The sequence below is a fragment of the Homarus americanus genome, unplaced genomic scaffold (assembly GCF_018991925.1).
Source record: "Homarus americanus isolate GMGI-L3 unplaced genomic scaffold, GMGI_Hamer_2.0 scaffold18703, whole genome shotgun sequence".
Lineage (NCBI taxonomy): Eukaryota > Metazoa > Arthropoda > Malacostraca > Decapoda > Nephropidae > Homarus > Homarus americanus.
The window spans coordinates 5,518,278-5,571,202 of record NW_024749779.1 but is presented as its reverse complement, the minus strand read 5'-3'; the positions used below and the strand labels follow the sequence as shown (position 1 = coordinate 5,571,202).

The following is a 52,925-nucleotide window of genomic DNA, read 5'->3' as shown; positions in this document are numbered from 1 at the left end:
CCCCTATGTGTTATACTGCATCATGTTGCTTCATACTACCTTTCTCATGCGTCATAGTACATCTAGCTTGTACGTGGGTCACATCCCTGCAGTGTGTCACTCACACTTCATATTACATTACAGGTTAACACTGAGGCAGTGTGTGATAATAGGACAAATTCGCTTTACGATAGTCTTGCGTCACTGAATCATCCGTGTGTTTAGTACATCAACAGTGCGTAACTGCGTCATCCATATTATCTGTACGTTATTGTGTTCCTTTCGTCTCGTTGCGTTATGCTGCGTCACAACTACGTCAATCTGTGGCACTGATGCGACACTTTCAACACTGTAAGTATGCGTTAAAGTAAATCACTCACACACGAGATTTCATTCACCATGCATCATGTCATATCGTATATGCGTTTGTGCGTCAGACTATATTGCCCATGAACCATGTTACGTCACTCAAGTCACACTTAATTCTGAGATTCGTTCGTTACACTTCACTATTCATTCGTCACTCTGCGTCTCAATCACGCCTCACTCTAACGTAACTTGACTTCACTCCAAAACTCAATTTAGTTCATGTTTAAGTAATACTCATCGCAGCATCCATCAAGCATTACTGCATCATCCACACGTCACACTGCTATTGTGTATGTCATGCATAATACATTAACACTGCGTCACCTACTTCACGTATATACCATACTTAACTGTTACCCTACGTCACACAACAACAATATCATATTGCGTCACGCATACGTCATACTCATTATCCTGTGTTAATAAAGCATTTCAGTTGATTCCTTGTTAACCTGCATCACTCATACACCAAACTGCGACTTACAGACGTAACAAGCGTCACTAGTAGTGCATTGGTAAGGTAGATATCAGTATTCCAGTAATAACAGATGACAGTCCTCCTCCCTGATGATCTGCCAAGGAAAAGTTTGTGTTGTTTTTAAGACATATGTTTAATTGTTGTTAATTGTTTTAGAAACCACTGTGTCATGAGCTGCAAACTCATATGTTTATTCCTTGTTAATTTCATTGGGGAAATACTTCGTTTGTATTTCATAACAGTTTGTGTTTGTTTCTTAGTTTATTAAGTACATTGGTGTTTCTGGGTGTGTGGGTAAATTTTTATTCTGTTTAACTATTAAATGGTAAAGACTTAATTATATGATGCATCTTCGTCTGAGATATTGTAATTTGCGCTTTATATCCTAGTATATTAACACATTTTGTTTTCTTTCGTCATCTTTTTCTTTTTAGCTTTCTGAATTAAGGCTGTAAGTTTGTTAACAATGTATGTTTTAAAGGTGAGGCGAGGGACAAGTGAGGAGGAGTTACTGTTGGCGTTGCTTGGCCGGTAAGTGTGCACAGGTGATGTCTCGTCATGAGCACATATGTACACAAGTGGTGGTTTCATCCATGTGAAGTTATAATTATCTTTACTTTGAGTGTGATGAAATATGATCATATACACAATATTTATTGTGTATTAAAAACTAATATGTTGTGTGTTCATATGCTGAGGGTAGAGTAAGAGTGTTGAGAGCAATAGGTTTTACTAGTAGATGTTGTATCCAGAGGTGGCTGTAAGCAGCAGCAATAGTATTGCGGCCACCAGACCCCAGCTGACAGTCACAAGTGCTGCTACAGCTGCTGCACCCTCCCTCTTGCTTTCCTCAGGTGTGTGATGGTTCACCACCACCAATGACGCCACACTCCGTATTCCGTATTTCGCATCTCATTAATTCGCTAATGATTGGCCAGATTGCTGCTTGGGCGGTCCGTTATGTCTGTTACGCAGTGTTGCCAAATACTGGGCATGTACGGGCTCTAATATGTACCAGAACTTGCGCCAGTGTTGGTCGAGTGTGTCCTTAAATGAGGTCACACTTGGTGCAATCACAACATTCTCTAAACGCTTATTCCAAGAGTTTGTAACTCTTACTCCAAAGAAGTTCGCTCTGACAATTTTCTGTGCTCGTGGCTTCTTTAACTTGAGGCTGTGACCTCTAAAGGAGGGGGAAGGGTATCCGCTAGCTACAGATATGAACACTGCTTATAAATTTCAATTAAGTTACCTGCTGCCCGTCTATAATATAAACTAGATACTACGGCGTGCAAGCACCAACCTGGTGGACCCCCTTTGGACGATCTGAATCAACTGGGGGTCTAATATATCTCGGGTACCCAACAGTACTCCAAGTGGGGAAGCTGAGCACTATATCATTAAAGAGCTTTATCATGGACTGCCCGTCTGATGTGTATGATCTTCGTTTATTTGCCTGATTCACCTTTGTCTTACAATGATTCGAGAACTTCAGCATAAATACCCACAGTCCGCGTAGCTTCCATCTTTAAGCCTGAAATCTCGTACGCCCACATGTGTCATTAATTAATATTTGGCGAAATTATTTAAATATTTGATTACGATCCGCCTCTGAAACTCCTTTTCCGCCCTTCTGCATTCTGACTTGGCTTGACACCTGAACCTACCATACATCATTCTGTCCTGCTTGTCATTTGTAGCGATCCATCTCTTAGAAATGAAATTTCTTCTTCCGTTTATTTTTTATTGTCGCATGGTTCATAATTATCATTATAACGGTTTTACAGTTGTCCTGGAGCAGTGGGCTTGGTCTTGGGTATATATATATATATATATATATATATATATATATATATATATATATATATATATATATATATATATATATATATATATATATATATATATATATATATATATATCAGATAATTTACACTCTGACTTTCAGGGCAGTGTCCGCATTCTTTTTTCTCAAAAGGTCAGGCCAGTGCTCGCTCCTGGTTTCCTCCCTCTTTCTGTTGTAACCACCTTGTTCTGCTTTCGTCATGTACTAACAATGTCACGTGATGGTTAGAACTAACGGCGGCTAAATATTCCAATTTGACCACCTTAATAGTGAGTCAGGTGTTTAAATTCTTGTTAAAAATAGCTTGTAATAGATCGGGCCAAGTAGAGGGACAAACTGAGGTAGTGTGTTCCTGGACTTGCCACCAAAGAAATTTTGTGGATATAGCCTTGAACAATAGGATCATCTCCTAAGTGTCCTTCACTAAGGTCAACTAATTGTTTAACCATCGTGTGTACAAGACGTCTTCAAGTTAGTGATGTTTGTGTAATCCTCAACAAGGTTTCATGTATGTTTTTATAATGTATTATTATTAAGCAAGTGTCCATATTGACACAGTTGTAATCTTTTATAGGTCAAGTTCAATAAGTACTGTCTGGCTGAAGCATGATTCCGGCACTCCATTAATGTACCAGTCAGGTTGTTATTGTTGTTGTAACCGCTGTTTCACGTGGATGTGAAGCTGATGGACCTCACGTGTGCGGAAAATATTACTGGTCGCTCCCAGAGATCCTCGTGGAAGTTAGGCTGAAGTATTGTGTGTGTTGGGCGAATGTTAGAGTGTTGTAGTGTGCGGATCAACATTGCAATGTGGACCTAGTGGATCTTGGATGAATCAAATATTGAACTGAGACGTGCTCTCATTTCTCTTGGGAGGACGGTGTCTGAGATGTGAATGTATCTGACAGTGTTCATGTTTTGACAGTTTGTACTGTAGGAGTTATGAAATATCCTAAAATTAGCACTTGGTGTCCTTCAACGCTCGTAAACAAAAGAACATCAGCGTCTGAAATAAATATATTTAGCAAGTTCTTGCACGGACACCTGAGCCATAAAGTGAGCGGGTGAGTGAGTACAGCACAGAGGCGTCGCACTACCACACTAGTGATCGTGGCCATGACTCTACATTCTCACTACACGCTCAGATAACTTACCCACTCTCGGCCAACATATCATCTGATGCTTGAATGTTGGTGATATTCTGTACGTACTTTCTAAGGTTCATTATCGTGCACAGTTATGTTGTTCGGGAAAGTGTGGGAGCATTTTAAAGAATAAGTTCAGTCATCTTACACAGTGAAAAGTTACTATAGTACTCTTAAAACAATCCTCTCCCGAATGTGGTTTTGAGTGTATAATTATTCTATTGCTTTCCTCTTCTGACTAACTTACTCACAAATACATTGCCGAGGGATAAATATCCTCCATTTTCTCTTCCAGCCCTGGATCGTGCGTCACTGTCAGGCGTATATTTTTCCTGGATCGCCGTGTAAAACTGGGCACTCACTCGTGTATCACTGCCGACCTCTCACACACACACACATCTAATGATAATTTTGAAGGTAAGGTTTGCTTTTACCTAAGAACATCATGAAAGTTACATCTTTGTTTATATACTGTACCTGCATTGTCTATGACTCTATGTACTACATGCTGAACCAGTGTGAAGTTGTGTGACGATTTTTCTGAATACTGTATCTATCTATCTATTTATCTACCTATCTATCCACAGCAACTTACCAATTTTAACAGCTATAGGCTATCTACAGTAGGTATTGGTGCTACACAACCTGACTGTCTTCACCTTCTGGTCCCTCAAGTATTTAAAAGTTGTTCAAGGAATGCTATCTTAACTTAATCAGTTTCATCACTTGAGAATAACTACTCTTATTAGAATTTACGATGGCGGCTGACAGGAAGATCACGTGAGAAACAGCAATCATCCCCCGGGGTCTCAGCGGGAAATCTGGCAGCGGGGTTGGTCTTGCTCCACTAACGCACTAGTCAAGTATGTTTCATGTGTAATGTAATAGTGATGTTACCACACACTACACGCTGTCTGCTCTCCTTGACACCTGCCTCTTATATCTGGATCGATGCTTTATTTATTTATCTATTTTCTTCAGTAGAAAATCGTCTTAAGCTTCTGGAAATTCCATTGTCAAAGAACACCAACAGTCGAAAATTCGTTAGACGAGGCATAAAATCAACCATTGTGGCGTTTATGTAGACATCTGGATACGTAGAGGGTATCTGTAACTTTGCTTGAATATCAAGTTGACCAAATAGTTTGCTGTCTTGATAACTTTGCAGTATATCTCTTGCCGCTGGAAAATATCATAAATATAATTATGTCCTGGGGAATAACTGTGTACATTTCCCTATCAGAAAATTTCTTAAGGGTTTGCGTCATGGTGCTTCATCACATCCTTGGCGATTGTAAAATGTCGTAAGAGAAGTATATTTTGGTGTACAGTACCATATTGTACGTGATGCTGCTTGTCTTAAGTTTATCCTTGTGGTATATGATTAGTTCTACAGCTGTAACTTCACTGTGTCGAGAACATTTATTTTGTTAATCATTTTACGGCTATAACGTTGTAAGGTATTGACTTGTATGGCTCACTTGTCTTCCCTCCTTCCCTCTTATCCACCTCCCCTTCACTCCTACCTTCCCTCCCTCATATCTTCCTTCCTTCCCTCACACTTGCCTTCCCTCCATCAAACCTATCTTCCCTTCCTCATACCTACCTTCCCTCCTACACACCTACAATCCTTCCTTCACACCTGGCTTCCTTCCCTCACACCTACAATCCCTCCCTCACACCTGGCTTCCTTCCCTCACACCTACAATCCCTCCCTCACACCTGGCTTCCTTCCCTCACACCTGGCTTCCTTCCCTCACACCTACCTCCCTTCTCTTATAAGTTCCTTCCCTCACAACACAGGCTCCGGTAGCAGGACGGCTCCAGTCTAAAACGGCCCAAACCAGAACGGCCCCACTCAGACTGTCAACATGGCTGCTATCATGCTCAGTTTTGGTTAGGTTAGGTTAGGTTAGGTTAGGTTAGGTTAGAGTTAGGCCGTTTGGGTCACACGGTGGGGCCGTTTTGGTCACAGGGTGGGGCCGTTTTGGTTAGAGTGGGGCCGTTCTGGTTTGGGCCGTTTTCGAATGGGGCCGTTTTGTCTCGAAACCGGTTGAGACTATGATTGTGTCCTTGGAACCTGTGTAAATGTTGTGAAAAGAAAACGTTTTGGGGCGTCTATATGATCAGTGCCCTTCAAATTAAAAAAAAAAACCTTGAACTTAAATCTAACCTAACCTAATCTAATCACTTACAAAATTTCAGGTATGTTGTACACAGAGATATTTCAGATAGGCTGAGGCTAATCGTACGAACAAATCTTGTTTCGTGATGGCAGATAACTGAATAGATCTCGAGAAACCTAACTTAACCAAACCTAACCTTGAACGTGAGACAATGTGACGAGATTTGTCCGTACGATTATATACAGTAGAGCCACAGTGCTTTAAATATCCTCTTTATACACTTGGCTTACTCACACGTGTACCAAATAAAGTACATTTTGGTTTATAAGAAAAATGATGTAATGGACTGAAAAAAAAGGAGGGAGAGAGAAAACCACTTAAGGAAGTTCAGTACCCAGACCCAGAGAAAGCTGGCAGGAGAAAAATTTAGGCTGGGGGTTGACCAGTGTTCATAAGATTCTGATTAACTGTATCAAATAGGTAAAGCCGTCGTGATAATGTGAGTTATTTTAACTTGATGTTTGCACATCTTTACTGCATTATGATGAATCATAATGAATGGGATAAATTTTAGCATGACGTATTACGTTATGGATTACGGCAATATATGTACAATATATATAATTTGAACAAAAAGAATAAGTAGCTGGAAAAGACAGAGTGGAGAACTGGGGTTAAAGGACTAGTAGAGAAGGAGAAATGAATAAGGAGCATCAGGGGGAAGGTCAGAGAGAGGAATGAGGAAGAAGAATGAAAGTCAGGCGGTCAGATTCTCTCCCGAAAAATGTGTGTCGCGCCCGACTAGGGTTTGAACGAAGTGCTGAGACGAGAGGCTACCTACCACTGCACAGTTAAAACTCTACTTCATTCAAAACTCCGCCACGTATCAATATATACATATTCTTACTACAGACGATAGACACCACAGTATTTATTAAGAGGTGAAATTTTATAGTTGTTCATGGAGTGTGCGAGAGTGGGAGATAGCAGGCGATATATTAAGAAAAGCCTGGCGGCTGTGTTTGTACTGCCTTACCTCTCCTGCTCGTGCTAAAATGATGACTCTCAGGAACGCGAAATATGTCATGTTAGCGCTAATATTCACATCGTTAAATTATTCATTACCTATTAACAGGACCCATCGAATAATGCCATCCTTAAATAGTTCTCAAAGAAATATCGTTTAAATGTGTGAATCACTCGCCTGATATATTTGGAAAAGAAAAAGCATATGATCATACAGGCATTTTCAAGTAAGGTGTACACGAGTGGGTCTGTTGAGTCGTGAGTAGGTTCTACCGAGGATGAGACCTTGGGCTCAACAGGGCATTTGAAAGGATCGCGTTGCCACTTACCATTCGTCTTTTTTTTTCATTTGCAGTTTTGGCTTCGAGTTAATGAAAAATACAACGCCAGACGATTATATTCAGCTGAGAGAAACCCCTGCCTTCTAAAGGGTTAACTTAACAACTTTTTTCAGTGACAGACCTTATGACCATTTTCTGTAAACGTTGCTTGAACTACCTGTGTTCAAATAAATACACATAAATGCTACCAACGATTTACAGTATACGAATATATCGCTGACGTTTATTTTTATTTTTTTTATTTTTTTGCAGGACAGATATCGTGCTGATAAATTTAAAGTTTCTTGTGTGAGCCTTACTTGTGATCAGGTGGTGATGGCGGTTGTAGGTTATGACTTAACGTGATTATGACGGAAGTGAGTATAAAGGCTCCACCTCCTGATGGCTCACATGCCACACCTCACTAACACTTCCTCCCTTCGCACATAACGGCGGCGACCCTGTAGCGACTTCCTGTTCATGTTATACTTGCTTGCTCTCACCAACAAAGTAGGCCCAGCGTATAGGATCAGGACCTCTCTCTAACGTCACCCACAAAGATGGTAAGGACCGTTGACTGGTGGATCTACGCAACAAGGTCAGGGCCAGTGAACCCGGCAGTACCTCACCTCCACCAACAATAAAGATATGGGTAGGTCATCACGCCGCCTCAAACGCTGGTCTTGGGGAAGCTGTCTGTCTACCACACAAATTTGGAATACCAGAAAGGATGTTTTTAGATGGTGACACAGAGAACTGGTCTCGACACTCTGAGCTTAAATCGACTTTTTATCACTGAAAATCTCTATAACATTTTATCAAGAGTTGTTGGCAAGTGTGTGAGTGGGCGAGTGGTGTGCTTATGCACTAAACCCCAATGAATAACAAGAGGGTCCGGACGAAAGCCCCCTGGACACAATCCCCTCAGTTAACGTGCAAAATAGATTAGGTTAGGTTAATTTAAGTTAGGCTAGGTTAGGTAATGCAGTCTTGTGATATAATACATTTAATATTTTAATTGATTTAAGGCTTATTATTATTATTTGCCCTGGAAGGGGGGGGGGGGCTTTTGTCCTACACTCGAGTAACAACACATGAGAAATCGTTATTGTGATCCATTGAAATTTTGTTTCTATCTCTAAGCTATTAACTCATAAAATATTTTAGGAATTGTCATTACTGATAGTTCTTTTGGTGTTTTGCAGGATAATGTCTTGACTGAGACCTCCAATCGAAATAGAATTACTGTATCTATGTTTCTCCTAAACATGTCTGCGACTCTCTTAATATAAGTGGCATCAGCGAAGATGCGGGTCGCCTGATCTACTGTTTTACTTTGCTCAAACGTCCAGATGTAAAATTGTGTAACAATCTTATGTATTCAGTGATCTTTAATACATAGAATCAGATTAGCAAGTAAGAAAACAAGAGCAGAAATACAGAGTTAGATTATTGAGCCACAAACTAACTCTGGACCCGCGAAGAGGAGGTTAAGATCTGAATACACAGGCTTCACGTCTCGTCCAATATACTTAGTAAAAAAGATAGCAGTACAAGAGCATATCTTGGATTACAGATCACTGACTTCGTAAATGGTGACGATATCAATGCTGGTGCCTAAATATATACATAAATGAATGACATTCAAGAACTATTTAACCTTGTTACTGACGGTAAATGTGGTAACTTAGTATATATGTAAATACACACAAAACGAAAACTATGGCAAATATAGAAATCTAATCAACTCGCATAAAGAACTTTCCCAGCACGATACACCCCACCTCCCCCCCCAACCACCAGAGATTGTGGGAGCTGCTTCTTGACTCCCGCGGTGTTGCCCTAACAAGATGGCAGAACGCTTCAAGTTACAACATGAGGCAACTCCATCCCCACCCAACTAAATGGAGAGAAAGCAAACTATGTATACCTAGATATACCTGACATTTACCGAACCTAATGTGGTCATCATTGCGTCAGATTTAAGATTACTTTTTGAGATTAAGTCAGTGAGGATTGTGATCCGCTCGAGGGGTTCCCATTCATGCAGCCAGTGAAACTAACAAAACAATTCACCCCCTCCCCCCGGCTGTTCCCTGACGGTTCGCCCTAAAAGTAAATGTTCTGTACGTCACCCAGTGCATCCAATTTCTTACTCGGAGTGACGAGTACTTGTTCACGATCCACAAACATATAAACAAACGAGGTAAATGGTCAGAGACAAACTCATCAGACGGTGTCGATGAAGGTGTCAGGATGTGGCCCTCATCATTGTGGGTTTATTATTAATACTTAGTAAATACTGAAGCATAGGGTAAAAGTGCACCTTGGCTGTGAGTGAGGAGCATGTTCATTGAATGTAAGAACTTATTTATATGAAGTTGGACTGTATGATATTCGCTGTGTGAGTGTGTATGTGTGATTTTGTGTGTGTGTGGGGGTGAGAGACGCAGGTGGTGTCATCGTGACGTGTTGCACAAGCTGGCGTGTTATTTTTTCCCTCTCCTCACAATAATAAACTGGTTCTTCTTCCGTGACCCAACGTGACCTGTTTTCTAAGTGACCTAAAATGACGTGTTTCTTTGAGTGACCCCATGTGACCCGTTTTCCGTGACCCAACATGACACGCACAAACACATAACCTGCAATTCTGAATGACCCACGTGACCTGTTTCTCTGAGTGACCCCACATGACCTGTTTCTGAATGACCCCACATGACCTGCTTCTCTGAGTAACCCCAGATGGCCTGTTTCTGAGTGACCCCACGTGACCTGATTTTCTGAGTGACCCCACATGACCTGTTTCTGAGTGACCCCACGTGACCTGCTTTTCTGAGTGACCCCACATGGCCTGTTTCTGAGTGACCCTACATGACCTGTTTCTGAGTGACCCCACATGACCTACTTCTCTGAGTAACCCCACATGGCCTGTTTCTGAGTGACCCTACATGACCACAAAAAAAAAATTAAATCGTGGGCCAAATTGTTTTGACTGCGTTTAACCATTAGGTGTGACTTAGAGCTTTAGGTCTGCCTTCCGCTTTTTTTTTCAGATTGTTTTTCTTAACCGACGAATAACTTACATAAAAAGTTTCGTGGAAATCATTTTTCGTCTCTTCAACGTTAATTATTTATTTCCCGTTAATCTTTGACCTTGAGAGTTGACCCATTATTCAAAACAATAAAAATAGTTTGTTCTCGCTTGGCACTCAACTCACTTGCCAAATTTTATAAGGATTGGTTCACGTACACACTCACACACACATACATTAAAACCAATAACATCGTACAGGTGAGGGCTTAAAGAGAGGGAGAAAAGAAAAAGACAATTGTTACAAGAAGAGATCATAAAGAATTTAATTCACTGTCAGACGTACCAGAACAAAATAAAACAGCTACCACTGAAAACTTGACGAAATGTTAAGTTCTGAAAATAAAATGAATATAACCAGTTAATCAAGACGTTACACTTGTATAAACGAATAAAATTGCTATCTTTAGCGTCTTGCAACTACGAATGTGTGTCGGTTTTAATTCAGAAACATTATTTGCGCCCTGCTTCCCGTAAAATAGAATCAATATTGTTGTTCGTAGTATAAACTTGCTCTAAGACAAAAATTTAATTGTTTGTCCTATGAATGTTTCGTTGGGATTTATCTATTTTTATATCTCATACTGAACTATAGGCATATACAATATATATACTATACACATGCAATTATATAAAAATATATTGAGTGAGAGCTTCCGCCTTGGACGTGCTCAACACAGGCAGCCAAGTACAGGAAGTAAACAAACTCATTGTACAAGGCTGAGAGGAGACAGTCACACCCTAGCTACTGCCTACCCGCTGTGCACACACACACTCCACTTTGTTCTCTAAATTCACTGAAAGTCCTTCTTACACTTGACATTAAAATTTAATTAGATGAAGATAAAAATAATAACAACAGTAACTATGGTATAACATAAAAATAAAAATAAATATATTTTTGTAAAAATTCATGGATTAAAACTTTATCAAATCTAGAGAGATTGGATAAGATATTGCGTGATTTAGACTTATCAGATAATATACATGTGTTCGCAGGTGAGAAAGCCCGAAAGGTTTTACCATGATTGTGTAATGTTGTTTGTCTTGCATATTACATTTTACATTATATTCTGGCCATGTATGTAGATTCAGTATTCCGATGAATAAACAGTGATTCATGGCTTCTGTAATTTTTTAATAAAACGTTAATTATTAGACACACACACACACACACACACACACACACACACACACACACACACACACACACACAAGCTTACGGGTGGAAAAATGAAGACTATAATGTACATATTTCTACCCTGAAAATGTATGAATAAAAATCACTCCAGACAAAACATCTGTCCAGAGTAATTTAGAGGAAATTAAAGACAGAGACAGATAGATGAGAAAGAGGGAGAAAGACAGAAATCAGAGAGAGCGAGAGTAAAGAGAAACGATAATTATAGTATGACCTACTACTCCCTACGACACCGTCTCCTAAGATTAATGATACTTGATCACTTCACTGTCTTCGTTATATTAAAGATGTTGAGTCACTAACACCACGCACAGCAACTTTATTCTATAGTCACATGAATTAAAAAAAAAAAATTATTAACATCGAGGTAGAGGGTGACGTCACCAGTAGCTGCCATCTACCACTCTCATCTGGGCCGATCCCCCCTCCTCCTCTCACCTTCCACCCCCACCCCCACAGACGCACACTCCCCCTCCTCCCCTTCCCCTTCCCCACCCACACCCACACACCCACTAACTCTCCGCCCCCCACCCACCCCACGCGGCAAGAGGGTACACATTTACCTTGAATATCAATGTGTGTTGCTAACTTGCTGCTTTCACTCCTCCACAGTACTCCAGCCCTGGTACACCTATCATGCTTAAACCACGGTACCACGGTACAGCAGCAATGGTACTCTAGCTATGGTACCTGCTATGGTATACCGGCATGTATTACCACGGCACAGCTACAAAAGTGCAGTAGCCTTGTGGTACACCTGTTATGGTACAACTATCGTGAATAAGCCAAGGTACAGTTATGTTGCACCTCTCATGATACACACGTAATATTACTCACGTCATGCACCATCTATGGTACATACGTCATACACCATCCACAGTGGGTACATCATGCACTATGCGCGATACATACGTCATGCATCACCTACGGTACATACGTCATGCATCACCTACGGTACATACGTCATGCATCACCTACGGTACATACGTCATGCATCACCTACGGTACATACGTCATGCATCACCTACGGTACATACGTACATACGTCATGCATCACCTACGGTACATACGTCATGCATCACCTACGGTACATACGTCATGCATCACCTACGGTACATACGTCATGCATCACCTACGGTACATACGTCATGCATCACCTACGATACATACGTCATGCATCACCTACGGTACATACGTCATGCATCACCTACGGTACATACGTCATGCATCACCTACGGTACATACGTCATGCATCACCTACGGTACATACGTCATTCATCACCTACGGTACATACGTCATTCACCATCTATGGTCCATAAGTCATTCACCATCGACGGTACATACGTCATGCACCATCCACGGTACTTACGGCATGCACCATCTACGGTACATACGTTATTCACCATCTATGGTCCATAAGTCATTCACCATCTACGGTACATACGTCATTCACCATCTATGGTCCATAAGTCATTCACCATCTACGGTACATACGTCATTCACCATCTATGGTCCATAAGTCATTCACCATCTCACGGTATGCACCATTACACATGCACCATCTACGGTACATACGTTATTCACCATCTATGGTCCATAAGTCATTCACCATCTACGGTACATACGTCATTCACCATCTATGGTCCATAAGTCATTCACCATCTACGGTACATCCGTCATTCACCATCTATGGTCCATAAGTCATTCACCATCGACGGTACATACGTCATGCACCATCCACGGTACTTACGGCATGCACCATCTACGGTACATACGTTATTCACCATCTATGGTCCATAAGTCATTCACCATCGACGGTACATACGTCATGCACCATCTATGGTCCATACGGCATGCACCATCTATGGTCCATACGTTATGCACCATCCACGGGACTTACGGCATGCACCATCTACGGTACATACGTTATTCACCATCTATGGTCCATAAGTCATTCACCATCGACGGTACATACGTCATGCACCATCTATGGTCCATACGGCATGCACCATCTATGGTCCATACGTTATGCACCATCCACGGTACTTACGGCATGCACCATCTATGGTCCATACGTTATGCACCATCCACGGGACTTACGGCACGCACTATCCATGGCAAATCATAATGGTATACCAGCCATGCACCGTCTAAGGTACATGTGTTGTGTGGTGAGTGTAGGGTGACTACACTTGAGCACCCAGGTGTGTGGGAGCCAGACAGCCTCCGTTACCTGGTCACGCCCTTACCTGCCTATCTGGAATGTGCTCTCTCTCTCTCTCTCTCTCTCTATTTTATTTTATGTGAACACCAACCACACCCCTCTGCCCCCACACACCCATTCACATACTCCACCCACACACACACCCGTCGTCACACTCCACCCACACACCCGTCGTCACACTCCACCCACACACACCCGTCGTCACACCCCACCCACATACACCCATCTACACACTTCACCCACACATATATCCATCCACACACCCCACCCACATACACCCATCCACACACCCCCACCCTCTCATTCACCCATCCTATACACTCCACCCACACATACATCCATACCTCCACCCACACATTCACCAGTCTACATACCCCGCCCACACTAATCCACTTATCTAAATACCCCCCATCCCCCCACACACACAACCGTCTGTCCGACTAGGTGTGTACATTGTGATCATGGCCTTGGTTCATTATTTTGATAACGTTTTACTTTATACTCTACCGTCAAACACAAATAACGACGCAGGAAATAAATTATAAATATATATAAGAATAAACTTGTAATTGAATAAGATATGAATAAAAATATATTCTTGATAATTAAGATAAAATGTTTTAATCGCGGAGTTCTTATGTAATATTATGATTCAAAGTTTGTGTACGTGTCTGTGAGCCTCTGCTGTTGCTTTGAGTGGGGAACTATGCATGCATATAAGCTGAAGGTAAGAGCAAGACTTGACCAAACAGTCATCTCAAGACTTCATTACAGAAGATTCTGTATTTTTTTAATTTTCTTTTTCCATTATGTTTCCCTCATGACACCTGATCGAAGATTTATTGAAATTCGGCAGTTGCCATCAAGCAGGAATGTTGGTTCGTTACTCTTGCCAACAACTCTTTTTGCGTGTGTGTGTTGTTTCTGAATACTGTATGTATGTTACTGTGTGTGTTTTTTGCATGCTACCTGCGCTTCCGTGCTTCCAATTATGTATATTACATATTTGTTACATGTGCTTGACGTAGGAGACTCCGCTCTTCACTTAGAGTTGCATACTTGCATGTTCAGATAACTTTCATTGTTTTGTTTACATTTGTATAACTTACATGTACAGTATGTATTGTACCCGGCATTCGTATCTAAATTTCCACTTGAATTAATGTTCCTAATTGTTTTTCCTCTAAATTTAAAATTTGAATTTGTATTTATGAGATACATGAGAAAAACCTCCATAGCAAACAAGGCACTGACAATACCCAAAATCTTGGAGGCCTTATAATAATTGGCTACGAATGCGGTGTAATTGAAATTGCAATCAAAATAATTTATATCTGTGTTCGTAATCTAATCTTAAGCCAACATTTTCAAAAACCTGTAATCATAATCTAGCCTTTGCAGTTTGTAATCGTAATTGTAATCGTAATCCACCCCCAAAATTTTCATATTCTCTGATTACAATATGATTACAAATTAATTCCCAATAATATTCGATTTACTTACAGGATTACAGACACGTCAATGGACATATCAAAATTGTTTCCACCACTTCAAATAGTCCATCAAGTCAACTTGGCGCTAGGTCACTGTAATACTGTATATAGTGTATAATCTTTAACCATATAATGTGGCAACACTGACCATTTGACCGATAGGTTACTACGCAGATGCGTTACTACGAGGCCTCAGACCTCACTTGCTTCTCGACCACCATCGGTCCTTCTTTTTTTTACTTATATCCTCTTCACCACTGATCGGCTCGTTTGCCGCTTAGGCGATCGGTCACATCTCTGTTACTTTTCTTTTTCTTTTATCCTCTTCGCCAAATGATCGGCTCGTTAGCCGCTTGGGCAATCGGTCACGCCTCTGTTACGCACTGTTGGCAAATACTAGGCATGCACCGGCTCCTGAATGTACCTGAACCTGCTCCAGTGTTGGTCAAGTCTGGACTTGAAAGAGCTCACACTCGATGCTATCACAACACTCTCTGGTAGATTGTTCCAAGAGTTCACAACTCTCACTCCGAAAGAGTTTGCCCTCACAGTTTTCTGGACTTGGGGCTTCTTCAATCTTGAGCTGTAACCCCTTGTGGGGCGAGCGTCCGCCAGCTGCGAGTAAGGACACTCGACTGAGTAGTGCCCCTTGAGATGCTTATACACCTCAATTAGGTCACCCTTTGCCCATCTGTAGTATAAGCTAGGCAAGTTCAGGCGCTCCAATCTCTCAGGGTAGCTGAGGTGCCGAAGTGCAGGCACCAGTCTGGTGGCCCTCTTTTGAACATTTTCAACCAACTGACAGTCCCTAGCATACCTCGGAGACCAGACGGGGTGACAGTACTCCAGATGGGGAAGCACTTCACTCTTGAAGATCGTTACGAGGGACAGACCGTCTAGATATCTGAACAACCTTCTTATAAGACCCAATAGTTCATTTGCCTGGTTTACCTTCTTGCAATGGCCCGAGAACTTCAGCTCATTGTCAACATACACACCTAGGTCCTTCTCACATTCAGTCTCAAATAGTGCAGTTTCTTCATACGGTTGGGACCTATGATACGCCTACTTACCGTTGGTACGCCCCAGGTGCATCCTTTTACACTTCGTGACATTGAATCTCAGCAGCCATTTCTTCGACCATTCTTGGAGCCCACAGAGGTCCTTCTGCATCTCTTCACAGTCCGCTTGGTTCTTGATTTTCCGAAATAACTTGGCGTCATCGGTAAACATTTGTATGGAGGAATGTACAACGTCATGCATGTCATTTATTAAACAAACAAACAACAGCGGCCCCAATACACTGACCTGTGGTACCCCGCTTGTGAAAGGTATGGATGATGATTTCGTGCCATTAATCACCACACTGCTTTGGCGTCATGTAGAGTCTTCTACACACGCTAGGACATTTCGGTGACTCTCCAGTTTGATTTTCAGCCTTTCATGGGGTACACTGTCGAAAGCCTTGGCAAAATCTAGGTATATTGTCGATATTACCACCCCGTTTCAGAATATGGGTCCAAATATCCAATACCTTGAGCAATTGTGTTAAGCAGGAGAGCCCCGGCATAAAACCGTAGTAGATGTTCCATTGCGGCATCTGTGATAATACTCTCAAGTACTTTGCATATTATGCTGGTCAGGCTCACCGGTCTATAGTTGTTCGTGGGAGGACGATCGCCCTTCTTGAAGATAGGACTAGCATAAGCCACTTTCCATTCACTGGGGACCTTTTGTTCATCCAGGCATTTATAAAACAGGATCTTCAGGAGCTCGACAAGCTCGTTGCAAAACCTCAGCACTCTAGGATGCACCATGTCAGGGCCGGGACTCTTATGAACCTTTAGCCTGGACAGTTTATTTCTAATATCCTTCTGAACACAATGTGGGTCAATGTTGTGACGAACCGTCTGTCCTCAAACGCAGGAAGGTTAATTGCATCCTCTCTTTGGAACACCGAGAAAAAGAAGCTGTTCAATGCTTGATAAACCCACTTCAAATGGCAGTGTTCAAGTCAAAGTTTAATTCTTTAGTTGGTTCATATTATATAGATTCGCGTTTTGATTTCTTCCGTACATCTACCATCACAGTTAATGTTACTTCCTAAATACACGAAGTTTCTACTCGTTTAGTTCCCTTGTAGTGGACGTCTCCCCTACAACTGGTTACAACTGCGTAGCCACAGCCACCACCTGTTACCGCATTCCGACGTGCCGTCGCCTAGCAACCAAGCCAGAGCTGTCCCCAGATGGTAAGGTTGCTTAGCAACGAAACTACTCACCGGCAACTTTCTGGGTTTTCCCAACATGATTCATAGAGGACTGGCTGCTGCTGCTGGGTATATAAGCTCTGTCTCTCCATTGAGATTCATTCTGCCCATCTTCCTGAACAAGCAACACCTCCTCCAGCAAGCTCCACGCTGTTAACATTTATTTCAACCAGGAGGCCAGCAACAGGCAACATCTTCTAACGAAGCTCCTGCACATCTACCTTCAACACGCTACTCACCGAACGTCTTCTACTGAGCAGCTCTCACCACACGGCATCTCCAGCACCAGACTGTCTATCATATAACTTATATATTATACAAGAAAACCACATTAGAGTTTCCTTCCATCCTGAGTGCTAGACAACATTAATATCTCGATACCCCTACACCCTATTTTGTACCTTAACTTTAATTTTAGGATTCATATCCAATTTTGAAGAACCATTGCTTTCTACTTTACAGCATGAACTCTTAACCACATGTTCACCTTATTCCGCTAATCTGTTAGCGAGTTTTTGTCATGCCTCTCACTATCTGTGTTAGGAGCAGTACTGTATCATCTGCATAGCGTATGTTTGATATTACTTTACCATTAACTTTTAGTCTTTCATTATCACTTATAACTTCTCTCATCGAGAATTCTGAATATATATTATACAATGTTGAAGATAGAACACAGCCTTGTCTTACTCCGTCTAACTGTGAACCAAATAGTAAGTTCATTATTTACTAACACTGCAGCCTCCTGATGCCAGTAAAGTTTTTTTTTTATTCTAGTATCTCCTTCATTAATGCCTTTTTTTCCCCAAGACATTTATGAGTTTATTGTGCTTTACCTAATCAAAATCTTTTTCAGAATCAACAAAGTAGATATACAAAATTCTTTGGACCTCTTAAGCCCTTTCACTCAAAATTCACAAACCAAATATAGCTTTCTAAATCCACTTTGCTCTTCAGATAACTCGCTTTCTATTCTAAATTTTATTCCGCTTAAAATTGTTTAATAAAACTTTGCAGGCATAACTTATTAAGCTTATTGTTCTAAACTGGTTGCATTCTAAGGCTCCTGGCTTTTTAGGTAAAAAAAAAAAAAAAAAAAAAAAAAATATATATATATATATATATATATATATATATATATATATATATATATATATATATATATATATATATATATATATATATATATATATATATATATATATATATATATATATATATATACACACACATATCCTTAAATCAACTACGACCTATTGCAATCACCCCAATACCCAGCCTAATCTGAAAAGTTTTGTGTTTGACTGGGCTTATGCTGATATTACAGGAGTCGTAGACCTCAGCAATTTGGCAACATGAAACTTCTCCACCACTCACTGTCTTGTCAGCTTCGATTACATATACCGCCATCTCGAGAAACGAAAACGTCTGTAGCTGTCGCCTTCATTGATTTCACTAAAGCGTTCGACCTAGTCGACCACAATATAATCATAAACAAAGCTATTGGACTCGGGCTTCGGAGAAATCTCATACCATGGCTTACAGACTTCTCAGTGACCGACGCCAAGCTGTACGCTTCCGAGGGGCTGTCTCCACCTTTCAGTCACTCACCTGTGGCGTCCCAAGGCACCAAGATGGGACCACTCTGCTTCCTTATGCTCATCAATGATGCCCTAAGAGAAACCCCTGCTCGCTGGAAATATGTCGACGACTCACCATTGGGATCAGGTCAACAATTCTGCTCCCCAACTATACCGCCCTTCAGGATTTATTGAACAGTCTCCAAAACTGGGCCACCAACAACCATGTCACCATCAACCATACCAAGACCATGGTTATGCACATCAACCTCTCCTCCGACATTGTCCCACCTCCTCCATTACCCTAGGTCCGAACACACTCCAGGTTGTAGATTCCACGAAGCTCCTCGGCGTCACCATAGACAACAAACTAAATTGAAACCACACGTCAGTGAAGTTGTCAAATCCTCCAGTTTCCGTCTCCACCTCCTCCGCCGACTCAAGTCCCTCGGAGTTCCCGCACATCCTCAGTGTATACACAACATTCATACTTCCCAAGCTCACCTATGCCTCCCCCACCTGGTCTTCCTCCCTAAATGCCACACAACGTAAACACCCAGAAAAAGTGCAAAGAGGGCATGCAAGATTATTCTCTCCCCTTCCTACTCCACATATCAAGAAGCGCTCAACACACTGACCCTTTCGACTCTCACTGACCACCACCACGGCCTCATCTGCAAATTTGGTAAGAAGCTTTACACCATCCCCGACACCGGCCCCTACTACCACCTGAGATCCCTAGTCCGAGAATTGCTGTTCGACACCACAACCGCATCCAGCCCATACGTGCACGAACTGATCGCTATAAGAACAGCCCAGTCCCAACCATCGTAAAAATTATCAATAACTTGTAATAAACCAGTGTATTCACTCCCAGTAAACACTACTCCTTGCACTGTCACTATGTTGAAATGAACTGTAGTTTGAGCTTTTCCCCATCTAGTTATTACATATGTCTTATTTGTGCCACTTATGTCACTTGTATATTATTTTGTAATTGTAACCCCATTCTCAAATATAACTGTATATTTTCAGCCTCTTTGGCTGCCAAGCTCTTTTCTAATAAACCGTTAATTATTATTATTATTATTATTATATATATATATATATATATATATATATATATATATATATATATATATATATATATATATATATATATATATATATATATATATATTAAATCACTTGGGATGGCTTCCTTTGAACTATATAGAATTTGATATTTAGGCAACATTTTTTCCCATTCTTGCCCATTTGTTTTATAAATTTTGCTGGAAGCTGATTAACCCCACAAGAATAGGGCAAGCTAAAACAGCATTAAATAATTTAAATGACCTAATGAGAAGGGGCATTAACTTTAATTTGAGAAAAGGGCTGCCGAAAGGCTGTATATGGTAATGAATGGTGTATGGGTCAGAAGTGTGGACACCAGAAAGAGGTTGGAGGCCTTTGAAATGTGGAGTTGTTGGCGAATGCTAAGAATAAGCTACACTGATTGGAAAACAAATGAAGAAGTACTAAGATTAGCAAAAACTTCAAGAGAAATACTTGAAATGTAAAGAAAAAGAAAAAATAGATACTTTGGTCATATGATTAGGGATGAGGGAATAATAACAAATATTAATAGGCAAAGTTGAGGATAGGAGGGGCCAGGGGAAGGCAGAGACTGGGATGGATGAATGAAATTAAAATCTGGGTCCCCAGAGAGATACAAAACCTGAGAGGATTGGTAAAAAACTGCCCGAGAACGTTTAAAGTGGAGGACTGTGGTCGCCAACCCTCTGATTGAGTTATTATATAGATTATGTATAATCAAATGTTACCAAATTTCTTGTAGCTGTAGTAGTAGGTAGTAGGCAGCTACCAAACAGGGAAGTACTACCGCCTGAGAAGATATTGGAAGCATAATAGACTATTATGCTTCCACTGGCGTGGGGTAAGGTCAGTTAAGCTGACCCAACCTTCGTGTTGCTAAGTTGTCGCCAGGTCAGGTATGGCTTGGCCGCACCAGGCAGTTCCTGGAGGGGGGGGGGGCAACCAGGAAACCCTCCTGGGTGCGCCACTGCAGTACTCTCGAGTGTGAGATCTCTCGAGACTGCCTCTTAGATGACTGTCAGAACATGGTTAACTATTTTGTTTTAGCAGACATTATCAGATAACTGCCCAATAAAACTTGTTTGGTCAGCAATAAAAGGAATTGCCAAATAGCTATTAATTGCATCAATAATTAAAAATCAAATTACAAGGATCGTTTTTATTTTTGGAATGTACGAACACCAACGTGACTTCGTCATTTGAAGATAAAACATAAAAAAATGAAATGGGATCAGAATCGCAATGAGACTGTATTTTAACTTAATCCGTTTGATGACAAAACCTAGGTAAAGAATCTACGCAAGTGGAATTAACATTCTAATTTCTATGTGTTAATTTGTCACCTATTTTGAGATCTAACTTTATAACATGGAGTTTTATTGTAATTTTGATGTCATTCCTTTTCTTTTTACTCTAGCTTTATATAAGCCAGTTATGTTCTTAGGTTCATATTGTAGTTGCGTACGAATTACCGTTGCGAAAACACGACACAGGTGGTCGTCAGCATCAGGAGTTCTCAGAACTTCGACTTAGGTTGGGGGTTTAGTTTTTATTCCGTAGTGCTTCCTGGCAACCATCTAAGAAGTGAAGATGTATAACCCAAATATTTCATATATGAATTAGACCATGAGTAGGTAAGAATTATAATACATATATACGAATGTTTCATTGACACTTTGACCTAAACTTCGTCTACGCAATTTGTGTTTTATAGTATTATGTCATATATTCAAACTGATAAGCTAATTTTGCTTTGATTAATTAAATATTAAACACAAACTTTATGATGCATATCAAAGGTTAAAACACCAGTGAAAAGACATATATGAGCAATAAAGATTGAAAGTGAAACGAACATTGTCAGGGGGATTTCGGACAGAACGGGCAATGTTAGAAATCTACCACACAGGAAAAGGGAAACAATGAAGCACCTTAGCTTTCGTCTTTATTCAGAGGCAACTGAATTTACATTGGCATTGGAGTCATGAGTTATGAGGTGAAAGAAGAGTATTAGGGATTGAAGAAACGCGGTGAAACTGAAATACAGTAGGAGTAGAAAGAATCTGGGCCCAACCAGATCGCTTCATCTTATCTATTGTTTTTTTTAATCTTTGTTTTGCTCCCTCGGGTCGTCAGACCTTTGTATTAGTATTGGTTTATTTATACGGTGCTGCTTATTATACTTCTTACTTCTGCTGAATATACATGGACTGAGAGAGGCTTACATAACATCAGGTCAGATCAATAACATGGGATCCACTAATCCACACACCACCTTTACTGCACACGAAAGAAGAGCTTATAAAAAATGGGCGACGTAACAAGTCCGGTAAGTCAGGTCAAAAACATGAGACCCACTAATCATCTACCCAACATCCACTTCAAATGCTTTTCGACTTTTCGATTTCACTTAAGAAAGTACAATTTTGTCATACAAAGTGGGCAGGGCTGTGAAATAGAGGGAAATTGTGGGGTAAAAACACGCAAAAGACTGACCAAACCAAACCTAATGAAGCCTGACCTAACCTAGCTTTACCTAAACTAACCTGACCTTTGTCTTGCGATTTCGTCGTTTCCTGAAATTTTATGAAAAACCAAACGTGTTTATCTTCACGATAAGGGCAGTTTGCACCACACTTTGAACATTTAAGAAAGTTGCACATCATAGGCCTAGAAAATTCCAAATGCAGCAGTGTTTTTCCAAAAACATGTTGAATGGTTTGTCATCTTGCCACTGACAAATTCCAACTCTTGGGCATATACAGGAGAATCACGAGAGACCGAGACTTATGCTGATTTGATAATCGAGACAATCTAGTTCAGGAATTATCTCGGTCGCTCTGCTTCACCTTTTCTAGGGGTTTATGTCTTTTGACTTTTATCCTCTTCACCACTGATCGGCTCGTTAGCCGCTTGGGCGATCGGTCACGGTTCTGTTACTTTTCCTTTTCTTTTATCCTCTTCACCACTGATCGACTCGTTAGCCGCTTGGGCGATCGATCACGGTCTCTGTTACGCACCGTTGGCAAGTACTGGTCATGCACCGGCTCCTGAGTGTACCTGAATCTTTTTGAAGTTCTGGTTTTTATACCTGCATACAGTTTCCAGATGAGGACGTACGAGATACTTCTAACGTTGAAGAAGCTTTTTCTTATTTTTGTATTTGAATATATGACTTCGAATATAAAGATGAGAATGTTCTTTCAACTTTATGTCTTTCTAACGCCCCAATCTTTATTATATACAGGCAGGGGCGGATCCAGGAATAACAAAAAGGGGAGGGGCAAGAAGTTGTGGGTGGGGTAACATGGCGAGCACAGGGAACCCACCCAGCTTTTTTTTTAATCTGACTAACAGAAACACTGCCTTTGTATTTCTAAAAAGGATGATTCAGGATCTATATCACCTCGATTATCCAAATTGACTGAGGGCCATAGGATTACCCCCCTCCCCCGATCGCCCAAGCGGCTAACGAGCCGATCAGTGGTGAAGAGGATAAAGGTAAAAGTAACAACTCTTCAGACAAAGATGCAATGTGACAGTTCTCTTAGGGACATTCTAAATCTTGAAAGCGATGGAAGACGTGAACCCAGGTTATTTTTACGTGGGGTCACACATCACCAAAACGAAGGAACATAATTTCAAGCTCGCCAAGATTTCCTGCACAATGAATCATATTATAAGGAAACACGTCACACAGAGGATGGTAGACCTATGGAACAGTATACCAACTCAAACTGTGGAATCGGGAACAGTGCTGGGTTTCAAAATAGTCCTTGATAAGACTACCAGGAACAATGGAGAGATCCTACACAGGCCACTGGCCTTCCCGCGGCATGACCACCTCTAAATTGATTGGCCATTATGTAAATAAGGTACAGTTTGCTTGGCTGTTTTCACGGTTGCTCCTATTTATTGCGTGTCTCATGATTATAGGGTATCACGACGCCTACTCTTTCTCCCCGCCAACACAATCCAAGAAAGTGTTATTCACAGAATAGTTGTGGTTTGAATTTTTGTACCACTTGTAGTTTTACATTTTGCTTTGTTAAAACGCATTTGCCACTCCTGAGACCATTTGCAAAGCTCAAGCAGATCTTTTTGTATGGTTGCGACATCTTCTTTACTTGCCATCTTTCTATATCTTCCTATCATATTCATTGTGAGCAACTGGGGTGAGATATTCATACTAAAATTCAGTGGAAATAGCGCCGAAACGGCAGGGTAAGCTAAGTTGCAACACACACACACACACACACACGTTCGTGAAATTGTTTCAACATCAGCCATCTTGGGGTTCCTGGAGTGGCTGGTGTTACCGACTCGACAGTCCGTGTTGGTACTTGGTGGTAGGCGGAGTGAACAGGTTGGGAATGTTTACCTCTTGTGCTTGCATATAATAACTACCTGGAGGAATTCTACACGTGGATTAAAACAGAAAGTGATTGTTATATGACGCCACTATAAGTTGATATATTGATATTGGTGTTAAGATTGAAATTAAGACCTGTTTTTTTGGACACATAGTCGTGCCCAAGATCAAAGTGAGGCCGCCACCTTACGTGCAGCAGTGGACATTTTGGACAAGCATACACTGGCGGCCTTTGTCAACATCAACATTCATTTGTGTATTTCGGTACCGCAGCCATTAAATTACAAAGACCTTATTTATGAGTTTTGCCAATTTTTGAAAAAGCGACACATAGATGGTGGTGTGTTATGGCCATTAAGTTTCCTTGGGAAATTACTCGACAAGTGTCTGAGAAATATTTAAAATAAGATGATCAAATGTTGTGGTCAGATGTTGTAAAATATTGTATGGAACAAAATGATGTGTTAATATTTATTGGTCCTAATTAATTTATTTTGTTTTGGGAATTGTTCTGTGGGAATGTTTTGATATATAGAATGCAAATGTAATGAAAGAACATTCAACAATGAGTTAAGAGTTAATGAATATATTAATAAAATGTTGTTTTCAATATTTCACAGCTAAACTATTATGCTGAAGACTTCTTCCAGTAAAATATCCTTTACTGCCACTTCAAACTCTGATGAATCTAGTGTTAGAAGAAAATCAGAGGGTTTAAAAAGCGTGAACCTTTAAATTAAAATGTCTTGTAAATATTTTATATACAAGTGAGTTTTGTACCAATGAAGTAGGGGTGCAGTAATTTTGGGTTATTATTCCACAATCACCAGCAAATGAGCGTAATTTGTTTTTATGAATGGGTTCATTACTGGTCACGGCAAAATAGCCCGGCAGGTGGGCTATTTTGCTGGTCCATTTTTTATGTAATAGAAGGGTAAAGTTTTACTTTCTCACAAACATGGAATCCTAGGAATTTTATCATTGCAACCAATAGAGTAGTGGACGAGTGGAACAAGTTACCAAATATCATCATTAACTCGAAAACGCTGGACTGCTTCAAACATAGGTTGGGTGGATATATGAGCAATAGGGGTTGGGTGTAAATGGGACTGCCCAGTATGGGCCAATAGGCCTGCTGCAGTTGTCCCCATTCTTATGTTCTTATGACATTCCCACGCAAATGACCTAAAAATTACCCAACATAACCTCATAACTGGGAGGCTCCACCCCTTTGGATCCCCCCCCCCCCAGGCATATATAAGTCACTTGCAAGGGAAACGTCATAGAAGTAAAGTGTCTTAGAATTGTCTAGGCTATTGATTGCAAAGATAAAATTCATAGGACTCCATGTTTGTGTGAAAGTAAAATAATACCAATAGAAGTAATGTTATATATAATAATACATATTGCAGTATGCAAAGAAAAACATGGGTAAATTTGCACTGTCACATCGCACTCTGCTAGAAAGTAAAAAAATATATTTTTCTAGTGTACAGTGTATTTGTGTGTGTTTAGACCGAATATGACCTTCATTTCTGGCGGAAATTAGCCTTTTTTTTTTATCGACTTTTTTCGTTGGACGTTTTCCGAAAAAAAAATCAGGGTAAAATACACCAAAAAAAAACATGAAAAACAAAAACCAAACCTAACTTAACTCTCACCATATGATGGAATCACCATTTTCTTACCTTATTGGCCTGGTTCTTGTTCGTTGTTGGATTCTGAGATTCTTACACAACGCCACATATGTTGGTCACCCTTTGCCCGTCTGTAGCATAACATAAGAAAAATAAGGAGTCTGCAATAGGCCGGTTGGCCTGTGCATGGCAGCTCCTGTCGAGCGTTACTACCACTCTATCATCCATGAATCTATCTAGCCTCCTTTTGAAACATTCCAGAGTTCCCGCACTTACTACAAAGTTGCTAAGCTTGTTCCACTCGTCCACCACCCGATTTGTGAACCAGTTTCTTCCTATCTCCCTCCTAAACCTAAACTTACCCAACTTGAATCCGTTGCTCCGAGTCCTATCCTGCTCGGATATTATAAGAACTTTATCTATATTCCCTTTATTGATTCCTTTCACCCACTTAAAATACTTCTATCATATCTCCCCGCACTCTTCGTCTTTCTAGGGAATGCAAGTTAAGTTTCTTTAACCTATCCTGATATGGAAGGTTTCTAAGTCCCGGAATCATTTTTGTCATTCTTCACTGCACCGACTCTAGTGAATTTATATCCATTCTATAATAGGGGCACCAGAACTGAACCGCATAATTGAGGTGCGGCCTGACTAGCGCAAGATATAGTTGCAATAAGACCTCTGCACTCTTGTTACTTACACTTCTAGATATAAAACCCAATACTTTGTTTGCCTTATTTCGAACATTAACACACTGTTTTCTAGGCCGTAGGTCCGGGCTTACAAGTACCCCTAGGTCTCTTTCACAAGTCGACTTCTCTAGGTTGATGTTGTTAAGGCTGTATACATTAAGTATTTGTTCTTCCATTATTAAGTACGCTGCACTTGCTGGTGTTGAATTTCATTTGCCATTTTTCAGACCACCCCTGCAGTTTATTTAGATCCTCCTGTAATGCATTTGCATCCTGCCCTGAATTAATTTGCCGCCCTATTTTGGTGTCATCCGCAAACTTGCTTATGTCACTGCTGATCCCAGTATCTAGATCGTTTATGTAGATTATGAACAAGAGTGGGCCTAGTACACTGACCCCTGGGGAACCCCACTGATCACAGCCCCACTCAGATTTAACTACATCTACGTTGACCCTCTGCGTTCTATCGGTGAGCCATGATTTTATCCAATTTAAAACTTTCCCCTCGATACCATGAGCCTTAATTTTTCTCAGAAGCCTCTGATGCGGTACTCTGTCAAATGCTTTGCTAAAGTCTAAGTAAATAACATCGTAATTTTCGTCATTATCTACTACCTCGAAGACTTTCCTAAAAAACGTTAGCAGATTTGTTAGACAAGATTTTCCCTTTGTAAACCCATGTTGAGAGTCGTAGATTAATTTGCTTTTCTCTAGATGCGATCGGATGCTATCTGCTATAATTGATTCAAGAAATTTCCCTACTACTGACGTCAAACTGATCGGCCGGTAATTTGACGCTGATGCTCTGTCTCCCTTTTTGAATATGGGTACTACATTTGCCTGTTTCCACAACTCTGGCACAACTCCAGTGTCTAATGATTTTGTAAATAAGTTTACGAGGGGTCCGCTAATCTGTTCCCTACACTCTTTTAAGACTCGAGGAAAAATTTCATCCGGCCCTGGGGATTTTGTATTCTTTAGTTTATTTATCTTCTTAAGAACATCCTCTTTTCTGATAGTGATATTCTTTAATTTCTCTTCTTCCTTTCCCTTAAATATCAGTTCCACCTCCGGAATTTCATCGCAAATTTCTTCTGTGAAAACTGATAAGAAGTAGCTGTTCAATGCTTTGCTTATTTCTTCACTGCCATTTATCAATTCTCCCCTCCCTGACTTTAAAGGCCCAACTTTGTCCTTGACCTTTGTCCTATATACCTGGAAAAATCCCTTGGGATTCGCCTTGGATTCTCTTGCTATTTTGATTTCATAGTCTCTCTTTGCTTTCCTTACATTTTTCTTAACATTCCTAGATAGTTCATTATACCTGTTTCTGAGCTGCTCCTCCCCTCCCTTTAATTTCTTATATATTCCTTTCTTTATTCCTATGTCATGTTTAAGTTTTCTGGTCATCCACCTTGGCTCATTCTTATTTGACCTAATTTTTCTGTGTGGTATATTTTGTTCTTGTGCTTTATGTAGTATACTAGTGAATATATTATAGTCATGATCAATTGTTGTGTCATCTATGACCTCACCCCTTCCTACTGGGAACTGACGTGACTGTTCCCAGGTGACCTCACCTAGGTACCTTCTTAACCCCTGATAATCCGCCAACCGAAAGTTTGGGACTCTGACCATATTGTCATTGTTTTTCGTTTCCCAATTTAGGGTGAACCTGATTTCTCTGTGATCACTGTTACCTAGTTCTTCCCCTACTGTGATATCTCTGATAATATTTTCTTTATTTGTTAATACTAGGTCTAATATATTGTCACCTCTAGTAGGTTCTGTAATTAGTTGTTTCAAAAAATTGTCCTGTACTGCGTCTAGGAAGTCTTCAGATTCATAGTCGCCTACAATGTTGTCCCAGTCAATATTTCTGAAGTTGAAATCCCCCATAATGCATAGGTTGTTATATTTTGCTGCCCTACTCATTTCCTGCCATATGGGCTGAGCTGCTTCTTTGCCAAGACTTGGGGCCTGTAAATCACTCCCATAATTAGTTTTTCTCTTCCTTCCGTGATTTCTACCCACACAGACTCGGTTCCTATTTCACCCTTTATTGAATTCCCCAGCGCAAAAAAATGAAAATTATACTTCTTGTGGCTCAATCTGTATGCTTGTTAAACCAGTTGATATAATAATTGCAAAAGTGTTCCACCATTTGTTTATGTTTGAACTACCTCCCAAAAGCCTATCCCAGTCATGGTTGGTTATGAATGCTCTGAAACTTTCATAGTCCTCTTTTCAAGTACAGGTACTGTATAGTAATTCTGTTTTTGTCTCTCATCCCCATTTTGGATAGCACTGTACAGGTACCAATACTGTCATATTGGTAATCAAAGGTGATTACACCCTGGTCACTTTTCGCCAGGAGAGCATTTACCATTAAGTTCTCTATTGCATCATACTCAGAGGTAGTAACTAGGTCTAATGTGCTTGATAAATCATCTCCTATGGTACGAGTGAAGTTCATGACATGCTGATTTAGGTACACATCCTGTAGTGTCTTATAGAATTGGTGTTCAATACTGTACTAAGTTTATTTCTTGAGCAACCCAATTTATGGATGGAAGGTTGAACAAGGACAGCTGGGCAGTGATCTTGTCAAACTGCAGTAATACTTTGCAAGGTGTTTTTGTTGTTTTCATTGGAGCATTCGTCTTTTCTATTGACAGTTCCAACTACCGTAATACCTTGGGACCTTTTTTGTGTCTAACATTCTTCCACTGTGATTCTTTGACATCCTCAGGCTGGTGCTCATCCCAGTTTTGAGGCTTCCTGAGAGTTAAGAACAAGCGTCCAAGTTAATCAGCTCTTTAACAAAAGTATCTATAGAAGAAAATCTATTTCTTACCTCAAGAATAAAGCAAATTGGGGAAAGATATAACACCTTTTGTATTCAGTTTTTCTCTAGTTTTCTCATAAAGAAAGATGCTACCACCAGCATGCATGAGAACACCATCATTGTTTACATGGACAGGAGTTCAAATGGTTCACAGACATTAATAATACTATTCCATTTCATAACAGCTAAGAAACTCTTTGAATATCGTGCTGGTATTTTCTGAAAGTGCAATTTCCACACCAAAAAATTCAATTCCTATTTTGAATTTTGTTATTACTGGTAATTTTTTATCATTAGAAAGCCATGAGGTTTCCATATCTGGCATTTGATTCCCATGAAAGTCCAATTACTATACTGTTCTGTGTAATGTACTATACGTTTTGTAAAAATAAGGTCTTTTATTGAAAATATATACTGTACAGATTAAAGCATCTTAATTTGCACTCCCTCGAGAGACGTAGAGTGAGGGGCGATATGAGTGAGGTGTATAAATGGAAGTCAGGGTTAAACAAAGATGATATAATAAAGGTACTGAAATTATCCAACCAGGAACGAACTTGTAGCAATGGTTTTAAATTAGACACAGTTAAATTTAGGAGTGGATGAGTGTAACAAGTTACCAAACATCATCATTAACTCAAACATGCTGGGTAGCTTCAAATACTGTATAGGTTGGATGGATATATGAGTGATAGGAGTTGGGTGTAAATGGGACTGCCTAGTATGGGTCAATAGGGCCGCTGCAGTTTCCTCCATTCTTAGATTCTTATGGACTGTATTACTAAGTAGCCAGAACTAATCCAGAACTAATCAGTTTGGTAAATTTAAGGAGTTGCAGTCTCTTCACTACATCAATTTCACTGGCAAAGCAGCAAGTGCTGACCATACTGCTACTGCAGCTGCCTTTCCCAAGAAGTTTAAGGCCCTCTTGTAGGCTGGGAGCTGCACTCCACAACCATTGTTTAATATGAACAATACTACTTTTTATAGGAAATGTATGCTATTGTCCATCCACAGTGGTCATTATGGTTGTTAATCCACTTTTGACTTGACCTTATATGAATTTGTCCAAAGTGCAATGCCCTGTATTTTTTGTAAGTAATTATACAGTATGCATGTGGTATGGGTTTCATGTAGGAGGTTGGAAAGTATTCCCTTATTTTCATTTGAAAAAAGTCCACAGATGCCTGTTTTGCTAATGCTGTGATTCTTCAGGAACACATCTCTCAGCATTTGTATGGGACAATTGTACTGTACCGTGTTAATGCTGGTCATGGTTTTTTGTTTGTTTTTCAAGTAAATTTAATTTTCACCCTGTTTTTTTCTTACAGAAATAGATCAATATGGAGTATGAAGTCTAAATGTTCAGAATGGATTACAGAAAAATGCTTGAGAGACATGCTGTTGCAGATGATCCTGCAACACTTGTCTTATTTAATAGAATCTGGTGAAGAACGACTACATAGGAACATGGATGAAGGAGCTCAAAGGTTACAACTCTACCATACCTGTGCATAATAGACAATGAATATGATGCATTCCATATGTTTCCTGTGCACTGTTTGTAAGGAAAATTTAAGATATCTATGCAACCAAGAGCATCCAAATTAAGAAAGCTTCAGATTAAATCTGGTAGTGTACAGGTAGTAGTGGATTAGTTTATTCCATATGCCTGCTAAAACTTGTGATAAAATTGACTTAAGTGAGCATTAAAGAGTAGTGTTGTTTTTAGAAATATATAATGAATTAAAGTTTATTTAAAAAAATTATGTGACTACCTGGTAATCTAGATCTTAAAACTGTAGCAGTGATTAGTGCACGTAGTTGTGTAGGGAAAAAAATTGAAGTTCTGTCAACGATGCTGTCTTCAGTGTTCATGACTAAAGTTTAAGGCTAACATGACTGAATCTCAAGGATTTGTGGCAGAGATAATCTTGATTGATCCAAGTCTTTGATTCTCAAACTGTCATGAATAGCTCATTGACATTCCCTTGAAACCTATGCATTCCAGAATGAACCTAGTCTTTGAAATTGTGTAATAAGTAGATGTAAAGAAATTCGTCCACCACAATGGAACACAGTGAACTTATTGCCGAGATGGCATACATTGAAAAGTTGTCAACTCAAGAGCGTTTGAAATTAGCAAGACGTCGCCGTATGCAGCAGATGAAGAAATGGTCACAAAAGGAGAGAGAAATAACTGGCAGTAAGAGAGAAAAAACTGCACAAAATGAGGCACAAAAGAGGAGGCGTGAGAACAGGAAGAGTGTCATGTTCATCAATAATGTAATGCTATTGGAAGCTGCAGCCAGAAATGATATCGATGAAGGTAAGTACAGTCCTGTATATATTGTACACAATTTATGCCGATGGGCTTATTTGCTTTTATAACCAATTGCACTTCACGTATGCAGTTCAAGTACTTATTGTATAATGTGCATACACAGCCATTGATCTAGACCAGTGGTGTCAAACTCAAAACCTTTCGAGGGCCAATTCTCATTTTAGTTACCCTCTTCAGGGCCAACACAAGTGCTATATCACATATTTGCAGGATTGAGGTTTACAGCTTCACACATTGCCTGACCTGGCTTACCAGGAATACCTCATTTGGGTTTGTTTGATCTTAAGTATGTAAAATTCACTTTACTTTATAAATATGATTATATCTATTTCTATCATAATTTCACGGGCTGATAAATTTTACTGTCATCCCGCGGGCCATGGGTTTGACACCCTGATCTAGACCCAGGACACAAGACGTCTATATCTATGACGAAATTATTTTTAGTATTCCTCACATAATAAAGCAGAGGGTATTAACAAGCAAATGTCACTTTAGGTAGTGTGTATCTACTGTTAGACTTGGCTATACTGTATACTTTACAGTACTCTATGTTTTTCTGGCAGTAATCCCTGTTCAGTTTTCAGTCACTTTCACTTTTTTTTTTTTACCAACTGGTCTAGTTGCTGGCATCAGAGATGAGTGCTACTCTCTGTACTGGATAGGAATTTCTGTTTGAGATTTCCATTCCAGGATTGAAATAGATCTATACACATAAGTTTCTTTCTAGAGGATATTATAATTTATGATATGTTAATTGAACTGTAGCTATGATTGTTTATTTATTTTTTATTTATGTCAACAAACTTTCAACTCAGTTTATGTGAGTGTCTTCATCTAGGATCCAGTAAAACTGAAGATGCACAAAATGGTCTGGTCTTGGTCCCAAGGGTCCAGCATTTTGCATATCTTGCTAAGAATCGGTATTCAAATTATTTCTTTGTAATTCTATACAGTTACCCATGCAGCTCTTTTCACATGAACATGACATTTAGTAATATTGTGTTATCAGGTACCAACATTCAGCCATTCAGCCACATTAGCTACCCCTTCCAGAAGGCAGTGTTATCCTTTGGTGTATCAAGCTTTGAGTTTTATCGTTTAATGTTTTAATGGTTTTATGAAAGTTCTATGCTATTTATTATTTATGTTTTTGCCTTGCATTAGATACTGTATTTGTTTTTAGCCTTCTAAGCTTTTAGTTTAATTTGACAGCATGTGACCTAAACTGCTGGGTTGCCAGGGATGTTATGAGTGTACCACAATCAATTGATCCTTTGGTGTATTATTGTATACCACGTTGATGGGAAAGTATGATATTGCCCAGTATAAGATGGTGAGACCAGTTCTTCTTTTAATAGTATTGTACATACATGGTAGGTGGGTATTCTTTGATTACATCCTTGCCAGCTGTTCCCACTTCATGGGTTGGTATTAGGAAGGGCATCCAACTTTAAAACTTTGATTTAACCTTACTGTTGGCAATCAATACTCCCAAAACGGACCTATACCATAGATACCAATACATTAGTGCATCTCTAATTTTCAGCGTTTCCTTTGACTTTTCTTTAAAAATAGATAAGTTTCATGGGTCCTTAAGACATCAGTACAGTAGTCCTTTGGTTAACGAACACAATTCGTTCCAGAAGGTCGTTCGTTAATCAAAAATTTTGTTAACCGAAACCATTGTTTCAATGGGATTTCGGGAAATTGGTTCCAGCTCACCGAAAATTACATACAAAGTAAAAAAAAGGCAGTAAAGTACACTTACTTTGAGGTGTGTATGTAGAAGGCTCCTGGTTGATGATGATGATGATGGGAATTAGAAGTGGGGGTGGAGGAGAAGGGAGAAGAGAAGGAAGTGGGGGTGGAAGAGAAATCACCCCATGCTTTAGTTCACTAAGTGTAATTCAAGATTATTTTCTTTAAATCAACACTGCACTGCACTATATATTGTCAATATGTTAAATAAATTTCAGAATGACCAATATTTGTACTGTAAAAACGTAAAAATGCTCTGTGTTCAAGAGACCCACAAGCAAGATATTTCCTCCACTGAACAGAGATACAAACTGAGGCCTTGGTGGGTGAGTGAAGTGGCTGTTGGGTGCACCAAAAACTTGTACCCTGTACTGCAATTATGTTCAATAAGTGTTAAAATGACTAAAAATTTTAATATAAAACTTGGAAAGTTATTGAATAGTACATCCTTCTTGATATTTACTCCAATTTTAACGAATGTAAGCCCTAGAACCGATTTCTGTATTGGCGGACTAATCTTCCAGCTGGTGAGCAAGCCAAAGCATGTCAAAACATTTTCGTAAGAATTTCGTTAACCAAATTTTTGTTCGTTAACCGAATTGAATATTCTTATGGAAGGTAATTCGTCAACTGAAATTTCGTTAACCGAGGCGTTCGTTAACCGAGGGACCACTGTAGTACTATGTAAGAGTAAGCTCATTCATGAAATTAATCTTAACCCTTATTATGATAACTTTTTTCTTATACTGTAGTGCAAGCACTTCTGGAAGCAGGTGTAAATCCAGACTCAACAAATGAGGATGGGTTGACTGCTCTTCATCAGTGCTGTATTGATGACTCAGAAGAGATGATGAGACTGTTGGTTCACCACGGAGCTGATGTAAATGCCCAGGACTCGGAAAAATGGACCCCTCTTCATGCAGCTGCTACCTGTGGTCACCTTCACCTTGCCAAGTTCCTCATTGCCAAGTGAGTTATGTTGACCTTCTAATATTGAGATCAATCCATATGACATGCTCACCCACTCACTCGCTTTTTATCCTTAATTTTTTTTTTTTTTTTTTTTATTTTAGGTGAAGTACGGTAATATTTATGAGAAAATTTTCATGAGAATAACCCCTAGAAACGTAACCCCAACTAATAACATTAAACTTATGGTAATTTTGGCATGGGACATCATGACAGAAATACATTCCAGAACATCTTCATCCTAATTTTATCTGATGTCTTACCAATATCACATGTTAACTTTGCCTCCGGAATGATTGCTGTCAACTCTACTTTAAGAATAATGTAATCAAATCTTGGATTCTTGCCTTAAATCATCATGTCCATTTGAATAATGGACTTAAGTAGTTACAAGTGAGAAGAAAATTTCATGCTTGGAGGTAGAAGCAAAGCTCTCAGAGGATTTTGAGGGGATTATTTAAATTTTTGTCTCAGAAGTAATAGCATGCCTTTTCTTCTAAATACAGTACTGTACTAATAAATGCAGAAGCATCTACAGGTATTTTACTTTTCTTCATATAAGTTTTCATAGTTCAGTACTGTCAATCAAAGTACTATTCTCATATTTGAGGGTTGGCAACCATAGTCCTCCACTCTAAATGTTCTTGGGCTGTTTTTACCAATCCTCCAAGATTTTGTATCTCTGGGGACCCAGTTTTTAATATTTCATTCGTCCATCCCAGTCTCTACCTATTCCTGGCCCACCTACTCTCAAATTTGCTCATTAATATTTCTGTTATTATCCCATCATCCCTATTTATATAACCAAAGTATCTCAAATTTTGTTCTGTATATTTCAAGCATTTCTCTTGAAGTTTCAGTTGACCTTAGTACTTCTTCATTTGTTTTCCTGTCAGTGTAAGTTATTCTTAACATTTGCCTATAACACCACATTTCAAAGGCCTCCAACCTCTTTCTGGTGTCTGCTGAAAGTGTCTGCCTCTCTCCTCAAAAGTAAGTGACAGGTGCTTCTCCTATTTCAGGCTTCAAGTAAACGACAAGCATTCTTTGACAAGTGTTGAAAGTATAAATGTCATTTTGATATGTTGGACATTAAAGGGTTTAGAGCACCAAAATTTGAAGTTCTAGAAAGATTATACATACGGCATTCAGTTCATAGTCTGCGTTAAATGCATTAAGCAATTGTAAAGATAAAATTGACTTTTCTCTTGCAGAGGTGCCAACCTTCTTGCTGTAAATGCTGATGGCAACATGCCTTACGATATCTGTGAAGATGATGCCACACTTGACTACATTGAGGGGGAGATGGCTCGCCGTGGGGTCACTCAGCGACTAATTGATGAGACCCGGTCTGCCACCGAGACACAGATGCTCAATGATCTGAAGCACATGAAGAGTGAAGGACAAAGCTTGATGTTTCGTGACCATCAGGGGGCAACACCAGTATGTGTTATTGTTATGCCTTTCACAGTCTTCACTTGTTTTCTTTTACTTGTCTAGTCGTTAGCTAGACACAATAAGAAAATAATCCTAGGGTCAGTAGCACTTTTTTTATACAAGTGTTGTAGGACATTGCTAAAATGTCTTTATAACTACTTTAGTAACTTGAGTCGAAAATACTTTGTGTTCAATTTATTCCTGCTTATATTTAAATTGAATTATTTAGATTGCATTACTAAGAGTAATAACCTTGATGAATTCTTCCAATTTTGTCACACCTTTAGCTCCACATAGCAGCTGCCAATGGATATGTCAGAGTAGTGGAGTATCTTCTGAGCCAAAATGTACCAACAGAAGTTAGAGATCATGATGACTGGTCACCTCTTCATGCAGCTGCTTGCTGGGGACATGTAAGTGTACCTTGTCTATATCTTGTCAGTGATATATATCAGGATTGGTAGTAATGTTTGTTGCCCTTAAATTATCTCATATTTTGAAGAGGTGGTTCCTCCAATTAACTTGTGTTCAGTATCTATGCAATGTAGCTAACACTAAATGCCACTCACAGATTTATTTTTTTATTTTTTTTTTTTTACATTCCATCATATTCCAGTGTTAAGAAGTTAACAAAGGTTCCTGAATTTACAGATGCTGCATCTTGCATTAAGTTATGACATAAGTGAAGCAGTCATTTTGTTATTACAATAAAACTCAATACTGTAGGGTACTGTATTTCCAAAAACTACTTTTTCTCCACATTACAGAAAACTGGATTTTATGTTTTATACTCTGAATATGTATTTATACCACTTTTTAAATGGTGATACAGTAATTTCATTGAATTAAATTGTGAACTGCACCATGGAAATACTAATGGGTAAGAATTAAAAAAAGAAGATTAAAATTCCATAAAAATTGGACTTGAACCTGGATGGAGTAACAGCCTTGGTTTCTTCTTGTATGGTCAATTTGAATTTGGCTTTTTGTACTCCAGCCTGATGTTTTGGAACTATTGGTGCAAAATGGTGCAAACCTTCATGCTCGCACCAAGAACCAAGAGACTCCCTATGGTAAGTTGTCATTCCTGATTATTGTAGTATTGTGTAATTTATTTTGTTTGTTTGAGATGATAAACAACAGTTGTTTCCTATTTGTTATGATTCTGTGTAGAACTTTTTATATTGACTTTAAGAAAGAAAAAATGTAAATTAAATCAGGTACAGTACTGTACTAGAAGAGAATTCCAAATGTAGTACAGGTTAATCCTAACTTATCCTGCATTACATTGACCAGGAACTCCCAATTAATGGTACTGTTATAGAAAAAAACATTTATGCAGCAAGCCTCCCAATTAATGGCATGTTAAACCACCATGTAGTTGTCCAGTTGGCCCCAGACTCAATTATACTGTACTTGGGCTGGAGTTGAAGCTTCTTTTATGTATTGGCACACGTATGATAATCTGATCCCAAAACTGAAAAGAGCTATACAATGGTTTTACAATTCAGTAACCTCTAATAATATACGAGTTTTTCCGTATGATGTATGTTTTTCATTTAATGGATGGATTCCAAGAATGAAACCATTTCATATATTGGGGGATACCTGTAATTTACAGACACACTTTACTGTAGTAATACAGGTAGTTAAAATGATGTCTTACACACACACTTGATATTTAAACTTAAGGAAAGTTTAGATAAAACTTATGTTTTTGACATATATATATCCTGATAGGTGTATTAGTTTTGTTGTTGTATTTCATTCTGCATTAGTTTGTCTTATTTGTAAAGGAACTTTAAATATGAAAGTTAGGCATTATGTTTCAATGTATTACTAATATTCTCAACAGACATATGTGAAGATGCAGAACTTCGAGAGAGGATAATGCAGCTCATCAGTGAACAAGAAACAAAGAGAATTCATGATCAGACTAAAAGGGTGAGATGGTTATTCTTTTTCACTACCGAGGTCTAAAGAAGACCTCCTTGTTAAGATAATTTATATTTTAAAATGGACTTAGAAAGAGCATCAGCATATAAAGTACAGGCAGTCCTGGGTTACGTACAAATTCCGTTCCTAGGGATGTTCTTAAGTCGAAAGTGTACTCGGGTTGAACCACATACCACTATGTGCATATCCATATTTACTATAAAAAATTAAATATTGTGCTGTAAATTTAAAGTTTAACCTTGTTCTTATCAGCACATGTTTGTAGGAAATCAGTCGCACGTAACACGGAGACCTTCTATGCAACTGTATATAGAAAAACCATTCTGAAAACCGAAAAATTCCGAAAACCGAAATGCCTCTGGCCCCAAGGATTTCGGATAAAGGATTGTCAACCTGTATATATATGCATACAGCTCCTACCCGACTTATGACGGGGTTAGAGACCCAAATCCAGGTCGTAAGTCGAAAATGCTTAAATAATATATAGAAAATCTAAAATGGGTGTCTCTTTTTCTTCTCAGCACCACAAAACTCTCACTTTTAAGCTTGCCAGCCATTTAAAAGTGAATTACAAACGAAAATTTTGTCTGAACTGTCGCTGGGGATCGAATATACGTAATTTGACAAAATTTTGGTACGACTGAGGCAGGTTGTAAGTGCGGGTGGTTGTAGGTCGTAAGTCGAGGAGGAGCGGTACATATAAACACACACACACACACACACTAGGGTCGGGATATATCGCGACTTTATTTAACAATGTTTTTATATCAAGGCTACTAAAATTATCAAAATTTTCCTATATATATAGCGATAATTTTTTTTATTTCGCAAGGGAAATCGGGCAGGAAAATTTCAGATGTACCTCCATGGCAAACAAATACGTTATTTGCTCACCAGAGGCGCCACCGTGGCTGCTCACCCATGCATTCATGCTCGCTCGCTCAGTCTTTCTGAGTGAGTGACAAGAAAGCAGCCGACTCTGCTGCAGATTACGAGGTGAGTGTAAACAGGTTGCTAGTGACTTGAAAAGTGAAGTGAGGAAAATGGAAAGCTTAATGGAAAAGATTTAATACTGTAACTAATATTTTTGGTCTTCGTTTATGTAGGTGTGGGATTGTCAAGTGAGGGTGGCTGTATGGCATCAGCTGCCGAGTCTGGTTTTCCAAGGATGGTGCTTCAGCTGCCGAGTCTGGTGTTCCTTGATATTGACATTGAAATAGCCTGTTGTTCCCGAGTCTAGTGTTCATTGGTGCTTTAGTTATATATCGCAATTTAGTATATAGCGAACATCGTCGGACCCTATCTCGCGATATATCCCGACCCTACTGTAAAAAATTTTGTCTTCACATTTTGCCTGTCTTGCTTGTGATTGCATGATGAGACAACCCTCATCATGGCACTCTCCTTAACTGTACAATCAGTTAATTCATCTTTGCTAAAATGATAACCATAATCCCTGTGTGTGTGTGTGCTAATTAAATCCTTTTTTGTTTCAGGTACGCCGTACGCACTCCAACACTCGCACACAATCAGTACGTCGAACATCTATTCGGGAAAAAACATTAACGCCAAAGAAAGAAGCACAGGAGGAAGCAAGAATAAGACTTCAGTTAGAAAATAAGAAGAAACCTTTGGTAAGAATAATACACAAACATTTTTATTTTGATATTTTGATTCATAGTGTACGGGTGGAAAGTTTAATGGTAATTAATGATAAAAAGGAGAAAAATCAACACAGTACAGTATTTGAAGAGTGTAATATATATGAGAACTTGTAATGTACACAGGTTTACATATACAGTACAGTACAGTATTTTATAAATGATAGCAATGAAGAATATAAACACACTCATGGGAGTCAGTTGTATGCTTGATAAATTAAAATAAAGAAGAATAAAGACCTTCTGCTGTACAGTACTGTACTGTATAAGAGTGGAATATATTTTGATAACTGATAAGGAAGAATTTGAAAACAATTGAAACTGAAGTTGGCAAGATGTTTTTTGTTAAAAATTTATGATTGTGCAAAATTTAAGATATGTTCAACACTAGAATTTCATAATGCCATTTAAAGAGTTGTTCTTAATATGGGTAACTGTTAACACTATCTTTGAACAAATGGAGCTAAAAATTATTAAATATGATTTTTTCATCAACACATTTTGGAAGGCATTTCTTTTCCTATATTGATATTGAAACAGTTTATTTTGCCAGAAAAATACAGATACAGAGCAGATAATAATAACAATATTAACATGGCTGAGCCAGTAGAGCCAGAGCTCTCTTGTAGGCACCTGATATATACTGTACATTTATTTCAAGGAAGTATTACGTAACATTTAGTATCATCTGGAATAGTACAGTACAGTACACATAACATGGTGGTAGTAAGAACATATCAGAATGTTCCCACGGTTATCACTTTGTTATTTATTTATTAATTTTATTTTTACATTTATATTATAAATATATGTATACATATTTTACAGTGGAATCGTTATCTGGGTTGTATTAAGATGGAACAAGAGGACAGAAGGTGTCAGTATCATGTTTGGTTGGCAAATATGCTAATTGCATTGGTAATTTCTATCTATCTACATGACAATTTATGATATAATGGGTTTGGAGGTACAATAAAGGTAGGAATATAAAGTAGGTATTACAAAAATATTAATAATTAAACAATAGAAATTTTTTTAGAGAAGATTTAAAGGAAGGGAGCATAGTCTTTGCTGGGATGGGTGGGGGTAAGTTGTTCCACACCTTCACACCGTGATATTTTATGGAGGTTTGGAACTGAGAGGTGGTGTTAGTAGCTCTGGGTGCCTTAAGTTGTATCTCTGATCATTCTGGAACTGGAAATAATTATTGTCAATCAAGTGATTGACAGATTTGTAAACAAATAGGGCACAATAGTAGGGGGAAGCATTGAAGATGCAAGAGAAGATGCAGCAGATTACATTAGGGTTGTTGGGGGCATAGAAAAGATCCCACTTAGTACAGGTATTCATTGAGTTGTTTTAAAAAGGAGCATGCTGTCGGTGCAGCTGTCTCTGTATTTTATTGTGACTTTATTAGAACTTTCAGATCTTGTGGCTGTTTTATACATGGCAAAAACTGGGAAGTGATATGAGATATTGGTATAAATAATTCCACTTGCAAGATTGTTAGGAGTGTTGTTAGTCCAGATATGATCTATTACAGTGGCAGAGGTGACAGTTAGTCTGGTGGGTTTGGTTATTGTGTTGAAGAAGAGCTTAGAATGACAGGTAGCGAGAAGGTCTATTACTGAGGTGTCCGTCTCAGATTTTAGTAAATCAAGGTTGAAATCTCCAGTAATGTAACAAAGTTTCCTATCTACCCAAAGGCATAGTGATAGTCTCTCTTTTTAATCATATTCTTTGTATGCTTGGGACTATTTTCTTTAGATTAGGATTGTGAGGGGCTCCTAGACTCCTGGCACTCTAAACATTTTCTTATAGCTAGAGCTGTCCCTGATGGCAGTTAGTCATCAGTTTGGCTCTATTATATATACCAACCACTTATTGGAACACTTAAAGAAAGGCATTATGTACAGATCACATTATTGTCATTGTGTATTGAACAAGTGCAATGTACAGTAACAGACAAAAACCCAAAAGTAAAAAACTATCAACTAGTTTCTGGACAAATTGCCACTCCAGATACATCACCACTTCTTGCCTTGATAAAATTTAATTGTAAATTTAACCCAATTAATCCTGTCATATCCATACTTACCTAATGTGATTGACTCCAGCTTTATTCAACTCGATATAATTTAATATTTTATTGCTGGCAAACCCGCCTTCTGTGCGATAATTAAACATGCAATTAGTGAGATCTTGCTGTCCTTACATTGTCTTGGTTACCTCTTAGTTTAGTTTAACAAATTTATTGGCAAAGCTTGTAGTACAGTTTGCCTATTCTGAGTAATTCAGTTAGGTCTTGACACTGAGGGTGGTATCACTTCTCACTGCCACGCAGGACAGAGGTTCATACACAAAGAAATACATCATATTCATTAACAGCTATATATATGTATAGAGGTCAGATTTATGTGGGTAATGTCACTGTTCACTGCCATGCAGGACAGAGGTTCATACACAAAGAAATGCATCATATTCATTGACAGTATATGTATATATAGGTCAGATTCATGTAGGTAATGTCACTCTTCACTGCCATACTGGACCGAGGTTCGTACACAAAGAAATGCATCATATTCATTAACAGCTATATATGTATAGAGGTCAGATTCATGTGGGTAATGTCACTGTTCACTGCCATGCAGGACAAAGGTTCATACACAAAGAAATGCATCATATTCATTGACAGTATATGTATATATAGGTCAGATTCATGTGGGTAATGTCACTGTTCACTGCCATGCAGGACAGAGGTTCGTACACAAAGAAAGAAAGAAATACATCATATTCATTAGCAGTATATATAGGTCAGTGGTTCACGTACATAGGAGTCATATTCTAAATTTACCTCAGTTGGGGACATGGGAATTTGCATCCCTGGAACATATGTCAGGATACTTTTTTGACAGCTTTACTTCTTCATGACTGTATACTATAACATATTTATGAGTTGATGCATCAAAGATTTTGTTAAAATATAAGTAAGTTGTAACGGTACATCTTTTATAGCAGGAGGATTCTCCGGCACTAGGTGGTTTACGAGCAGTTGAGGAAGGAGGTGAGAGCTCCCCACTGACAACATTTCCAGCTGTTATTCCTGCAAATAACAACAATACTAAGTGAGTGTTTATTAATTTGTAATCTGTCCACATACACTTTGCCAAAGAGGATAGCATATTTTTTATATCAGAATTTTATATTTAATGAAACTGTAATAGTACTTGTTATAGGATACTGAGTGTGGTAGACTGCCTGTATGAGAGTGATTGTTATATTGGGAAGTGAGAAACAAGAACTAAAGATTGATAATTAGATGATGGGTTTTAAAATTTTTTTGTAGATATTATGGAGGGTCAGAAATTTCACACTTTGACATAATGACTTGAGTGTCATTATTGCTTATTTCAAAACACAGCAGCTGATGCCCTGTGAGACGCATATTACATATATGAATTGGAGAGAGAAGCAACTTGGCAAAATCCCAAGTTTCCATTATACTACTAACAGTATTGACAAATGTCCCTTACAAAAAAAAATCAACTGTTAATCTTGTGTAGTTAGTCTTCTAATCACCAAAAGTATGAAAAAAGAAAGAATAAGACCTCGCCATGCTGACAAAGTGGTTAATCACCAGACCTCCAGCCGTTCTACATACTGTACTGTACAGTACCAGTAAATATGAGGAATACAGTATATAAAATAATAATAAATAAAAGAAAAAATTCTGCATTGCAATTTGATAATTAATCTTGTCACTACACATGAGACAGCAGAGCCATGAGGGGATGCTGCCCCTTCACTCTCTGTGCTAGCTCTCACACATAATAAATGTTTAATCCCTGAATGCTTTTTACCGTATGATAATTATCCTTAAAAAAAAAAATCACATTCTGTATGAATGATTGTGTGTGCATGTAACAGTAAATTTTTTTTAAGTACAAGTAATTACGTATACCTAGCCAAAAATACAAGTTGAAAAATAACAATAACGCGGCTCATACCATGATGGGAGGCTTAGGTACCAACAATGCATCCCCTTCCCGCACCCTCCTTCCCTTCCCATGATTCCCAGGGACGTAAGATATTTTTATTCCCATTATGTTTTTTACTTTGTGATAATTATTTATTTATTTCTTGCACATGCTGTATGATCGAGTGTGTGCATATAACATAGCGAAGAAAATTAGGTGTACAAGTATACCCCGATAAGCTACACATAGGGAATGTGAGGTGTCGTTGGTTATTGTATCAACGGTTATTGAAACGAGTATAATAAGCATTAAATAAGGAATGTAGAGCATAAATTGAGACTTGTTTACCTGTGTTGAGGATGGTAGAGACAGTCTAGGGTGGCAAGTTCAATTCTCTACCAATCTTTGCTGGTCCATCACCACTTATTGCGCCTTATTTATTATGCCTTATTCCGCCTTATCACATCACCTCAAGCTGCCCCTAAGAGGAGCAGGACAAGAGGAACTATTAATGAAGATAGGGCATTTAGGCATGATTGCAAAGCACATGAAGTTGAAAATAATGGAAAAACGCGAAGTGGGTGACACATGGTAAGTGAAAACACATGCAGAGAGGGGCGGGAATGAGTCAGAGGCAGCACGCAGAGCCCTTTCGTGGCAAGAATTCACACACCGCCACTACCCACCAAATTCAAGACAGCTCTGCTGATCCTCTGCCGATTGTCAGATCTCCGGGTATCAACGAAACTCATGGGTTATTTCCCCTTTATGTAATCGGTGTTTAATGGGACGTCGGTTTTCGGGGTACAGGTAGTTCTGCTATAACGCGATAATTGTGTTCTTGTAAAATATCGTGTTATAGAAAATCGCGTAATAGAAATAACAGGACTTATGGAGAAAATAGGGTTAGGTGCAGATTACTCGAAATCGAAAAAATTTAGTAGTTAGCCTAACACAAAGGATAGCACAGTCTAAATAAATGTTACATTCATATCTAATAATGAAATCATACAGTAAATGTAACACTTTACTTGATGGGGGAGAAGGGTGATTTTGAGGTTGATAAAATCGAGCTTCTTGTTGATATTCTTCTTTACTATATTCACAGTTAATACAGTGGGGTATGCTATAACGAACGGATCCTACTACGAATATTCCTATAACGAACGGTTTTACCTATAAAATTGAGAATGCTATAACGAACGAAACTCCTACAACGAACATTATTTAATTTTTTTTTTTTTTCTAATTTATTGTTTTTTTATTACAAATATTAATGATATTCTTTATTTCAGGGGTTTAGATGCATATTTATGCACTTTTTTACAATTTTTACAATTTTATATTATATTTTTCAGTGTTAAGTGGTTGTATTTGGGGGCCTGGAACGGATTAATCCTATAACGAACGAATGCTATAACGAACAAGGTTCTAGAACCTATTAGATTCGTTATAGCATACCCCACTGTACCACAAAATTGGAGAAATAGTAAGCAAAAATCACGTTATAGCAAACAAGTGTTCGCGTTATACAAATATCGTTCCTAATTCATAAATCGCGTTAGAGCAAATTCGCGTTATCAAAACACGCGTTATAGCAGAACTCACTGTATACCTGTATCTACCCGAAATTGCAAGTTGAAAAATAACAATAACTCTGTTCACAGCTTGGCTGTAGGCTGAAATACCAACACGTCATCCCCCTCCTGTTCCCATGATCCACACTAACTCGAGGGGATGTAAAAAAAAAAATTATTCTCCTTATGTTTTTGATCTTATTGTAATCATTTCTGATATTTTTTTTGGGCACATTCTGAATGAAAGATTGTGTGTGCATGTAACAGTAAAAAAAAGGGGAGAGAGAGAGAAGAAAATTACCTTTGTCTACCCGAAATTGCTTGTAGAGACAGCTGGGGGATCGCAGCTTACTACTGTACATTTACATAATGTATGTTGTAAGGTAAATGAAAATAAATTGCTATTTTGTATACATTTATTGTTTGTATACTGGTAAAGTTATTGATGTTATGTCTGTTTATAAATTATTTGAGTTTAGACATTATTTAATCATTATAGCAGCGGGATATAAAACTTGTTGTGGATCTTCAGGGGCTAAGGACCGGACCTGATTTTTCCCTTAAGTTATTAATATCGATAGAGTATACAAACAATCACTTAATAATTTTTTGAGGTCCGTAGCCACATTGTATAACAGTCATTGTCTGTATATAGGTTTTAATATTAGACTATAGTTTTTTGCCTTGTGATTTTCAGGGACAATTTTTTGGTTGAAGAAGAAGAGGAAGAGTTAAAGAAAGAAGTGAGAGAGAATGAGAAAAAAGAGGACAGTGGAAAAACAAACACTATTCCTGAGGAGGAAGAAACTCAAGTTCATTTAACACCAGGTTAGTATTGTTTGACTGTTGACACCAAATTGAAATTAATGATCTCACTCAGGGTAAAAAATATTCTCCATGATTTATTATACCCAGCAATGATCATTGTAACATACGAAGTAACCCATCCATCTTCCAGAAAAACATTTTACGGAGACAGGCCCAAACACACTAAGGATTTTAGTACAGAATAACCTTGATACTGAAATACCTCAGGGCATTTGGATTACTGGATTTTTTGGATTGTTGAAAGAAAATTCATAAAGGAATACTGTATACAGTATTTGGTACTAGTACAGTAAAGCCTCCGATAACGATGGTTCAACCAACGAAGATTCATATCTAAGACCCTGGTTAGTTTAGGACCCAATTCAATTTATGCCATTATTGTCTTCGTATTTACAACAAAATTTAAAAAATTTATTACATTTTCATATAAATATTAACTAAATCCCGATACAGTATTATAAAAAAAAAACTTGCACACGGAGGCTGCCGGGCTTGTTAGTGGTGATGCCAGCATCACTAGTATAAACAATCGCAGGTGGCAGGCCCTTTGTTTTCACACATCTGAACAGGAAAAGGAGAAAAACTTTCTCATGTTTCTTAAAGCATTTTTTCATCCCTATTCAACATGAGCAAGAGAGAAAGTGATAGTAGTGTTGTTTCAAAAGCTAATAGAAAGTATATGAGCTTAGCCGAGAAACTCGATGTGTTAAAACGATATGAAAAAGGTGAGAGTTCTGTGGATATTATATGGAGCAAGCAATGAGCATATTTTCTGAAGTGGATCCATTAACAGGACAATGTATTAAAATTTAAATAAACTCAAATGACCTCTACATAAAGATGTATAATGAGAAAAGAAAGCAGCTGTGCAAGGTTCTTTCGACAGCTTTATTATTTTAAGGCCTAAACCATCAACTTCAGCTACACCATCAAATTCAGCATCATAAGCAGCTTCAACAACACTTCAGGTTCAGTAACAGTTTCAGCAACAGCTGTAAGGAAAGCTACAGCTTCAGCCAGTTGAACCTGATGACTTCATCATGAGTAAAAACTCGCACAATATCATTGGCTGTCTTTATGTTTTAGACTTTACCACTATTGGTTAGTAGAATTTTTGTTTTATATTCGTAAGTATTATTTAAAACATATATGAACAGTAAATAAGTGTTGCTTTCATATTCATATGTAGAGAAATGACGAAATGTTTTCACATTTACGCACTTACTGTACATATGTTGGCGTTCCCAATCGTCTCGCTTTATTTCTTTACCATTAGTGGTTAGCTACTTCTAGTGTTCCATTTATTAACATTAAATAACATTACTTAAAACATACATACAGGTATTCAATTTTTTTACATTAAGCTCACTACAGCTACAACCAGGGTCGTAATTTCTTCAGTTTCTTGTGTAGAACCATCGTCACCCACGAGAACAATGCCGGCTTGTCTCCTCTTGTGTGTTTTAATATTTTACGTATTATTAATGAATTGCATTGTTCATTTCACATATATAAACATTAATTCAGTCAAATACATATTCAGTAATTTTACAATAATGAATCTTTTGTACATATTCTTAAGATAAATGACTATGTTTCCTTGAGTGCGCATGTACTGTATGCAGTGGGGTATGCTATAACGAATTTAATTGGTTCTAGAACCTTGTTCGTTATAGGATTAATCCGTTCCAGGCCCCCAAATACAACCCCTTAACACTGAAAAATATAATATAAAATTGTAAAAATTGTAAAAAAGTGCATAAATATGCATCTAAACCCCTGAAATAACCAATATCATTAATACTTGTAATAAAAAAACAATAAATTAGTAAAAAAAAAAAAAAATTTAAATAATGTTCGTTGTAGGAGTTTCGTTCGTTATAGCATTCTCAATTTTATAGGTAAAACCGTTTGTTATAGGAATATTCGTAGTAGGATCCGTTCGTTATAGCATACCCCACTGTAATACATTGGCGTTCCACTATCAGCCTCACTTTTTTTCTTTAATATCAGTGGTTATTTCTACTGTACATTAAATAACATTAATTAAAACATACATATTTTTTAAATTAATTTTACTACAACAACAACCAGGGTCTTATTTTCTTCAGTTTCAGGTGGATAACTGACATTATGGGTGTAAACACTGTGTTTTAATATTCTATGTATTATTAATGAATTGTATTGTTCATTTCGCATATATAAAGATAAATTCAATCAAATACATATTCAGTAATAAACAAGAATGAATCTTTTGTATATATTCTTGAAAAGATAAATGACACGGTATCCTTAAATGCGCACGTATATATGTTGGCGTTCTCAATCCATCTCACTTTTTTTTCTTTCCATTAGTGGTTAGCTACTTCTATTGTTCCAGTTATTAACATTAAAGAGCATTACTTAAAACATATATATTAATTTTTTTTACATTAATTTTACTACAGCTACAACCAGGGTCTTATTTTCATCATTTTCATGTGTAGAACTATCGTCCCGGACTCCCGGCTGTAAACACTAACGAAAACAATGGAGTCCCATCTCCTCTTGTATGACCATATTATTACTCATTTATATTGTATAAGGTGCATTCAGGAACATTATTTAAAGAATATAGTTTGCAATTTTCATTAATTGTATTGTTTTTTGGGGGAAAAGAGGGTAGAAAGCCACACAAAAGATATGAAAAGGTCACATTTGTGAACACATCTCATTATTATTGCTTTATTTTAATGGTAATTACTGATTCACGATACGATGATTCACCTTACACTGCCATATTGGAGGACACATTACCGTCGTTATTCGAGGCTTTACTGTACTATATGAAGATGGCCATAATTAATTTATTTTACAATATAAACTATTTTATTATTATTAATTATTTATTTCTAAACTAACCCACCGGTATTACAATACTTAAATGTAAATCTGTACACTATTTGGTAATCAGAGTGTTGTGTTCTACTTAGACACACAGTGTACAGCCACATGTGAACTTATATAAGGTATCCTCACTATTATCCCCTCCAGCACACTTTTCTTGAAAAAAATTATAACTATTGTAAAAATAAATATTTTTAATAAAGATCCTCCAAACAAATTTTTACAGAATTTGTTAAAATCATGCTTTTGTGGTAATATTGATAATTTTTTATTTTCTCTTATAGCACCCATTGCAAAGACAGAGAAAGAGTTAGTGGTGAGATCTAGTAGTGACAGCAGCAGCCTTATCGATAGGAATGGATTTAAAATGACTCCAAGCAGCCCCCAAAAAGAAGCAATTGAGGGTCATCTTTCTACACCACCTATTCCTCCCCCTCGGAGTTCATCTACATCGCGGCAAGACATAATAGTAGCTAATGCAAATGGAGCTGGTGGCAATGGAAATGGCAGTGGAATGGTTACTCATAGTGGTGAAGGGGGCAGCAAGATAGATATTCATGTCACAGTTACTGTCAATCCCTTCTCACCTGGGACTCTGGCTGATTTGAAGAAGCAGCGTGCAATGTCCCGTGCATCACAGAGTTCATACACTTTGGCCCCAGCTGGAAGTACATATTCTCTTGCTGCACCAGAATATGATCCTCGAATTCATGGGCGTAATTCAGAATTTACTGCTTCATCTGTACGTGTGGATACAGTTTCTTATAGACCCCCAACATCGCCATCTCTTACTCCACGCAAGTTTTGTGGAGACCCAACAGAGGTTATTGGTGGAGTAGATGCACAGTCTTGTTGTACTTTGATGTGAATATAGTTAAGAGCTGTATACTTTAGAAAGTGCAGCATGTGATGAGAGGCCCTTATATAAAGTACGAGGATTTTTTAAGTAATGTTTTTGAGGGAAAAGCTGTTGTATGTTTTGTGTGATGAAAAGAGGCATTATGGTTATCAGTAATGTGCAGTATATGTTCACATATTTACAATTTGTTTACTTTTTTTTCCCTTTTTTTTTTATCTTTTACCTTCTACTAGTTATTTAAATATTACATCATAACCTTTGCAAAAAAATTTGCTTTTAAAGAGATTGGAGGTTCCTCTTTTTTCTCAGAACATTCCATGAACACTTGCAATTAAGCCTAACATTTCTCTGTTATTGAGCTTCACATGTTTCTGTCTATCCTTCATCAGTATATTCTACCACCTTGTCCTCAGGTTCATTTTATTTTGCTTATACCTTGAATTCAAATTTTTCTGCTTGATCCTAAACTTTATATTTATGCATCTATTCCTCAGCTTTTATTTTCCTACAGATGATCTTTAAATTCATATTTCTCACTTTGTAGCTTTTGTCACATCTGCTTTTCTGCTAATCAGTATTTAAAGTGTTTTACCTTCAAGCCCCTCATGTTTGTTGTTAATTGTTTTTCCCCTCCCCTGTTGTTAAGAGCTAACACACACACACACTCTTTTTGTTCACTGTCATTCATTCATTCATTAATACTGCTTTAATAGATGTGTTCTGCTGTGGTACTATTCCTCAAGATGGCCCCAGGATTTCCATGTTGGTTTACACAGCTTAGCATCTCCCATCAGCTGCACCTCCAGTCCTGAACCACTCAACACTATGTTCTCTGATCTTGCCAAGCACACCATTGATTTGATGGATTTCATTCCCCTCTCACCCAGTATGACATTTTTGGTCAGTCTTGTTTCAGTTACCTGTTACCTTTGCTCACTTTACCTTTTGTTATCTCCTAGTTAGAGCACCCTTATTCTTCTTTACAGTAGTAGTGTTCATATGCTTAGTGTAAGTAGATGATAACTGCCTCTTTTATCATATACAAACCAAGCTGCTTTGGCTTTAGGTAGATGTTTAGTGTTACACATATGTCAAGGATAAATAATTGAATTTGTAGATGCACAGTAAGTAGCAGCAGTGATTTTGAAGGCAGTGACATGTAGTTAAGATCTTACTTTAGGTAACCACATTATTGTTGAATTATGTAGTGGTGTTGATTACAACTATTGTGTATCAAAGTTTGTAGTTCCCACTATTTGTAGAGTCGTAAAACATTATTTAAGAAAATATCTACGTGTCTTTAACTTTATGAAGGGTTTTCCTCATCTGGAAAAAGGGGGGGGGGGGGTTAAAGGCAATAAAGCAGTCTGCTGAGGTTTAAAACCATAAAAAATATTTAGCCAAAATTGATGGTAACTGATAATTTTTAGGATAAATTGGTAAAGTAAGTAATTTTTGATGAATTGAAGTGTATGATTATCCCTTTGGAATTTATGAAAATTTTATTTTTTATACCTCATATAAAACAATGTCTCGTGCACCTGAACTGCTTGTAGGCATTAAATATTCTTATGTTATATTTAGTGCGTAAATTCTGAGAACCCTTTGAGGCTCACACACATATGTATATAATCTTTGTGATACAGATATTTTTTCCTCTAATCAGTTTCATTGTTGACATTGGTACAGTTTGATGCAAACTTTTTGTACAGATTACTTGTTGATATACTTTGCTATGAATCATGTTTTAAGTTCTGAAACATTCCACATCACATTACAGTACTTAGTACAGTATATAGTAAAACTTCTTAAATCTGGATTGATTAGCGCACTGACTGGTCTGAGTATCATATATTTCTGGATATAAGCAAATAAATTAAATGAAGTCATACTTTACCAGAAAACAGAAATATAAGCTGTGGTGTCTTCCAGTTATCAACTAAGCTGTGGTGTGTCTCTTAGATAGCCATTAAGTTGTGGTGTACTGTATCCCCCAGATAGCCATTAAGCTTTAATGTGTGTACAATGAAAGACAAAAGTCATGTCGTGAAATTTGGTGAAAACATACATCCATACATATATATATTATATATATATATATATAATTTCATGTAGATCCACAATGAAAACGTGGATAAGATAAATCTTGATAAAATCACACGGGAAAAGGGAAACAACGGAGTACCTTAGCTTTCGTCTTTATTCAAGACATCTTCAGAGGCAACTGGATTACATGGACAGAGAGAGGCTTAAATATCCAGGGTGACCTTATAAAACATGAGGTCAGGTCATAATGATGTCATCCACTAATCCCCACACCAACACACGTAGAGGAGCTTAAGAGAAGGGGGTGACGTGACTAGTCAGGTTAGGTCAAAAATAAGGGACCCACTAAATAACTATCCTACATCTAGATCAAAGGTTTTAAAAGCATTTTTAACCTTGGGCCACTGACAAATAAATTTATGTAACATATCAGTTTTGAACTGACCATCACTAAGGTTTATTGATTTTAATTCCTTAATCAAACTAGCTTCAACCAGAAGTCTTTCTGTGACACAAGATGATTTAAATACTTCTAAGCTTTTTTCCCAAGCAATGGGATGATTATTATTCCTAATATGAACAAACAGGGCACTGCTTTCAGATGCTGTTCTGATGTTGTACGTATGTTGTTTGATTCTGAGCTGCAGTGTTTTTCCTGTCTGTCCTACATAATTACAATTACATTTGCTACATGGAATACAATAAACACTTCCATTTACATTCAAACTTGGGCTATTTCTTATTAACATATTGGTAATGGTTGAGTCATACTTGAAAACAACATTAACATTTAGTAGCTTGAGGGACCGAACTAACGGGACAAATT

At 38.2% G+C, this 52,925-nt stretch overlaps 1 protein-coding gene across 2 annotated transcripts; it reads left to right on the top strand.

Moving 5' to 3' along the window:
* Positions 1-24,565: 24,565 nt before the first annotated feature.
* Positions 24,566-51,516, top strand: LOC121853797 (protein phosphatase 1 regulatory subunit 16A-like). 2 transcript variants are annotated; one of them, XM_042348166.1, is made up of 11 exons: positions 24,566-24,612; positions 31,130-32,127; positions 34,656-34,872; positions 36,087-36,315; positions 36,597-36,722; positions 37,307-37,382; positions 38,165-38,253; positions 39,762-39,899; positions 42,942-43,051; positions 46,178-46,308; positions 49,479-51,516. In XM_042348166.1, exons 2-11 carry the CDS (start codon positions 31,869-31,871, stop codon positions 50,060-50,062), a joined length of 1,959 nt encoding a protein of 652 aa, XP_042204100.1. In that variant the 5' UTR covers positions 24,566-24,612; positions 31,130-31,868; the 3' UTR covers positions 50,063-51,516. The 2 variants fall into 2 exon arrangements, with proteins under 2 accessions (XP_042204100.1, XP_042204101.1); XM_042348167.1 differs by having other exon boundaries at positions 24,606-24,687.
* Positions 51,517-52,925: the final 1,409 nt, after the last annotated feature.

What these genes read in the sequence shown, in the direction of transcription:
- LOC121853797 (XM_042348166.1), top strand. Translation starts at nt 31,869, where the DNA reads ATGGAACACAGTGAACTTATTGCCGAGATGGCATACATTGAAAAGTTG. An exon ending in CAGCTGCTTGCTGGGGACAT is followed by an intron (nt 36,723 to 37,306) that starts GTAAGTGTACCT and finishes TTTGTACTCCAG; the next exon opens with CCTGATGTTTTGGAACTATT. An exon ending in AAAATAAGAAGAAACCTTTG is followed by an intron (nt 39,900 to 42,941) that starts GTAAGAATAATA and finishes CATCTTTTATAG; the next exon opens with CAGGAGGATTCTCCGGCACT.